This window comes from Lagopus muta, chromosome 6 (assembly GCF_023343835.1).
Source record: "Lagopus muta isolate bLagMut1 chromosome 6, bLagMut1 primary, whole genome shotgun sequence".
Taxonomy (NCBI): domain Eukaryota; kingdom Metazoa; phylum Chordata; class Aves; order Galliformes; family Phasianidae; genus Lagopus; species Lagopus muta.
In genome coordinates this window covers 31,692,395-31,759,789 of record NC_064438.1, presented here as the reverse complement: position 1 = coordinate 31,759,789, position 67,395 = coordinate 31,692,395, and the positions used below count along the sequence as shown (strand labels likewise).

The window sequence follows — 67,395 nt, the reverse complement described above, 5'->3', positions numbered from 1 at the left end:
CCTTGACTGGATATACTAAAGTGAAATTTGTCTTTTTCTTGTTTTCACTGGATTATAGAAGTTTACATTGCTTGATGTAATCACATTGTTTCTCAGGCAGTGAAAGACATAGCTTGAATCTTCAGACAGTGTGAAACAATAGCTGTAAGCAAAATGTAAATTGCTCCCATTCACTTCTGTGGTGTTATAATTCTGACATTAAATCCTAAAAGGTGATATTTTAAATGATTTAACAACATCCAGCAAAACTATGTAGCAATGCATTTCTTTGATCATCCCAAACTGATTTTCTATTTACCAAAAGAGATATCAACTTGTTGTACGGCTTACCATAACAACTGTATTTTAATTTTTAATGCAATAAAATTAAATGCCACCACTGAAGTACTTTAGACTACGAAATCAGTCAGCTTAAGAGCAACCTTATTTCTCCTGAAAACTGAAATAAAGGCTATGTCAGAATAGATACAGCCTAGGCTTGGATGTCCAGGTTGTACCAGAGAATGAATTTAGAAATCTAACTTGTACTATCCAAATTTGTGTTTTATTCCATCGTCTCATAATTCTCAAATGTGGAAAAAGAAAAACAATCATATAATTTACAACATAAAACTACCACAGGAAAAATTACATCCACATATATAATTCATAGCTAATGTACACCACATATACATGTATCAGAATAAGGTATTTAATATAGTTATATCTTTTTATGCTTATTAAAACATTTTGATTTATTGATTTATTTATTTTATTTTGCTGGGTGTTCCTCCTCATAAACACACACACACTCAAATATTTACAGGAAATAGACAAAAATCTGCAAAAAATTTTAAAAAAGTTAAACTGAACTTCGCTAATATGAGTAAAAGAAGATATTTCATCTATTCACCCAGACTCATCACCACCAAACTGTCTCTCTCCATTACTTGTTTATAGATGTACCATCTGTTATAAGTTTGGTCACCCTGGCAGTGCCTTTTGAATTATGAAGCCATATTAGATACTAGGTGTAAAATGGGATTAAGGACACGCTAATGTAAATTACTGTCTATTTGTATTCCACTGAATTATTAGAGTATTGAAACACAGAAGAGTGAAATACCTGAATTTCTCCCTAAGAAAGAAAGAGATTTTTCAGTGAAATCTAAACAGAAATATTAATATCAGAATTTAATATCAATATTGCGATATCTAGGCAGATCTCATAGCTACAAGGCAGAGAGAGGAAAGATTTTTTTCTACACACACTATAGACATATAACTATAGACTATAACTATAGCTTCTCTCTCCTTTGGTGTTTTTTTTTTTTTTCTTAAGGCTTATTTACTCATGTTGGCATTCACCAATATTTAACAAACGTATCAGTCCTCATCAAATATTCTAACTGAAAGCAGAGATGGAAAAAATATATTCCTCAGCATACTGATGACAGTAGTCTACTATTTTAATAGAAGTTCAAAACAATTTTTTTGTAAAAATAATTAAGAAGTTACTTCTGGAAATAGGAATTAAAGAAGTGCCTACATAAATTTACATGATTTTATGCAAAGTTCCTTTTCTTAAAGAAAATTTCCATGTACTGCAAGCAGCATTTGCAGGTTATGGGGTTTTTTTTTGTTTTTTCTTCATGGGTGTTAGACAATCTCTACTCAACATAGGATCAGTATTGTTGTTCTGCCTGTCTAGAAGAAAATATCCAAGAACTCTAATGAAGTACCAAATTCTGTTTTCAAAGGTATAGTCTGTAGAGAGCATCTACTTCATCTCATAATTGCGATTTCAATTCAGGAAATATCTCACAATCATTCTATTGGATCTGACATCAGCAGTATCCACACAGCCATTCTGTGCAAACTCCCTGTTTTTAAAGGTCTTCCCATCACTGTTATTGGTCTCACAGATGATGAAGTATGACACTCCATAAACAATGAGCTGGGCCTTTTGTAGGCTGCTATGCTTTTTTTGGCTTCAAACTGCCACTGAATGTCAAATCAATTTGGCTCTCATTAGAACAGCTTTATATGTGCAAATGTATTTGCGTCTAGTTGCCACTTTTTCTATTTTTGCCTTCTTTTCCCTTTGCTTTTTTTTTTTCTCCTCTGTCTTAGATGATGTCATTTTTCTCTAATCAAAGCCAACACCTGTTTCTCTAAAATAGGAGCTGCTGCGTAAGTCTCTTTATCTCAATCTCACTACTCCCTAGTTGAACTCATTATGAATCAAGTTCCCCCAGAAAAAAAGAAGGAAGTGCTCTGTTATAGTAACACTGTACATCATACAACCTGGATAAAGTCAAGAGCTGATGTAACCTTGACTTTTGACATTCCAAGACAGCTATCTAGATAGTGCAAGGTATGTAAGCCACTACCTTTGATAAGTAATAAAACAAAAAAATAAATCTGAGCCTATGGCTAATAGGAGCTTATATGTTACATAGCTACATTGAGCTTGGCAAGTTTTATTTTTTATTTTTCCATTTCTTATCCCATTAAAAATAACAAGTTGAAATAAAACAATGCTAACTATACTCAAGCTTCCTCTGAACATGAAGGTTTGGCTCTTATCAGGAAAGATGCGTTTTCTGCATACTGCAGGACAAAACTAAAGCCTTTTCTCACTAGTTCTAATAATGGACTAAACATCTTCAAAGGATCTCCTGAACCACAGAGGATCCTTGCTCAGTTGTGAAGGGATGAACTCAGTACTGTATGATGCGACTCTGAATCAGGAACTCTCCAAAGATAACGTTTATTTTCAGAACTGGAAAAGAGGTATGCTTGGCTCACATACTCAATGATTTCAAATCCAGTGCTAGTTCTAACTGAAATATACTGGTAATCTGCCATCTGTGGTTTTCTTGAGCAGAAATTTTGACTGAAGTCCAGGTTTTAGTAGTTATGAGGCCACGTTACAGAATCCATCCTCCTACTCAACATCATTCCTCGTAATGTTTTACTATGTCACTCCCTTTGGATTAAGGACTACAGTGAAGAATGGAAGATGTTCAGACTTCAGTTGCCAAGTCATTTCTTGGTCTCTCTGTTAAAAATATCTGTAGTGAAAATTCCATTGTTGACATCTATTCTAGCCATGCAATTGTCAAAGCATTTTTCATGCGTAATAAAATTGCATAAATAGTCCACCCCAAATATAATAAAACATGGAAAGAATAAAAAAGTACTAAATTATATTTAAAATTTTTTTGAAGACTTCTTGATTGATTTACACAGCAAAATTCCTTCATATAGTGGCCTCATGAATGAGATGGTAATATGTAGCTAAAGCATAATGATTGGCATATTAAATACAGAATCTTTGTCACCATCTGTTTCCTGATTGTGTCAGCAAGTTGAGGTTTTTTCATGGAAGTGTGAGAATACACCATGGCCTCGAAGTATCAAAATGTCAATTATACATCACATTTTAAAGCTGGAAGCCCAAATCACAAAAAACATTTTGAAATGTCCCTGAATACTGCTTGGAACACTGACAAATGATTACCTATGCTTCACATTTAACCTCACTGTAAGTTCGCATGGTTATTGTGCTGAAAAATAAAGCAGAACAGAAACACTATAGAGACAAGGTTTACTAATTAGTAATGATATTAAAAAAAAAAAAAAAAGAACAAACAAAACAGAAAAAGGTGCAAAAGGAGATAAGGTAGAGCTAGAAATTCAAAATAAAGTGAATAAGTGCAGAACAGTCCTATAAAATATTTGTTATTCCAAGCTCAGCTTCTTTGACAACAGTTTTTTTTTTATTCCTGCTATTTTCTGTTACAAATAATACTCACTGGTATGGAAGGGAGTTTTTTTCCTCCCTTTTACTGATGGATATAAACATGCATACTTGTTAGTGTAAGGAATGAAAAAAATCTGCAGAAGTTGAAAACCTATATCAAAGCCAGATAAAATATGGGAATCTTTCCAGAAGTACAGAAGGCCCTGGTTTAGACTCTCAGTGGTAATATGTGAGAATCAGAAGGAAATTAGGCTTTCTGTGTCACATGTAGGATGAGATCTGCTAGCATCATTAGGCATGCTTAGTTGCCCAGAAGTGAAAGCACATGAAAAGCTTCTGAATCTGATTCTGACATATAAATACAAGTCCCTTTCAAAGCTGAAAAGGCCAGTAGTGTCTCAAGGTATTATTTCTGCTACGAGAATAAGACAGAGGGAAGAGGTATCATGTAAAATGATTCCTGACTCTCTGTGGACATGATAAGATCACCAAATAACTTCAATGGCCTTTAGATTTGCTCTTAGACCAATTACTACACCAGTGAAAATGAAATAGCTGTGTCAGTGTAAAATGTAATGAGGAACAAAACATGTCCAACCAATTCAGCACAAGCTAAGTTAAAAAATACTATAAGGGGCCTAGAGAAAAAAAAGTAACCTTCCAAACTTTAACATAATCGGGAAGTAGTCTTTTAATGGAGCATAATGAACCCCTTTTGTCTATCTACTATATCCAGCTGTCTACTGTACTAATATTATATAAGATACACAGCCCACTGCTTAATGCAAGCTACTTACATGAAATTTGAAGGTCAGTTATAGATTTTTTTTTTGTAACACGGCAGCACCTTACAACATTCAAGTCTGATTCAAAATAAATTCCAAAATGAAGAGGCTTCAATTAATGATTGGAACAATCATAGCTAACATGATTGAGATAATTCCCCACATTTGTCAAATGGGGATGCTAATACTTAGAAATTACATCAAGTTGAATCAATAATAAAAATAAAAATTGTAGTATGGCTACATATATTAATTATGCATGTACATGCATTTTAATTCCAGATATTTGGAAAGGTCAATCTGGGTCTCCTTAGTTAGATCATTCTCCAACTTCAATGTAGATAGGCATCTCCCCACTCCCAGTACAGGCTTTTTTCATACTTCCAAAGTTCATGTAGATGTTCTGTAAATTTTCAGCAGTGATTTGTATATCTCAAATAGAACAAAAAGCACTGTCAGACAACATTTCCATTCATCAGGAAATGTTCATCATAAGCTGCTGGAAAGCAAAAAATAATAAAAGTCAGTAAAATCAGGTTGAAATTATGCAGCTATAGTTTGATTGATAAATTCTGTAGCCTGAACCTACATATAAATGTGTGAACTAAAATCCTGTACAGAGAAGTATGAATACATGAGGAAAAAAGCTCTTCTGAGAGCTTTCACATGTGTCAGTTGCCAGGGAAACCACTGTATGCATGCCTTCAGAACAGGTACCACTTTCAGGGCTGACTCTTCACTTGTGCATCTCACACTAGGATGTCAACTGATGTGTCAAGCAGTAGAAGTATACAATGAAAAATAGCTACTACATTACTAACAGATCTATGTATATATACACATGTAATGCTGGTGTCATTATCTTCTATGTAATTGAAGTTTAGATGTGTGTTGTAATTAACTTTTTGAAATTTGAACAATTTGTCCTCAAGTTCACGTGGCAGGGACTGAAGGAAGTTGTCATTAATGTCTCTATTCCTTTCTCCTTTTTGGAAGTCTATCATATAATTTATTGTTGTATCCTTCATAACGTCCATTCCAAAATCACTCTGTTCATTATCACATGAGAAATAATTTGATTTTTATTTCTCTTTTGGTTGTCACTTGTTTTCCTCTTGACTGCTCTACTGAGCAACCCAAATTAAGCAAAAAATCCCCTCACATCCTTTTTTATGTTACAATTTTGCTTTCTAGGACTTGATCCTGAAATAAGCAAGCTCAGTGGAAGTATTGCAGTTGAAATCACTGCATTTTTCTTTTCACTTAAATTAGGAATATATCATAGAAAATTTTAATCTTTATTCCATGATTTCACCTGGCTATTTCTAAATAATGAGCATTTCTGTCATTCCCAGGTTATTAATCTTGTAATTTCAAACCATACTATAATTTCTGTCTGTATTTTTACTTTTCTGTATGTATTCTAGATATAATTATATAAATACATTATAAAAACATTATAAAATGCATTAATGTGTTAAAATGCAGAAAAAAAAACACTTTCTTAATACTTTCTTTGAACATACATGATCTTTACTAAGTTGTATTCATACTTTGTAAAGTGGGTTCAGGAATAAAATTGTTTCAGAACAGCAAATACAACTATCTCTCTTGCAAACAAGAGAGCTTATATGAGAGTAACTTTACTCAGAAGAATAGTCCTGAGGTCAAAGTCAGCTGAATTATCTGAGTAACACTGCTTAGGTGCTTAACCAGGATTTCATAAGTAGAATTGATATTGCTAGAGACTCTAAATCTGTATCTTGATACCAGTTCTTACTGTGAAGAAGAAATCATAATATTTAAAATAGATCAGTAGTAAAAAAAAAAAAAAAAAAAAAAATCTCTGTACTTCATTCATGCTAGTTTTTATATGCTCTGACCTGAGAAACATTCAATTCTTTTGAGCCATTTCTGCAAATACTGAGACACTCAAGCTTCACTGGCATTAATTTTTGATGACTTTAAATGTAAAATTCAAAGAAGTATTCATAAAATGTGTTAACAGTATCATTCCCTCAGAATAATTATCATCAAAAAAATGTCCTGTAATTTACTAGATCAACAACAATCAGACAGCAAACTCCAATTACTTTACGGGGAATAGCAAACTTGTTCAAGAGAATTATTTGGGAACAATAAGTAGCATTACAAAAATAGTCATAAAATTAAATAATAATCTATATTTTCTCCTAATGCTGGATTTTTCATTTAACTTTTGCAGCTTTGGATCAGATTTATTATGTTATTTATTATGAAAAGTGTACTAAAAACTCTGCAACCAAGTTCAAGTTAGGACTAGGGTTACAGCAGGGAGAGGCAGAAAGCCAGGGCTCTTTGGCAGTGCAGGGCTCCTAAGAGATTGCTGAAATAAAGCATGAGCTTCTACAATAAATACTGTGCACCCAGGTCTTCCCTGTGTATTTGATATCCCCTGTGGCAAAATTTTCCTGCAAAGCTTTGGGCTGCAACAAAATAGTCAGATTGTTTGTTTTCACGCAATTTCTCCTTTTCAAAGTTAGAAATTTTATAATTGCAGTAGCATTAGGTCTAAGTGAAATCTAGGCATTAATCAAGAATGCTTGCAGGGAATTTCAACAACCCATGTTGGACATAACTGTTTATTTTAAATTTGACTTTAATTATTGTGAGATCCCAGGCTCTGCAAAAACAATAACAATGTAAATCCTAATATTAGTCAATAAAGAGGGGAAGGTTAATGACTAATCTTGGAGCAGAACTACCATTCAGTAACTGACACTCATTACTCTCATTGACACCTCAATAAAGAAAGAAAAAAAATATCAAGATACTAAATGGGGCAAAGACCACAACTATAATACTTTTTGGGATGTTTAAGATATCCCATTCATCCAGGTCACCCCTTTTTAGCCTATTAAAAGGTAGATTAACTTTGTATTGAAATAGACATACTGCATAAGAAAGGACTGCTGTTTTCCTATTATTTCCATGACTTAGAGTTGTTGCCAGATTTGCCTGAAGAATAATAAATACAGCTGCCAAAACTGAACCACAGTATTCCTGTCAGAAGACTGTTGTAGGTGTTAGGTCTGTATTGTTTTTCATAGTTATAGTACTGTTGACTAAATTAATATTTTTTTCTTTATAGTATACTAGTAAAGTGGAACTTCAGAATTGTTTTATCTTTTTGTTAAGACAAACGAAAACTTGTTCAATGTTAGTTGGCACATTATGGAAACATCAGGCTTAGAAAGTAAGACTGTACTGACGTGTTGGAAGCAAGACTAGCATTTTTCTATTAGGGATTTGATTTATTCCCTAAATATGTAAGCATACCTTTTTTTAAAAGATAACTGCACTATTGCTTCCTTAATATATTTTTTAAAAACTAACTTTGATGAAAAAAGATTTTCAGAGCATTTTCTTCGTACATTTTCAGTTTAAAAAAAAAAATAAAAATTACATCGTCCCTGTAACTGAGTGAGAGACTAAGAAGAACACCTGCTACATGTCTGGTATATAACTCTGCCGATGGGAGTCTTTTACATCAATATTCAGCCTTCTTACTAAACTCAACCCTTCTGAGTCAGAGATAGAAAGAGTGCTAGAGATTCCTACAAAGGAGGTGGATATTGAGGTTACCTCTATTTTGCTTCAGACCACCCCTCAAACGCTATTTTGTCACACAATAACAAAATGTATTGGACTACTTACATGAAGATTCTGCCATTATTTTCAGGCCACCAACATCTGCCTCTTACGTCATGGATCAACATAACAAAATGGGAGGCACTACTTTCAGAGCAGCTTTCAAACTCATATCAACTTTTTGTCTTTCAGGGCTATTTAAATCCATTTTGTAGGTGAAAAAAATTAAATCTTTTAATTTGATAAGTTTAATAAGTCATGCTTTTTTATTAGTTATTTTTAAGGTTTTGTTTTAGTGTTTTTTTTTTTTTTGTTTTTTTTTTTTACTTAGAGTTCATTCAGTTATGTTTATAGGTGGTGACACTACATTTGGAGATGTGCAGGAGTCAGCTCTTGCAACAATAATGCTGAAGACACAGAGAGTCATACAACTGTTTTCATTAACCTAAGTGTAATAGATCTAGTCTGTGATAGGATTTGAAGCCATGTCTGTGCAAGCACTCCCACCCTCCCACCTATCATTCTCCTATCATTCTCTGCCTGCATAGTTCCAGAGCTTTGAGGACTGTTTTGATTTATACTGCTTTATACAGGTAAAGTGATCTCTCACTTGAGAAGAGTTTAAGTAGCAGACGGCTGTCCTGCTTCTAGAAACCTTTTTATTTTTGCCTATATTTCACCACTGTTTTCCAGCATTCAGTTCCTAACTCATCCAGTTATCCTTCCGTGTATGTGAAATGATGATTCATTGTCAGGATCTTTACTGTAGGTTAAATAAAAAGCAAATCTCATCAAAAGGCTATTCTCTTCAACATGGTCTCTGAATGCTTCAGCTGTCTGTTCACAGAAGAGACTACCTTTGTTCATAATATACCTCTTTGAACATGCTACCCTATGCAGTTTTCCGGAAAAAACAAAAAGACAAAAAAATATCTGGAAGAATGTTTTCAAAGTTGCTTCCTTACAGCAAAAGTGCCAGTATTTACATTGTTGACAAACAGAGTTTGCATTCATTTTAACTAAACTCTTTTCTTTCTGATCCATTTGGGGGTGTTTAATCAGAAATTAACTGATGATATCCAAAAATGATACTTCTCCTGTTCTATACTATACAGGACTTTCAAAGAAACACGTGGAAGTGCTAACATTGAGTGGTTACAGAATAAGGCCAAAGAGAAAGAGGAAGTTGTATATCCTGACAGTTCTGCAGTCCACCAAGTCTGTTATTTCTGTTCTGTCTTTATAATGGCTGTAAAATATGAGCTGGGAGTATGATGTCAATGCATCCACTTCCGATAATTGATATGATGAATAATCTCAACCTTCTGACACCTTCTGTATCTCCCCTCATCTCAAGAAACTTCATTCATCAGCCACATTTGAAATGTTTAAGTAATCTCAGTGATGTATGAAGCACTGAAACTCCCTTGTTAGAAATCTATGCTACTAGCATTCTATCAAATTAAAAAGCCACTGAGCTCTTGTGCATAAAATTATCATAAATTATTTCTGAAGGTTCACTGCTGTTTGGAATGTTTAATTGCTCACTCAGCTGAACTTCAGTAGCTCTGGATTATTAATCAATTTGTGAGAAGGTTTCTCATAACATCTTCATGCTGCAGAGAAACTCTGCAAAAGAGTTTTATGCAGCAAGCCAATAGCAGACATCCATATCTTTAACAACATTTCTATATTTAAGAATATTTCAATTGTTCACTTATCAGAAGATTCCAAAATTGTAAGTAACTCAGACTAATTAATTTGAATGAGAAAACAGATTCTTCAAAACGATATTTATAAGTAAGAATGCAGGCAGATAAGACAGGCATTTGAAGAATTTAATCCAGATCTTGCTGTGGCATCAAAGGTATTTTGAAAAAAAAAAAAATCTCCCTAAATTATGCATTTCTTCAGCCAGTTTTTTTACTGGAAAATGCATCTTTTAAATTATTTTTTTTTCCATGAGGGAATTTGATTTTTATGAGATATCAAAACAAAGATTTTAAACTTCATTGAAACATGTTTCATTATAAATTTTAAAATGTATTGTTTTATTAAAAAAGAAAACACGTATGAATTCATCCTCTTTTACAGCTTCCTTTCCCTTTTTCCTTAACGCATGAAATGCATACAATAACTTATGAAAGGGCTGGCGATAGTTCTTGTATTTCTAGTTTATTTTTCCTACACCAGAATTTTTTTTTTTCAGCACCACAAATATAGAGGATTCTAGCTTCAAATATTTTGTAGTAATGTATGTAAGAGTCTTTAAGTCACTTTTCTTAAGCTGAAACTTCACAAAATAGGAATAGAAACATTTGAAAAATCTTTTCTGCTTCATGAAGAATCATCATACTCTTTCCTATGCATGTACAAAAGTAGAGGATGAGTGCTATAGCATAGATATTTGAAATTCATCAACGATCTGAAATCGGATATATTGCAAAATACAGCACAATAGTGACATGGTATTTCCATCAAAAATTTAAAGTGAGCTATAGTATCAAGTTATATATATGGTCAAGTTCCTTTCAAAGAATATATAAGGGATATGCTCAAAACTAGCACTTTTTTTTCCTGCAAGTACTCTTACTATGAGCCTTCAAAACGTTTCTTACAGCGTATTAACTCCATTAGCAGATGACAGAATTGGAAACAAAACACCAGTAATAAATACAGTGCATCTCTATTCTTTCTGACATCTGAGGATATCAAAGCACATCACAACAAATGCACAACTCCTCATTGAAATGTCACTGCTACTCACCTCTACTGTACAGAACTTCTAGCACCAAAATATTTAGATTGTCATTATCTTAGTGCTGAATCAAATCCAAAATGATGTGCTGAAGATCATGTATGAAATCTGTTGAGGAAAAAGAAAAAGCAACCAGATCTTCAGATTCCCAATAATGTCTGAATGCAATAATACTTCCTTCATCACCGCCTTCTGAACAGTGATGCCTTATATGCTTTCTAAACTGACTGATCACAGACTTCTCAGAATTTAATTCTTCTGTCCTTTTCACTATACAAATCTGTAATATCAAGTATTAACAGTAAGCACTGAGCAGTATGGATATGAAAATAAAGTGCACTTCATATGGGACAAATCAACAATTCTACAAATTTTCAGTTCTGTAAAATAAGAGTATATAAAGTGTGTACATACTTTTTACTTCCATCTTTTTATCTGTTCACTTATTACTTCAAATCAGACTGGATATGAAAACAGTATTATTTATGGTCCCAAACCTACAAATTTTTTGGCTCTAGTTATCTCACAAGCTTTGTGAAAATAAAGTCATCTGTAAGAATCAAGATTGTTGTCACTGTTTCAAAAAATGAATTTGAGTAACAGATAACAGCTCATTTAAACATGAAAGAATGACTTCTATTATCATTTAGCCATTTAGACTGACTCCCTGGTGGTTAGCTTTCTTCATCATCCATGTCAACTTTGACCCTGAAGCAGAAATTCTAGTGATGTAGGTGTCTGTCTTTCCCAAAATACACATATGCTACAAGTAAAGACTGTGGGTGCAGATTACACCTTTGCATGCGTCAGAGCATCTAAAAGTCACATAGTAATGCGTGCTTGCATATCAGAAAGTGTATTAGACTTTGATGTCACTGCCAGTATATGACTTTAATAGTTTTATGAATCTAATAGTTTATAACACTCTATGTTAGTCCATCTACAACATTTATGTTATTGCATGCATGAAAGGATCTTATGAAATGTTTACTTGAATAAACTTTCTGTATTTAAACAACATCAATTGTAAGTTGTATTCAGTGATAATTTTACATATTAAAATAATTTTTGGTCATGAATATGTACATACTTTATATCTAAGGGGAATTATTTCTTTGGTCTGTGAATTGAAGTCCTGAAAATCATATTTTAACTGAAGATAGTGAGTTACTATCATGGTTTTATGATTTTAGTTATCAGCAGTCCACATCATAACATCATGTAGTCCACTGGGAGTTAAAGAGTTAATGCCCCAAGTCTGGATACCTGTGCCAGAAAAGAAGAACTTACATCCCCCAGAAGACTGGTTGCTGTTCTGTTATCATTACTGCTCAGGGAGAACATACATAAGGCCTCAGTAGGTCGCCTGATGTCTATTCAATCATCAGACTCTCCTCACTGCTGCTTGACTCGACTGCACATCTCACCTCAATGTATGGCGAGGCCTTCAGTTCTCAGACACTTTTTCTCTCATTATGTTTGATTAATTTGCTTCAATTCTAATTATATAGAATTTTATATATTTATTGTGTTATCTCATATTCAGATACCATATTTGGTAAATTAGTTTGTTTCTCCTCAGATCGTTGCTGATGTTTTTAATTATTCGGGGTCTCCTGTTTCCCCTTTCCGGAGGCACGAATCTGTGGATCCCTCTGCCTCACTAATCACAGAACTGGCTGAACCAGCCCCTAAACTGTTGACATTCTTGGTGGAGAAACCACATTGTGGTTGAGGTGAGATACACAGTCAGGCATCAATTTTATTTTGTGTCAGTAGTTATCATAGTGCTAAATGAATAATTTAAATTAAATAGCATTTATTTCCCTTTCTCTGTAACACTCCAGAGTAATTTTTTTTAACTGACTTTTGAGTATTAATTGTGCAAAATCAATTAAAATTACTTCTTGCACATAAATATGAAGGGAAGTTTTTAACAGTCTGAAGAAAGACAAAGATGACCACATATAGGGAAAAGAACAGATATCCAGCAACAGATATCCACCTCTAACTCACCCAATAAAAGGGTGAAAGTCACAATCCACTCATAGATAAACAAAAATTTAATTACCTGTCCCATGGACGAGGGCTTAACAAATACTCCAAAAGAGGGATCTCAAGGTAAAGAACCTTCCTATGTGGCAGACAGCCCTTAAATGAGGCATAGGGTTCCACCCCTTCCATTGGCACAGGTGAATTACTTTCACCTGTGCTCCCAGGGCTGGTGGTGTCCCTTCACCATCTGCTCAATGACTGGCTCAGGCTGTGACTTAACAATTCCTATATGCTATGCGGAATGTTTTGCTTCACTTAACATTTCTGATCGGCTCCATGACCTAAACAGTACAGAGAATGTATTGAAATGTATTCTCATTGTTTGTGGATGTTGAATCTAATAATGTCATCCATGAAAATAAATAACTTTTCATGTGTGCCAGAAATAAATTTTTTATCAATGCAATTCAAAACTTATTTTTCTTTCAGGTCAAGTAAAGGTTGCTTACTGACCATTTTATAATGGTCAATATAACTAGTCAATACAGAAATACATTTGTCAATTTTCAGTAAACTAAGCAAAAATTTCTTATTATTATTGTCATTGAAATATATCTGTTTGCCAATTAGAAATTTTTTAGACTACTCTTTATAGTAATTTTGGACACTCCTGAAAATTCTGCTGTATTAAGCATTTTTGTAGCCCTGCTTCACTGCTGTTGTGAGTCATTGGGCTTACAAGACAAGCTTATTCTATACTTTTATGCAGGAGTTACTAGCACTGTTACAGAAACACTATATATAGCTACTTCAGTCAGCTACATATATCTGCAAACAGTGTACATATTATAATATTATAACAAAAAGATTATAAACATCTTTGCTTCCACTCATTTTCCTAAAAAGGGGGATATTCATTTGAGATAGGTTAATATCCTTAAAGAAATGGGATCCTATAGTCATGTACACAGTAAAAGTTATCTTTTAGCTAGTACAATTAGACTTTCCTGTCCTGATGGCTCAGTGTAAATAAAGAAATAAATAAAAAGACAGAATTTATATCATTTGATATCCTGGGTGCATGATTCATGCTTTTAATTCTTGATTTTTTATTTTTTTTAAAGGGAAAATAGAAAAGTTCCACCAATAACAAGCTTGATCACTGACATGAATAATATAGAAAATGTTCTAGAAAAGCAAAACAGTCATTACAGCTAGACAATTAGTAATTTATTAAGAGATATGAGTGTTTTTCTACATTTATAAACCTTAACATTCTTGTAGCTGGCTGGTTGTGTTTACATACAAAGAAAGGCACCCAAGTGAATATGACTGTCAAACAAGGAAGAGGAAATATTTGAATTGTTCTGTTTAAGGTTCTTCTGTTATTAAATAAGGAAATAATTTATTTCACAATTTATTTCCAACTGTTGCTCAGTCTGGTTATATCATACAGAAGATTTAACAGTACATTTAGGAAAACTAAAGTTCTTAGGAAGGCACTGCATAAGTACAGTAATAGTTTTGTAGATGTGCAGTAGAAAAAGAGGAGAAATATTGGATCTTGAAAGTCCTTGAAAACAAGAAAACTTTTAGTCTAGTAAAATACAATATGAATGCCATTTAATGTATAAAAATTAGTGAAGTAGAGTAACTGAAACACTTAACATCAATATTTTGTACTGATATGAGACAAGTATGCACCTGAAAGCTGGAAAAAATATTAAGATGAAACAGATTCTGATTTAAGGATTACATTGCAATTAAGGAATTACATTTGCAAAATGTACAGTCAATATGTAAGGAAAGGCAGAATTAAGATGACAACTATGGCTTTATCAAACAGAAAAGGTTCTAACTTAAGGAATATGCCAGTGGGAAGTATATTAAAAGCAATTACAATAATAGTATCAGAAAGACGAGGTGGAATTTTGACTAGTCAATCTTCAGAACTAGTAAAACCTTGAGACAAAAAATGGCAAGGGGAATTTTAATTTGTTTTATTTCAAAGCAATACTTCCTTTTTGTAATATTTTCACTTATATTCATCGAATAAAGCAATGTTCTATGTTTTTGTTTTCAAAGCTCGTAATATAATTGTCTATAATTACAACGTAATATGGTCTACGGGAAATAATTATTCTCTCATTTACTTTCTTCCATTAAATGAAGGTTATGTAACATTAAGATGTAGTGATTTAGTAGATGCAGGGTTTGTTGTTGTTGTTGTTGTTATATATATATATTTTTTTGTCTGAATTAAGCACACGGGGTTATTCTTTGATTTTCTTAATTTTTCCTTGAATACAAATGAAACCTGCTGTAAACAGTATCCAGTTTTCTTCTGAGCAACACAAAATCCCAAAGTATGTTGCCTTTTGACAACTGTAAGCATATTCTGAAGCTTGACAGAAAAGATAATTACATCTCTGTTCTATGCAATGCAAAATACATGTTAATTCTGTTCTTTTACTGTCACAAAGTGCATAGAGGTATCAGGAAAACAACAGATTTCTGAATGTTATTTGTGTTGCACTTTGTTTGATTAACAGCTATGTACTTACTATCTATATTATTTTACTGTTGCCATCATCTGACTGATTCCTCTAGGCACAACCCCAACATAAATATTAACTGTTACTACTGTACATAAGTGATAAAGCGATAGTGATGAACGCTAATAGAAGTATATGTGCCCTGCACTCTACTTGAAAGTTTCCAGAGTTCATTGTTGAAAAGTAATCACTGTTGTTTAATGTTAAAAAGAAACAAAAGTCAGCAGCTGTTTTAATGAGTAAACAATTTAAACAGGAATTTAAGATTATTTTATGCAATTGAAAGAGTAGATGGTCAATCAACAGTATTGCTCTTATTCTCTGAAAAAAAAAAACCAAAAAACCACGATTATCATTTTATTGCTATTGTACTTTTTTCTTTGTAGACATAAAAAGAAAAATTTCCTTGGCAATAATTAAGTATCTTTATATATTTTGGATCAATGGACAGGACAATATATTAAAATAGTTATGTGTCTCTATTCATAAATCAAACTTTATATATACCAAGTCACACAAAAAAAGAAAAAAAATCATTACTTAATAATTTGACCTTTATACATGTTCTGTTATGAAGGTGATTTTTTTATTTGTTGCTATAACAACAGACCTGTATAATTGTCAATCTGAATTCTCTCAAATTTTTATTTTCTCCATTTTGTGGCTTTTAGAAGCAGGATAAAAATATGAAGTTTTTTATTTAAATATTCATGGAAAAATAATATTTTTATTTTCCTTTTTTTAAAATAGTTAATTTTGGTAATTTTAATTCCAGCAAGACTGATTAGTACTTTGGCAGTGGTATAAAGCCACCAGCTTCATTGGAAGGCATCTCATGTTTTAGAAACTAAGGGAAAGATCAGAACATGGAAAATGCATATTTAAAAAATAATGTAGGAGCAGTGTTAGTTTTTTGAACCTATTTTCAAAGATTTCAAAGAAATATTTTGCAGGATGAGTAAACGATTTAAAAGAATTGATCAGTTTTTAAGTCAGACTCCACAGACTTCGCAGGCTTTTGTTCATGGATTTTAAAAAACAGTATTAAAAAAAAAATAAAAAAGCCTATCTTTCAATGAGATTCACATAAGCAGTAATGCATAAGCAACTTAGAAGAAATCTATTCCTAACGATGAAAACTTTTCTGCTGGGTTCAAGAGGGTCAGGATTTCATCCCTAATACTTGCAATATCATGATTAATAGATCTCTGAATTGTGCCTGGATAGATGTGCCCTTAATTTTTTGACAGCCATAATTCTCTTCTAGACTATTACTCAGAATAATACAGCAACACAAAAGCTTGTGAGATACTTGGAGCACAAAGGAAGAACTGTAATATGTCCTCTGTGTGGTCAATATAGCTTGTGAGCTTGAATTGATCTCAGCATACTGAAGAAAATGATCCTTACACATGGTGCTCAGACTGAAATTCTTTGAAAATATATAAGCATATTAGAAATAAGGACTTCAGAAACAGTTTCTTTTCATTCTTATTTTATAGCTTTCAAACTCCAGGGTGACTGTGCTGCTTTAAGAAGCCTGGATGAGATAACCGGATGCTAAAAAATATTATTGGCCTCCATTCTGTATCAGAATATAATATTTGAACTTTTCCCAGGAACTTCTACCTGTTCCTTCCGCTTCTAGAGAAGTGAAACAAGGGCAAATAGGTTTATTTTATATTTATTTTGTATTCAGAAAGGTTTGAACTCAGAAAGCATCTCCAGCCAAAATCTAATGTGCAAATTCAAAGGTCCAAATGCATCTATTTAGGAGTATTAGTATTACTTTATCTGCAATACTAGTATACGTGGAGTAAAATGTGACACTATAGCTGTTGCAATAAGGAGCACAGGTTAACCTGATGAAAGGTTAGTGCTGTAACCTGGGAGTTTATTCTGAGTTATTCAGCCATAACTACAATTTGCCTTCATTATGTTCTTATTAGAAAGGCATATATAGAAATACACTGCACACAGTAATTGTTAAAACAGCACAGAATTGGAGCTTGTTCATTCCAGGAAGCAATTTTCAGTGTTTTATTTTCCACATAAAAGAAGAACTTTATGCAGTGGAAGAATTTGAGATGTCACACTGAAATTGTGTTAAAATAATTGCATTTAACGCTGCCTTTTCTTTCTCTTTATTTTTTTCGTTTTGAGAATAGTGACCGTACAGGTACATAACCTTACTGACCGTACAAATGTCCTCTTCCTTTTCACAGTTTTTTCTGATAGTGATTTCTGCAGCCTAACGGTAAAGATGTACATAAGAAGTACTGTTGTTCAGTTTAGTCATGTGCTAATACTGCTGAACAAACTCATTCATGGAATTACATAGCTTTCTGTCTCTCTGCCTTTCACATTCACATTCAGATTGCTAGGGAGCATTGAGAGACACAGAGTTGGGAGATAAAAGTGACACCTCATGGGCACCTCCTAACACATAGAACAGACCTAAGGTTGATAGCAGGGACAAGCAGATCTTGGTACAATGAGGGGATAAACCAGGTCCAGTGTCCATCCACAGACTCTATGCAGGAACAGAAGATAAGACTGAGTGTTGTAGGAGTCTGTGAAGCCCATCCTGCAGGCAGGTTGCTGGCAGGTCTGAAGGCTGGTGCAGCTAGGGCAGGGGTAGGTGCAGAGGCCAGAGCTGCATCAGATTCCTGCCTCAGCAGGGCCCTGAGGGGGACGCCCCCCAAAGGTCCAGTGGTGCACTGGTTCTTTTTTAAGGAACCCTGTAAAAATCAGGCAGTGTTAAGGACAGTGAAACATTCAAATATCTGTGACACTGTAAAAATAAATAGCTTTTATGTTTCAATGACCTACAGACCATCTAATCTTTGGTATAAAAATATAGAAACAAGAGCTTCAATGCTTCATTTGAAGCATTGCATTATCACGTACGTTTTATATTGAATGTTTTTAAAGGTGGAAATATAAGCAAATAAGGGTTACTCTTTCTTGTGTATTTCACCTCTGTAATTTCTGAGACTTCTGAGAATTTGTAATAATCACTGATACAAATAATTACAGAGCAGTATTTTTGCAATTTCACTTAAAAGCCTGTTGGTAATCTTGTGGATAAATTACTTATGCATTACAGTACTTTCTGTAATTCTTATCTCATTTTCAGTTCATAATTCAATACCAGGTAAAGCCTCCAAAATTTAGTTTAATCTGCAGGACACACACTTATAGCATTTGCTGATAAACTTTAAAATACATTGCATACTTAATATGAAGATTCCATTTGTGAATACTTCTAGAATAGGAAAAATAATTAATCTAAATGATGATAAAAAAGATAGTAATTATTTGCAAAATCCAAATAGTAAATAAATGTAACTAAAATGTTTCCAACAACTATTTATAATCACATAAAATACATTTATTAACATTATTTTAATTATTTATGTTTTGTAACATTCATTTGCAGTATAATAATGATATTAATGAGTGGCCTTTACTTTTGAGTATGACATTAATCTCTCTCTTTCATTCATTTTCTCTTTCATTCATTCTCTCCTGTCTCCCCCCTGTTCCCCACGATGTTTATCAGCAATAATTTGGTTTTCTGTCAGACTTGTAGCCTTATGGTTCTATCAAATTCAGGCATATTTCCAAAGACTTTATTTAGGGCACACTGAAGAAATTTCTTGATGTACAGGTTGCTCACAGCTGTACTGCTGCATAGTGTACTCTGTACTCTGCAGAGTGCTGCTTTCTTACTCTTAAGTTTTAAATAGAAATGCAGAATAAGCTGGGCTTCTAATGTGGAGAATACACAAGTCTATAAATTTCAGTGAAAGGTTCTTCCAGGGATTTAGCAATACAGTATGTTGTGGTGTAATGAACAATTCCTAAGTGTAAATAAACAATCTTTAGATTGAAATGACTGATGACAATCACACAAGACTCTGCAGGGCTAATCACATGATCGAGGGAGAATTTCTTGAGGTTTTCATTAGTGAGCTTCTTCTGACTGCACAGGAAGATTTTTTGTGTAATTCCACTGGACATTTCTCAGGTAATGGGATGATGGGAACAAAATAGAACACTGTCTGAACTTTTCTGTTATGTCCTGAGATCATGATTTCATGCAAAGGATAAATAATATGCATGATCTTGGGGGAAAAAAAATAAGTATAGCCCTGTGCTATACTTTTGTTGATAGTTCTCTGCTATCAACTGTCAGCTGTTGGTTGGTTCTTTGCTTGTCGTTTGTAACATCACTCAGAAGAAAGTTTATGTCTTAGTGACTGCTTTAATGAAGTCAAGCAGGGTATAAATTCTCCGTTCTTCAAGGCTAGAACAAAGATTTCTCACAACTGTTGATGCAGAAAAATGCAGTTGGACACAAAAAGAATAATCTTACCTAAATTTAACCTTCACTGCAATGTTACAAATGCAAATATGTCTTTGTCATACTGAGGCCAAAAATCTCAGTAAACTCTTTACATTGCTCACTGGCACAGAGCACTTAGTGGCTCAGTTGCAGCAACACTATAGTTAAAAGAATCAAATAATTTTCTACTGTAAACTTGGGCCTTGATGCCCTAAGTATCCAGCTGTTACATGAAGTTTACATTAATAAAATGTTTGCCTGTACCCAAGGGCTTTCTGAGTAGTCTGTATAAAAAGCTCCGGAAAAAATGAAGAGTAGATTTGTTCCTAGTAGGCAGGAAGGAAGTTGTCAGGCGGAAAGAGGATATGGACCTGTTTGCATGCAAGGGTCAGTATTTGGTTGCTGGATATTTCCTCTGTGTCCACACGACAAGAAAACCCTTAGTTTCCTGCACTGGACAAATAGCAGGAAAGGGTGTGAGAGTTACTGAATGACATTGTCATCTTATAGCCTCATCAGTGAGGAAGGCTGCTTATCGAACCTAATAGCAAAGAACTGAATTAGCAGATAAAAGCAGCTGAAATTGTTAAAGGTTTCTTATTTCACTTCTTCACACATGCTGTACCATGTTTTCCTATAACTTCCTTAGTTACTGCCAGCTTTTTACTCACTAAAGTGCCTAAGATGGGTATGGAAAATATTTACAGAACAAAATGTTAATAACTGTTTCAAACAGGGATATGAAACAAACAAACAATCTTTTTAAATGAAATCGGTCTTCTTTTTGTTGTTATTTCTGATTTGTGTTTCTGCTGGGTGTTTTTTGTTTTTTTGGTGGTTGGTTTTTTTTGTTTGTTTTTGAACTAAAATTCTTAAAATGTTAAAGATTGATAGGACTCTAATTCATTTACTTTGATAAGTGTTAAAGCTTAACAGACAAAAAACAAAAGAGCTTCAAAATATGAAACTGATTCTGGACATACTCAATTACACATTAAGTACTTAGAATTTGACTCACTGGACTCAAATCACAGAAGTTAGTTCTTACAGATAGATTTTTTTCTGTGCTTGAAAGAAGGATTATTAATTAAACTTTCCTTCAATAGTCATTTAACTGAGAAAATAATTTTTAATAGAATTTAGTACACAGCCCTTTCCAGAAAGTTTTAGCATTTATTTTCTCATAAGAATTGAGAAAACAGAAAACACATTTAAATGTAAAATACAATGACTCACAACTGAACATAATTGGCTGTTAGTGCAAGTCATCCAAAATAGGCCCAAAGAAATCCAAGTATACAACATTAGACTTTCCAATCTCATCATGTATGAATTGGTGGTAACATGTTTGTAACATGGAGCTATAAATCTGATTTTAATTATTAAATCCAAAAGACTGTAAGCTAGTATCTATTGTTTAGAATTTTTGTTAAAAAATGTATTCAACTCAATGGAACACAGGTACAACATTTCAGTGTGAGACTGGAGAGTCATTTGTGCTTACTGATTTGTACTAAATTAGGGATTCTGCATTTAATTGACTGTGGAACATCACATTGTACTCTATAAATGCATTTTTTTTCACATGTACAGATGTATTTGTTGCATTACTCGGCATAATGGCACACAAACTTCAGAAATTTGTGGGAGAGGTCATTCAATTACAGCAGATGAGATAAAGCAGGAACATTATGAATTGGTTTCTGGGCCTTGAATTGCAGGAATACAAATAAAGTATCCTCTGGCCTACATTGGGAATCTAGTTCAAAAGAAAAAAAAAGAGCAAGAAGGATGATGATATATATATATATATATATATATATGTATATGATGCTATAGGCAGGGATACATCCCACTAACCAGGTTGCTCAAAGCTGCATCCAGCCTGGCCTTGAATGCTTTCTGGAAGGGGACATTCACAACCTTTCTGTGCAACCTGTTCCAGTGTCTCACCACCCTCATAGTAAATAATTTCTTCCTGATATCTATTCTAAATCTGCCCTCTTCCAGTTTAAAACCATTTTCCCTTGTTCTGTTGCTACCTGCTCTTATAAACAGTTCCTCCCCAGCTTTTCTGTAAGCCCCTTTCAGGTACTTTCAGGTACTGGAAGGCCGCTAAAAGGTCTGTTTGGAGCCTTTTCTTCTCCAGGCTGAAGAGCCCCAGCTCTCTCAGTCTGTCCTCACAGGGGAGGTGCTCCAGCCCTCTGATCATCTTTATATTTCTCCTCTGGACCTGCTCCAACAACTGCATGTCCTTCTTACATTGGGGGCTCCAGAACATGACGCAGTTGTCCGCATGAGGTCTAATGAAAGCAGAGTAGAGGTGCAGAACAACCTCCCTTGACTTGCTGGACCCGTTTCTCTTGATACAAGCCAGGATACAGTTGGCCTTCTGGGCTGCAAGCACACATTGCCAGCTCAAAATATTTGTTGCTGTGTTTTCTCTGACATATGCCATTTAACTGAGGAATGATTCTTCACAATCATAACTTCTATTGTGTTCACTATGATAAGTGTTTCATTTGCACCACTTCACTTCTTCCACAACAATTGTAAGAATAAACAGATTTTCTTTGGTTATTTCAAGTGATCTAGCATCACATGTAGTTTACAAAATTCATTATTGAGTCATGGCCAACAACATTCATGTTCTTAGCCAGTGTTAATATTCTTAGCATGACGCGTGATAGAATTGTTTCTTGATGATTACTAAGAGGTTATCTATGTTTTCCTGTGCTTTATTACATATATATGTTAAGATAACATGCCCCTTTGTGCTACCAAAATACTAGGCAATTTAGTTAATGAGGATTTCATTTATAGCACAAGTCTTTTACAGCACAGAAATTTCATAAACCCCGTCACACTTAACTGCTATATTCAGGGGAAATTATTTCCTCAGATTATTAAACAGAAAAGGCTATGCTATGAATAATAAATACACAGTACTATCCATAGTATTGCTGTAGTAGTGATGTTATTTCATTTAGGTGTAAATCCTCACACAGGCAGTAGGGAATCTGTCCCAAAGTCTCAGGGAAAAGATAGAATTTGTGAATATAGGGGGAAATCTCTAGCTCTTTGATATTTACCATCTTGAATCATATCACAACCTTGCTTCCTCCCCACCCTCACAAATACAGTGGATAAACAGAAGATTTGGTGTATCAAAGAGGCAGCAGTCGAACACAATCATTGCAACTTTAAACTTGCACATGCTTCCTTTCAAAGCTGATAGCCTCCAAAGAGTCAGAGAGAGGCACAATGTTATCTTCACTGCTACTCTGAAAATTTAATGGTTTTTTTTTTTTTTTTTTTTTTTTTTTTTTTTTTCATGAAGGCCTGATAGGGAAAAATGTAGCGGCTATGAGAGAGATTCTTCCTACTCTGCTTGGAAAATACTCTGCTTGGAAAAAAACTGTAACAGACTAAAATCAAGGTAACCCCTGCAGCTAGGCTGATCCTTTGAACACCGACACAAATCACATCAATTTTGTTGTGTTCTGACTTATCTTAAGTAGAAAGCAAACTGTTTCTTTCCAGACTAAGTTGTGATCGTAGGGATTATAGAAATTCTTGCCAAGGGATCAAGACAGTGACTGAGTCTGAAGAAGGAAAAAAAGAAAAGAAAAAAAAAAAAAAAAAAAAAAAGGAAAGAAGAAGATATAAAACCATCTTAAATACAAAAAAGATGAAAAGATGGACACAGTTGCATAAGATGCAAGAGAGTAGAACTATCATGGAAACATAATAAAAAAAAAAGTAATTTTTGCAAAACAGAAATGTGCAAAGAAGAAAAGCTTGGCCTTCTAGAAAAAAAAAACCTCTTCCTAGGGGAACTCTTCCCAGGAAATGAGTAAAAGCTCATGTACTCCTCTTGTTCCAGGGCTGTAACTCAGAATATCTGAATTGAATTTCATGTGATAAAATGTTGTGGATAAAATCTTGTTTTTATTAATGGTATCAAAGCATAATTGTTCAGATCACTGAATTCTAGAGCAGTGAAAGAGCTCAGTGCTTTCTTCATTTAAGCACTGTGATTTCTCACTAATGAAAAAGAATATTTTATGTTTTAGTGGTCTTTACTCTCCCACAAGAAAGTGATGTTCCCATTATTTCTCACTGTCATTTCTTAAAGCAAAATGTCTAATTGCTCTTATTCTATAGATGAAGACACTCAGGCACAGATAATTTTCTTACAGAAACATAGGCATTTTTGAAATAGGAAACCAGGCTTAGAACTTGAGTTCCCTCATTTCTAGAAAAACAATCTATTCAGTGGGCCACTTTTCTTCCTATAGTTGACAATCCACACAGCTGCTATAGAATGTCAGTTGGTGTTTTATTTTTCATTAGCTTGCATGCCATCTGTCCTGTGAGTGAAAAACAAGAAGCAATTTAAACATTCCTCTCCAGTGATCTCTTTCCTTCCTTCCGTCCACCAATGGGCTGGGGAGCAGAAAGGTTTTTAAAACTGCAGTTTACATGGATGCATAGATATACACATAACTTAAAACAGTGTTTCCAGTGAATCCTATGACCACTTTGGAGAAATCCCTTTTTCCCCCTTTTCACATAAAATTCTGTCATGCTATCTTGGTAGTCATGGCACTCCTGGGAAGTTACTCAAATGGTTACATTCTCCTACATTACTGTATGCACCTGGGTAATGTGCATCTTTCTTAACTTCCTCTCTTCTCTTCCTCCCTCCTCTTCTCCTTTTGCTCTTCCCTCCTTCTCTATTTCTCTCTCTCCATTTCTTCCACTCCTTTTCCTTCTCTGTCAATGAATGTAGCAACAGACATACAAAGGAACTTGGCCCTATTCACTGCGGAATCTTTAGACATAGCAAGCTTACTCTTGGTCCTTTGTCAGACAGACTCTGTTCATTCTTACTATGACAACTTCTGAATCAGCCTTGGTTGCCTTATCCCTACATCTGCTAGAGGATAGGGACTGAAAACATTAAAAGAAGGAATATATGCCTTAGCACGGACATGAGAAAAGGCAGTTGAGATGAACACAGACTGAGCTGTGGTTACGTTGCTGCTTGCTTACTCTACTATAGAGGCCACTGTAAACTCTAGCAAAGAGGAGTGGGTAAAGTCTTACACCACCCCGGAAAGACTTGCCAGAGTCCATCTAACATTGATCCTAGATGCTTTGGGTCTTTTTCTTCTGCACTACACTGGCAAGTCCATGTGGATTCAGAAAAGATGCATCACTTTTCTGGGCTAGCCAAATATCTGTAGAGACCAAAGACAAATATCAGGTAGGTAGAAGGCTGGTTATTGTGTGTTATCATCCATTCACATAATAAGCAGCACAAATAAAAGAGATTTCTTTTTATAAACCTCAGTTGAATACTGAATGTAGATTGAGTGCAGTCAAGAGGAAGTGCTGCTCTGGCTGCATATTCTTAATGAGGATGCAAAGGTGCTCCAACCCTATTTATCCTTGATATCTCTTGGGAGCTGATGATGTAAAAAGTTTCCCTTTCTTTAATCAAGATGATATGTTTTCAGTAATGCCTTGTCAAAGACCTGCCTTATGTTTTGGAAAAATGATCTGTTTTTATTGGAAATATCCAGCCTTTACTGGATATCTGGCAAGATCTGGCTCTTTCTTAAAGCATTTTGTTTAGAAATGCACATCAAAAAGTTTAGGTTTAAGGGAGAAAGAAGTGGTCCAGAATTTTCTGGATTTAAATGTGTCATCTTTTGAAATAGAGTTTATGGTAAATGTCTGATATTGTTCTGTAACTAACAGAAACTTGTACTGTCAATGACTGATTTTCAGGGATCTGGATGCCTCATCTCCTAAGGACTTGAACTGTTTCTCTGCTCCCACTACATTTTAGGCTAGTGTATTTTTTAACAGGAGTCTTGTGACAAGCATGGAAATCATGAGTCAAATGGCTGCCTTGTACATATCAAATCCTCATGAATTTTGATTTCAATTTAGAACAGCATAATTAATGTTAACATATCCCATATCCTTGGTAGCAATGGGGATATTGTGTTTGACTTCCAATTTCTACATTTGCTTTATTAGAGAGAAAGAGAACCTCTGGTCTCCTTCAGATATCATAAGACATACATCAAAGATGTCTTTCAGCCATTTGTGTAAAATAACAGTACCAAGAAACAATGTAACTAGTAGTGTTGGGAATCATCAGAAGACATTAATTATTCCTGGTCTTCACATTCTTTTTAGCTGACCATGTAACCTGCTAGATTTTGGAGAAATACCTGTTATCTGAGAAGTAAATATTTTAATCTCCAAGCCTATATTTTACTGCAATATCTAAAAGTTTAGATTACTTTTTGCAAGCAATTATCATTTTGTATATATTCTTGGATTCAAATATAAACTCTATCTATAATGAGATCTGTTCGGTAACTTCTGCATTTCAAATCAGAACTTGTAAAAAATTTTGTGATTCTCTTCTGACTTTTTGCAGTACTCTCACCTGTAAGATGCAATTACTATCACCATTTAAATAAAGAGCAAAACTGAAATACTTTAAGGTTGTTTTTTTTTTTCCCCTAGGATATTTTTATCAATTTCCCTCTGACAGTTTCCTCTTCACAAGGTTATGCATATACTTTCAGCCAAAATATAAAGCTTTTGTCTGACTTTGGTGCTGATGTCCAAAGAGAAAATTTTGGCTGGCAAGGAAGAGGATTTAGATTCCACAGTATTTGCTTGTCTGGAAGATTGCACTAAGGGGAAATAGTCTAGACGTACAAACTCTTCTTGCCAGGTCTAATCTTCCTTCCCAGGCTCTATGTGTGGCCTCTTTACTACTTTCCATTTTTGAGTCTTTAATCTTTCTCTCAAGTCAAGTGACTATGCATTATGCGATGTCCTTCTCAGACCTTGTCTGAGTGTGTCACTTAAAAGACTATGGCTTGAGCAACACACACTGTTAAGAGTTTCTTCCCTTTCTAGATGAAATAGGCAAATTTATATAACTTCTTCATCTCCTTCAAGAGTAAATATATTGCAGAAGAAACCTCCCAGCATAAATCATAATTGAATCGTTCCAGTTTAGCTGCTGGAGCCCTGGGTGGTCCTGTGGTTTTCAGGTCAAGATATTAGCACATCCTCAGTGTGATAAGAGATGTATAAACAGCTACACCCACTCTGTCCAGGGGTGATTCACTGTATAGAGGGGAGGGTACTTTTTCGCAGTTGTCCTCTTGCGGGGATGTACAACAGAAACACAAACTTAATCACCACTGGGAGTTCCATGGAAGAGAGACATCTGAATAAGTGTGTCCCTAGCTGCCCCTGCCTATATTCCTTTAAACATTGAGCCCTACTCTTTACTGGGCCACTCTCTGTCTCTTGGGGATATTGGTTGTAGGGGATTTTTGCTTCTGAAGACCTTCTCTAGGAAAGCTCCTTTTGTCTCCAATTATCAGATGTTTGGCATAAAACCAAAATGAGTATGATTCTTCTGCTAATTAGAAGGTGCTCAGATGTTACTAGTGCTGTTTGTTCCAGTTCTTGATGATCAATGAATGAAAATGATAACAAAAACATAGTAGAGATGTGACAGGGATAATTCCCTTGATGAAGACTTGACAGATATGTAAAGAACATAAAAACATGAAATTTAAAATAATTAAGCTCTTTAACTAAACAAACAATCAATCAAATTGCTCTTTTATTCTTTCACCCATAGTAATTTTAAAACAACAGCTGATTTGGACTGTTGAATGACTAATAATATACATAGAGGAGTGTTTCAGCTAAACTAATGCTCATAATAGTACAACTGGTAGGCAACAAATTTTAAAGATAAAGAAATCCTCAATAAAAAGCACAATTTTACTGGGACTACCAACAGTTTTCAATCTGATAATGCTAAATCTTTAACACCTTCTATCTCTTGCTTTTTTTGTCTGTTCTACAGCACAGAGTAATTATACTATACAGTGTAGAATAGCTAAGGCCAGAGCTCATTGCGAAGTACATAACCTGCAATTTATGGTTTGTCTGTTATCTGTCATATGAACCCTAATATATACTTTTAAGCATAGACAAATAGAGGAGAGGAAAATCTGAGGAACACTCTTTCATGACAGCATTCTTTGTGTTTCAAGGGTAAAAATACTGATAGAAGGCAAGTAATTGGATTAATAACCTTTATTAACTCTGAACTTTTTGGCAAGTATTGGGAAAAAAGCAGTAGCTAGTTTTGGCAAAAAAATCTTATAGTCTGTTTTGACTATGAGCTATTGCTTCTGTTCTCTGCAGTTCCTTTCCTCCTAAAGAAAAGATATGACTGTAAAGAATCTGCCTAGAAGCCAAAGTCTTTAGAATTAAGTCTTCTGTTCTGTACTTTAATAAGGAAAGCGTAGATTTTGATCTCTTATCAAAAGCCTCATCCTATTGTGAAGAAAATGCTCATGCACACAAGTTGCATAGGAATCTGGCTCTGTTTCAGTGAACTCTTTCCTGCTTAAACTTATGCAAAATTAAGGATCTGGTTACTGATTCTAAAACAAATATTCCTTTTTTTCTGTTTGAAAATTTTTCTTTATTACATTTTACACTTGACATGTTTGTACGAATGAGTACTAAAAGAAAACACAATATCACAACTTCTGTGATCACAGAGAGTATAAAAGGTTAAGAATAAAAATACTATTGAAAGCAGGAAGAGTACACTGGCTTGGAGAGACACCTCACCAACCACATAGTGCTCAGAACCTTATCAGTGGAAAACTAGAAAAACGTTATGTGTACTTCCATATTTAGCATGAAAATGAGAGCGTCACTTTTCATATTGTGTGAATGGTATGGAAAAAAGTATGATTTGTTTAAGTGTGAAGGACAACTACTATCACTTAATGTTCACAGCAGAAAATATTTGTGACTGCATGATCAGAAAAGGAAGTAGCAATAATAATCCTGTTAAGTGGTAAGATATTAAGTTTACCTGAATACTGTGCGATCAGAATTTGGATTTCAACTATGCCACAGAGAGAATGCCTACAAGACAAAATATATATATGCTCTTCTTAGCTATTTCTGGTTACTAGATTCTGATGATTCCTGTGACATCAGGTTTTAAAAAGGATACATTGATATCCATCTAGAACTGATGAGTAGAACATATACTTCTCAAGAGGAGGAGCCAGTCTTGTGGCTATGACAGAGTGCTACAGCCCTGGGGGAGTTCTCCAAATCCAGAGGCTGAAGGAAGTTAGATGATCAGCCAGGGATGTGCAAGTTCAGAAACAGGAATAAAGTATGTCTTGCTTTGGAGTCAAATCTGCTGAAAATATTAAAAATGATATTTAAAAAGCTGTAACTCCTCTCTCATGTGTACCATCCATTCTTGAGGTATTTGTAAATTGTAAGTATTCAGTTGCTCTGAATTCTCTTTTTTTTTTAGTGGTGGAAAATTTTGTGGCTTTTGTCTGGAAAATATCTTTCTTTTTTCTTATGCCAGTTTCAGATTTTGTTGCCACTTGGTAGAACAATTGCAGATAAGCCCTAAAACAGTGACTAAACATAAGAAGAAATCCTACTTCCTTTAAAGGAACAGAGGAGAAAAAAGATTAATCTCTCCCACCCTTACACCAGGGAACTTTTCAGACACCTTTGATTTTGGGAAACAAAAATACTTCTTTGTGCAGTTTGATTAGCAAAACGCAGCTCACAACCAAACAGAAATCAAATCCAAAACCAAACAAAAAAGCCCAGATAGTGGTAAAAACATGACTGTGCTGCAGCAGTAAACCTTTTTAAATGAACTCTCACTGGCAATTCTAATGCAGTGAATTCATCTCTTAATGCTGGCTATGCTTTCAGGACTAAGTAGAGTAAGCAAGGACTGTAGCCTGCAGGGGCTGCTGTCATGCAAGAATAATTATACCAGGATGGAACAAACAATCAAATTCTAAGGACAGATGTTTGGTTTTGTTTTATGTTGAGGGCTAAGTTTATGTTACGCATTAACAGAAACAGTATCTTTTTGTGGAAGTCATGGGATAGTTTCCAGAACTGAATAAGAACTGAGGCTTATACTTATCAACATGTTGGGATCTCCTATCTGAGAGGATGTCCTGTTTACATTTTGTGCTCTAGCTAAGTAATTATGCTGCAGGAGTGCTCCAGAAATGAGGTGAAATATAAGAGGAGAAGATGGCTTGAAATGGATTTTCACACAAGATTGAAAAATGACACTTGCATGACCCCTGTCATCAAACCATTTGGGATTAGTCCTACAAAGGTATATATTTAACAAGAATAGGCACACAGAAGGGAGAGGCCTTGGTATTCATAGTTGGTTTGTTTTTTTTTTTCATGATTTAAAATCTTTTTCATCTTTAAAAAAAAAAAAAAGAAAAAAAAAGTAGGGTGTGGCTGATAATGTGGCTAGCAGCCAGTCTTATTTTATGAAATGACCAGTGTAGGTAACCGAACACTGGTGAATGTAATACTAGCATAAAGCCACATCAAGGCATAATGTAGCTAATAAAACAAGGGGGCAGATTTCATTTACATCAGCTGTTTGTGACATAAAGACTTTTTAAAACAGAATGGTAACATATTACACAGGGTTTACATTACACAATATGAAAGGGAGTAGAAAATCTTACTGTTTTAAGGTTGGAATTAATTTTTGTATGGAGGTGGCAATTATTTTTTTGGTGGATGGCAGAAACAGCTTATAATCAAAAGAGGGAACCAAAGTGGTAAATTTAGAGATTTGTTTGAAGTGATTCTAGTGTTAGTATAAATCTAAAGTGTGGCTTTTACAAAGCAAATGCTGTAGTATCTTATGTTTTCTGTTGCTGAGGTATTAATCAAGAGTTTTATAACAAGGTATGGTTGAGGCTCTATGACGTCTCTTGAAGTTCACAAACCTTCATTCTCTTGTTAAATTGCTTTCTAACCAGTAGGAAAACTGGCACACAAATCCAAGGAAGGCTAGAAAGAAACCATGTTGATTTAACACACATTGTTCATTTAAATATTTGTCTGTATTACCAGAATATGTAGGAATTGTTCCTGTGTTCACATCATAAGTCCAGTCAAATTGCTAGCATTTTAGATAATACTTAACATAGAGAAAAGGTTTCCTTTTTCCCCCACTTCCCAAACTAAAATTTCAATTTTGAGCATAAGCAAAACATAGCAGGCTAATGGGAAAATTACCTAAAAAATTATAATAGTAAATATGGTATGTAATGCTTCTGCACACCCACAGCTTAACTGCTGTCAAGATTTGGTAGACTTCCAGGAAAAGGAAAAAATTAAGGCATGGTTTGATAAAGTGTTAATTTTTCAAATGTTTGTGGGGATCTTTTCAACCCTGTTCAAGGGATACTGATGGGCACACTTCTGTTCTCACTGTGACCTTCTGAAGCTAACTAAAAGTAACAAATTTTCATCCCACCATCCGGGACTAGCCCCCTCTCTTTCTACATAGATAGAAACAAATCTCATAAGAATTTTTATGTTACGCATGTTATCCAGGGCCAAATCCTGCCATTTTTATTCATCTGGGTTTCCACTTACCCTGATGTTTCTCACATTCACTGTGATAGTATGCTATAAGCCCTTGTGTATAATTGCATGTAAAATAAAGACCACTGATGTGCAACTGTTTGAGCCCTGAATAGTCAAAAAAATTTTTCCTTGGAACTAGGCCTAAGGAAAAGGTAAGGGATCTGCTTAAAATAATAGGATCATTGTATCTATTATATACTGAGCCTTATTAATTTGACATTCAAATTATATCTAATGAAAAAATTCAGAAATTTAGAACTGAGTTTTTTGTGGTGCCCATCATCCCTGCTTCTGAGAAAATAATAGTTCAGTGTATTTAATTTGAGGTCTTTCAGAGACATCTCTGAAATATTGGAACTGGTGATACAATATAGTGCACTACAGAGCTCTCAAAGCACTTGATTCTGTATTTACATCTCTGAACAAGCTCACTTTGACTCATAGCTCCTTAATTAGAGGCATAGTTGCATTCTTTTCTGTAGGGCATTTATTTACCCTCACAATACAAGCACACATTTGGTAACTAATACTAGCAATTAGCCTCATCTGCTATGTAAATGAGTGTGATCGCAATTAAATACTTTAGAAAGCCCAAAGGGATAGCATGCAATCATTACAAAGTAAGTAGGAGCACTTGGTAAAGGGACTTCAGAAGCATTACCAGAAGTGCCTTTTTCCCAGTGGTGACTAAGGTCCTTTCATTGTTAGTTACTTCTTGGCTGTTTAGGACCTGGTTCAAAAAGTATTTTTTTTTTTTCATTGAGAAACGTGAAAACCACGGAGCAAAGAATGACATGTCTGATAAAGAAAAGAAAAATTATCTCCAGGGTGTTCACAGGATTTTGTGTTGAACATCTGAGCGCCGCAAAACAGGATATCAGAAACAACACTGGGAAGTTCCTGGATTGGGTTCATTGTCAACGATCTGTTGAAATGAATGGCTATGACAGTTTTACATCAACTAAATATTTGTGTCACTGAATATGTCTACATTATTTTCTGTCTTCCACAAGAGCTGTCACTAGCATACTTTCAGGCAGCCTGTCTGGGTGGTTTTTGGTGGTATGCTAAACACAGCATAGACATACCAGTACAGCTCAACTCACATAACTTGGGCTTGACGCCTGAACAAACTGCAGAAGTGATCTTGAGGGCATCTTTTTGAAAGCATATAGATGCAGATTAATCTCAGTGGTGTAAATATAACTCAAATTTCTCATTTTAATGTTCTATCTACATAATTTTGCACCTGAGTTAATACATTTCCAGTACCAAATCTTTTTTATGAAAAGCAACTATTTATAATATCTTCCATTATTAATTGAACAAACCACTGAATCTAAGTTGCCTGAAATTTCTTAAAGAAATGAAAGAACTGGTTTCCATTTATTATTTGGAAAAGCCAGAAGAGATCTTAGCAAGCCTGGCTACAGCAGAAAATCATACAAATATCTCATTTCCCTGGCACAAATACAGCTTCCTTTAGTAAAGGGCATTATTGTGTCACTTATTCTTGCCTTAAGAAGCTTTTAAGGGTGCTTCGAAATATTTACTCTTACTCAGATGGACACTACAGCAAGGGACTTCCACAACGTCTAACTTTACCTCTGCACAACGTAATGCAACTCACGGTAATTTCATTTAGAGTCTACCAGAAGAAAATACAAAAGGAAAGCCTTAAGCATAAACAACTCCTCCAAAGTCCCACAAACTGTGCAGGCTACCAAAGTAATGCCTCCCATTTATTTCCATGGAAACTACAAGGAATTGTTCCTTATTACCCTCAAAACATCCTACATTCTACATAAGAAATTTTTGCTGATTTATAGCTTTTAAGGTGAACACATGGATTAAAGATAGACTTTCAAGAATTAATGAGACACTATTTTATGAACCTCTGCATTTGTGGGGATGGAGTGTAGAATGTAGTTATGCAGCAACATCTTTTTTAAGAATTGACTTTTTGTAGGACTCAGAATTCAAAACTAATTAAACAAAGGTTTGGGTTCATCTTGTTGCTCAGATGAGTAGCATTAGCAACTGTTTTGTACTGCAGAGATTTTTGAATTTAAGATCTTCCTCTATTTAATCTTATGCTAATTGTTGACACAACACATGCTTGGAATTAAACCTTTTTCCCCCCCCCCAAAAAAAGTTTGAACAATAGTGATGAAACAAAATTCAGTGTTATTGGGTTGGGACTGTGGAATATTATTTGAAGGAATTGGAATCTAAGCCACAACATAGACCACCAGTTTTAGAAAAGGATTGGAGCAGAAACATCAACCATAAGCCTTGTGATGTCTGTTCTGTGTGAACTTGTATTCACCTTAGCCCTGCAGAGCACAAACTTTTTCCAGCCAGCTGCAATACTCAGCCTGTTTGTAACCTCCTTCTAAGTGGAATTGTTTCAGTCTTTCCCCTGCTGAAAGCAAAACATAAACATGAGATACATTAAAATGGAAACAGGATCCTGATCCTTTCTGTTTCTCAGTTTTATTTAGCAGAGACCTTTAACCCTCATTAAGATACTTTGGAAAGTTTGGGACTTTTTTTTTTTTTTTTTTTGCATAGCTCACTGTGGGAATATTTAGGTTTGTTATTTTGTTGTTCTCTTTTAAAATATCTAAATGCCTTTGGGTAGTTGCATGAAAAGTTAAAAAATAATTTACAAAATTTTATTTAAAAAAATAAGAGGGTATAGAGTAAATTTCATGAAATATGCACAGACTTTCATAGTGATTGCATAGAAATAGAGTAAACATAGCCTCCCAGATTTTGCTCAAGAGAGCTGGCAAAGAACTCCAAATCTTTGTCCAGGGCAAAACATAGAATACCATATGCAGAAAAAGTTTTCACTTACATTAAAAATAAGTCATGCTTCCTCTGATTTAAATGTGCATATGAGGAGTTATACTGAAATATATGTGACTTGCGCTCCTGGAAAAAAATGAAAAATGCCACTTATGTTCAAAGACCAAGGGTTTCCATAGCGTTGCTTGTATTGGTGCTCTTCTGTTTTTGTACATAAGAATCAGCAAAAGAATACATGTTAGTGACTGATTTGCAGAAAGTGCATTTCTGATTCCATTTATTATATGAACTCATCATTTCTCTTTGACTTGAATGGAATACCTTCTCAAGGGGTTAAAATCTCTCCATGATATTTCTTCTTCTTATAAAATATCTTGAAAATTTGTTTCTGTGTTTGCCAGTCACTGGAATTTTGAATTATCACTCTATAATCCTGCTAAAAATCTCATTTTGAAGAAAGCCTTTTTAGTCCATGTTTTCTGAACAGTAATTGTATTCAAATTATCTCTCTAAAGTTTTCATTTTTTTTTCCAGTTATTTTCCTTTGTCCTTTATCCTGTCCCTTTATAATGAAGAAGTGAACAAAAGTAGTAATATAAAAAACATTGGTTAAAAAATATGAATTAAAAAAGAATTAAAAACATCTTTGAGCTTTCATTCACATAACAGATAGAGGAATTGTTCTGCATTTCATTCCAGTACAAGTTTTTAGGTGGAGTCATTTATTTTAATCGGAAATGCTTTATTTTTTCTAATTTCTGAAACTGTAAGATAGTTCCCATGGACACGATTTTGTCACATGGAGTTTTGTAATATATATTTGAGGTGATGAAAATCCACTGTCTTTGCTGATTTATTTGAATAGCTATTTTATTATTAGAAATGTGCTTCCCATTTTTCCTACTCATACTTTCAGTATGCATTTATTATCTCTTATATTTCTCCTATATTTGCCTTAAATTAAGGCAAAACATGCTATGTCATATTTTGAGAATCAAACTGTTGATTGGAGCTTTTGGTCTGATTTATTTCTCCATTTCTTTTGTGAAGATAAACTATTAACATGCATTCAGCTATTCTGATGACAGTGAAATTGGCAGTCAGTTTGACACCGTGGGTCTAAATTTTCAGAATTAAACACTTGATGTTAAGTAGCTTCTGAAACTGATGTTCATTGGTCACAGTTTCATTTTTTTCACTAATGAGCTACAGTCTTCCAGATTAAGTACAGATCATCATAGTCCATAAATTTTATATCCATTAATGGTAGCATTTTCACTTTTAATCTCTTATGATATTTGATGGCAAAGATATAATTCTTTGCCAATGATTTTATAGGTTAAATCTATTTCAGAATGGAAAAATCAAAACTCTGCAATATTACACTTTAAAAAAAGTGACCTTGTCAAATTGAAACATTCTTGCTTCAATTAAATCCAAAGTCAGCTGGTCCCAAAGGAAATGCTGAGGTGTATAATGTTAGCAAGTACAAGAATACTTTCCAAAAGTAGTTAAAAAAAGAACTCTTTCATGCTATGCTGTTTTTTAGAAGAAAAAAAAAAAGGAAAAAGAATACTTTATATTCGTAGCCATTTATAAGGTCATTTTAGAGTGTACTCTTACATAAAACATGAGGTCAGTAAGTAAGGCTAATTAAATTTTAGCAGGAGCAAAAGTCACCAAAAGGTTCTTACTTTCATCCTACCCAGTCTAAAAAAAGTGATGCAGTACACCATTAATAGTCTTGGAATTTCTAATTATTTCAACATGAATAGCAGTACTAGTACTGTCAATTCAATTTAGTATTCTCCTGAGGATCCTTGGAAAAAAAAATGCATGATCACTTTTATTATTTTGTAATTTTAAGAATAAACCAAAAACATGCAAACAATTCAAACATAGAGTAGTTTGAAAGACAGTACCTCTATTAGTCTTTGCTGTTTTCTATGGAAGTTTTACATTAGAAAATTTAGTTCAACTCACTGAAAGTAATTTCAGAGGAATATATCTTCTTCAATTAAGTTTTATTGGAAAGAAGCCAGCATTTTTCATTTTTTATTATTATATCTGAAGCACTATTTTTCAACATTTTAATCCATTTTATTGGACTTATTATTGGACTACTTTTGTATTATTGAGGAAAAAAATACTGTAATAAAATGTTTTAATGTTCCTGAACTAGATCTTACTTTCCATATGAATTTTAAAGTTCGGGAATTTTGACTTAAAAAAAATCCTGGTATTCCCTTTGAATTTGACAGGTTTTTTTCCCCACCAGCATAATTCAGTATTGCACTACACTTTATAGGAACATCTAAAATTTAAAAAAAAAAAAAAAAAAAAAAGTACCTTCTAGGCTTACTGATGGTACAGCACATATAAAACTTGTGAAATACTCTCTCATTCTATTAAATTAAAGGGTGCATCGGTACTTCTAAAGTCTAACTAGGCTAAAAAAATTGAGCCTTTAGTCAATAAGCCAACTGTGCTTCTGAACAAATAGCATTCTGCTCATTATATGAACATATCATTTCCTTACTTAGAATAGTGTGTAATTTAGAATTTTGTCAATTCCGTTTTTGATATTTGTAGTTACCTGTGGCTTTAAGAGTACAGCAAAGCATTATTTTGACACTCAAGATCTAAAAAACTGATGACTTAGAGGTTATATTGTCACAGAGATACAATGGAATTTTATTAAGTATATTTGAAAAAAAGAAATTATCATTTCTCACAAATGCGGTGTCCAATTAATGCTTATTTGTCTTAGTTTATTAGATTTTGCTTCATGAATTGATACTGAGCTTCAGCATTTTTTCTTGGTAGGTTATAAAAAGAGACCTTATTTCCCTTTTTTGCAAAAGAAAAAAAAAAACAATTGATTTCAATATAGGTTCTTTTCCCCTGCACTACAAATAAGATCATGGAATTGCATATTGGTTTGAATTGGAGAGTTCCCTCTATTCCAATCCCTCTATCATGGGCAGTGACATTTTTCAGTGGATAAAGTTACTTAAAAACCCATCCATCCTGACTTAGAACACACTTCCAGTGATGGAACATCCACAATTTCTCTCAGCAACTTGTTCAGGCCGTCATTCCCAAATCGTGGAACTTTTTTTTCTATATGTCCAATCAAAATCTATTCTCTTTCATTCTAGGATAAGCATAATGATGAATCTCACTAAAGAATTTATTTGTCAGCGTTTGATGCTTATACAAGAATAAGTTTAAAGCACCTTTACTTTATCCACCCTACAAGATCCTATTTAGTTTAGAGAAGGTACATCATTTTGATGCGTTGATATGTAAATAGTTATGGAAGATAGTTTTTTGTGAATTCAGTAAAATTTAAAAAATTGGCAATCAAAATCACATACTGAAAATATTAACACAAATTCTACATCCAAGAAAGATACAATTCAATTTAATTCAGTATGGGAAAAAAGGTGCAATGAAGAATCAGCTATATATACACCCTGGGAAGATCTTTCCTAAAGATGAATTCAATCATTCTTTTTCCAACAGAACATTCACAACCAATCCACCCATGCAAACTTCATAAGGAATAGCAAGATACCTGAAATATCCATATAAAGATAACTGCTTAATTCATTACCCTGAATTGATCTCAAATATCATGTTAAGATTTTTCAGATGGTGGATTTCCACCATAGACACGAAGCATAATTAATCATAATGAAGCATAATTAATTGATATTTTGAATTCCCAGAGAATCTGAGTACAAAGAAAAGAAAGTACATTCATTCTAATGCAACACCTGATCTGATCATTTTCCCTAATATTCTTCAGCTCACCTCTCATCATCCACCCACACTGTGAGATGCCTAGAAATGTTGCCTGATACAGCAGTCCAGCACAGCAAAGAAAAAGGCTGTCACAGAACCATCTGGCCATTTCTTAAAGTGCAACAGAAAACTATCACAATGAGAAAACTGCCTTCTTTCAGTAATCCAATGGACATCATAAACTAGTAATCATTACTGCTTAAAAACAGAGTACAGTTTCTGTTGCTGGAAGTTACCCTTTTAATTTCACAGTAAAGCAACATTAGTTTTTACTATTACTTCCTTATAGTTATTCATCTACTTATGAAAATTTATATGTTGCAAATCTAGGATATTTTCAGTATTCCATACCAAAACAAAGATATGTTACTTATATTTTACTGATATTATTAATTTTCATCTTGAAATAAATTGCTACAGGCTTAAGTGAAATAGATATATTTATCTATAAATCTATATATTTTAAGAACTGCATATTTAATCATATTATATTGTGGAATTACTCTGAAGGTTAATCCAAACATTTATCACTTAACATTTTCTTTTTAACTACAGAATGAGCACTACCAACCTACTATATAAAATATTATCCAGAAAAAGATAATGATAAACAGCCATTTGTTATTTAAGTCAGTCTTTTTTTTTTTCTTTAGTAATCTCATGATCAGGCTATCAGTAGAGCAGAAACATGGGTTCTGCCATATTAATGCAATGGTTATTTGTCCTTCATGGCATCTATTTTTCAAGCATTTCTAGTTGACTGAAATCCTATTGTGTCTCAATTACATATATTTATATGTTATTCCTCTCTGTCCTTTGAGCGGAGACTGGAGTTTAGCATGCAGATGTGAATAATGAGAAAAACTGTTTATTATTTGTTGGTCTTCTAGTGTGTTTGTTATTCAGATTTTCCTTCTGATAAAAATAGTAATTTACCATCAGGAACCAAAAAGGTCATTATTCTATAAAACTACTAATGCCATCAAAAGAGAAAACAGAACTATTTGATCTTCATCTTTTTTAATACGAAAATTGCAACTGCAGTTATTAAAATTGTATTTGAAGTATGCACTTAAGACTGTGACACATGAGTCTTAATGAGCTTTGTGTGTTGTTTGACCAATTTCAGCTAATTTCTCATATGAGAACACCTCAGTCATAAAGAGCATGAAAATATCCTTCTCCGTAGCTGTGGAGAAACCAGGTTACTACACAGGCATATCAAGGATCTGATCTGGTAGAACATTTTCATGATTGCATGTTTTAATGATGACTGGGCAAGTGCTTTGTGACTTGACGCAGCTTCTGGCAAAGAAAATGAATGCCAAAATTGCCAGGGTATCAAAAGGAAACATTTTTAATTTAAATATGCATGCTGAGATGCAGCTGTGCCAATACATGCTTATTTATCAAATCTAGCCAGGAGGTAAATGTGTAGCTAATTAAATCATAGTAGTCTTGGCAAAGTTATGATTCTAAAGGCCTGGGTTGTCATAAGCTTAACTGAGATTATTTTGGTGGATCTAGAAGCAATTTAAAAATAAAATAACCCTAGGCAATATTGACAAACTTGGACACTTTGATAACCTGGTAGTCTGCTTTCAAAGAGATCAGGAAAAGTTCTCTAACAGTTGGCATAGCATAGCTCAAGAAAACTGTACCCACACTGGTATTTCCATACACTTCCATGCTTTAGTTTAGGCATGATACTGGAGGTTGCATTGGGATTTGCTACAACAAGAAGAGCTTAAGAAATTATATGAACAGTTGTTTAGTAACCTACAATAGTTAAATTTTAAAGAGGACCCAGACATCTTTCAGCATACTAGAAACTGTTAACAACATTTTTTTCCTCATTAACCAGTACATTTTACAAATACTCCAGTTTCAGGACGTCCACCTTCATGAAAGTAAAGGTACAGTATGTTTTTTTTTTGTTTGTTTGTTTGTTTTGACTCAGTGGGACTTCTGCAAGTTGATGGATGTTGTATTTTTTTTTTGGTTTCTGAAATGAAAGTCCGTGCTCTAGAAATTGAGCTGAGACTGCACTTACCCCTGGGTAGACCTGTGGTTGACTGTCAACTGCTATTCAATTTCAGGGCCAAGTGTTAAACAAGTGAAAATTAGCATTAGAGTACTTTATTATTCTTGTAATTTACTCAAGAATACAAGAATCTTTATTATGCTAAGTATGCAGTAAAAGCACAGTATTGAAAATTAGAACTTGTAATATGCTTATTCCACTTATATGTCTTAAAACCAGGCACGTGGCTCCATCTAGTTTTGGAGGGTGTATAAATATTCCTAGGTAAGCAGCATCACCAACCTTAAGCTTTAAAATATTTATCACATTCTGCCTTGTCAAAGCACTGACTCTAAATTAGTGAAATTTAAAAAGAATTGCATAAAAATGAGGTTATATAATTATAATTATGTTATAATTATTTTAGTATTTCAGTCTTAGAGCATATATTTTCTAAAAAAAATTTAGTTTACAATCATGGGGGTAAGAAATACCATTAAAAATAAATAAAAGGAAATTTAATTTAGATTTTATTTGGACACTAACACAATCATTTTAGAAACAGAAGGTGTAAGAAACGTGTAAAATCTTTCAAGACTCACAGTAAACTCAAGAGAGTTGGAAAGGCAGTGGGGAAAACATCCAACTTGAGTGAGATTTTTTTTTATCCCTTCATTTGGGATCTTATCTTTCCCCTTCTTCCATGGAGAATTATTAGTGGTATTATTAGTAGATTGATGACTGAAGCTTTTATCCCCCATGAGTAGGTTTTAGAGAATTATCCACACCAGACTGTACTTAGATAAATACTTAGATAAACTCAGTGCACAGGAATTTAACAGAGTGAAAGAAAGGAAGAAGGAAGAAAAGATATTTGAATATAAATAATACAAATAAATAAATTTTTCTGTAGCCTACTATAACCCAAACAAGACTGAACATTTTTTCTTTCAATTTGCCTATGAGGTTTTTTTTAACCTTGTTAAAAAAAAACAAAAACAAAAACACCCTTACAGCATAGTATGTGTACTCAGAAAATGCAGATATACAGTAAATTATTCTGAATAAAACAGTTGATTAACCAGAAGAAAAAAAAAAAAAAAAAAAAAAAAAAAACTCTGTGCACCAATATCATTCCTTCCTGGTCCCAGACTCCCAGCTTGTTTATTTAGTGTCACCCATAGTCTGTCATGACTGACCTAAAACTATCAGAAACAGCCGCAATTGCAGCCAAGCATAAACAAAAATCTGAACTGAAGGTGCAAGGGGACTGCCAGTCTAGAGATAAGATCTATTTCTATAATAGCCCTTGATTATGATGACCAAAGGAAAAAGGAAACAACAGCAAATATACAGACATACTTCTGTTTGTTTATAGATGAAGAGAGAGAAGCGTATCATTCACAAAGAGGAAAACATATAGGGAATAGAGTTTCATTACATGTCAGCGTTTCTCAACAGTTTATAAAACATGATTTTGTGAAAGTAGAGGTTTGCTTGTGGTCTTCTCTGTTTGCTTAATGACATTTTGTAAAGTGCTAAAAATCACATGGAGATAACAGAGAAAGAGAATCTGCCAGATGGTTATCTGTTTGTAGAGTGTTTTTCACTCTTCCTTCCACCTACAACACAGAAGCTTTAGTTTTACACTGAAAACAGATTTGCATTAAGGAATACCACATATGAATACAAGTCCAATATATTATGCTTCAGGTGTGTGAAAGATATATAAGTTGCTGTTGACACAGGAAAGAAGGGCACTTATACATGACAAAATTTGACCTGTTATTCGAGTTGAGAGTTACATCAGACTTTTTGGTCTTTATGATGTAATTTAGTGACAATTTTTAGTTTTCCTTTCCATCAGATTGCTTGAACTTATTGGGAGGAATCGCTTGCACTCCTCTGCCTAGCCATGCCAATGGGTTGGTCAGCCTGTCGTTTTAAAGGTAAGTTTTCTATCTTTAGTTGTAGGAGTTACAAAATTTTTCTCATTGTTTACATCAATGTAGTCTTCAAAGTTTGAAATGTGGTTATTAGCACGTGTTCGCACTTATTAAAAAAGTTGTACATCTAGTTAAAGGAGGAAAGAAAGGTACTAAATGACTATACTAGTTTTTTATTTTTGAAATGTTTAATTTATAAGTAAACAACTGCTCTGTGAAATTTTCTGAATATATTTCTTTCACAAACACGTTTGATTTGACTAACACCTTAAACACTCCTGAAGATGTACCTCCTTGGCTTTTTTTTTTAAATGGTAAACTTAACCTTAAAAATGTGGTTCAAGCAGCACAGGTGATTGAGTAGCATCACATGGCAATTCTCACAGACTCAGAAAGAGCCTCTCAGAAGAGACTCTACTCATTATAGACAACCTCTCATATATTAGTAAGCAATTTAAATGCTGATTTTGAGCTAATAACCACAAATAAAAATTGTTAAATATCAGTTTGCTCTGTCACCACATCCTAGAATTATAGAACCACCAATGTTAGACAAGATCTCCAAGACTACACAGTCTGACTGTCCACCTACCACCAACATTTACCCGCTAAACCATATCTCTTAGTACAATACCTAAACATTTCTTGAATATGGATGGTGTCCCAACCACCTCCCTTGGGTAACTTGTTCCAGTGCCTAACTACCCTTCTGGAGAAAAAAAATGTTTGCTATTATCCAACTTGAATCTCCTCTGGTGTAAATTGAGGCTATTCCCTCTATTGCTTGTCCTGTTGCTAGTTATGTGGAAAAAGAGGCCAACACCCACTTAACCACAACATCCTTTTACGTAGTTATAGATAGCAATACAGTGGGCCTCCTTCAGTCTAAACAATCCCAGTTTTGTTAGCAGCTCCTCATAAGTATTGTGCTCTAGGCCTCTTCACCAGCTTCACTGCCCTTCTCTGAACACAGTCCAGGGCCTTGATGTTTTTCTTCTAGTGAGAGGCCCCAGACTGAACATAGCTCTTCAGGTGCAGCCTCACCCTCTGAATGCAGAGGGACAATCACTTCTTTGCTACCACTGGCAGCATCCATTCTAAGATGAGCCAGGATGCCACTGGCCTTCTTGGCCACCCATGCACACTGCTGGCTCATGTTCAGCAGAGACAGGTCCGTTCACCCCCACATCCATTTCTTCCACACAGTCTTTCAGCCACTCTGCCCAAGCCTATAGTTTGGCTGGGGTTGTTGTAGCTAAAGTGCATGACCTAGCACTCGGTCTTGTTGAACTTCATCTCACTGGCCTCATTTCAACTATCCAGCCTGTTCTGAACCCTCTGTAGAACCTTCCTACCCCCTTGCAGATTGACATTTCCTACTAACTTGGTGTCATCTGCAAAGTTACAGAGTGTATACTCAAACTCCTTGTCCAGGTCATCAATAAGGATACTGAACAGGACAGGCCCAAATATTGACCCCTGAGGAACACCACTCATGACCAGTTGCCAGCTGGATTTAACTTAATTCACCACCATTCTCTGGGTCTGGCCATCCAGCCAGTACTTTAACCAGCAAAGAGTGTAGTTGCCCAAGTCATAGGCTGCCAGCTTCTCTTGGAGAGTACGGTGGGAGAGAGTGTCAAAGGTTTCTCTGAAGTCCAGGTAAACTGCACCAACAGCTTTCCCTTCATCCACTAGGCAGGTCACTCGATCATAGATAATCAGGCTGGTTGAGCAGGACCAGCCTTTCATAAACCCATGCTTGCTTGCTTGATCCTCCAGTTGTCCTTCACATGCTGTGTGATGTCACTTAAAGTGATCTGCTTCATAATCTCTCCTGGCCCAAAGGTCAGCCTAATGTTCCTGTAGTTCCCTGGGTTGTCCTTATGACCCTTCTTGTAGATGGGAGTCATACCAGCAAACCTCCAATTCTCTGGGACCTCTCTGGTTGGCCAGGAACACTGATAGACTGTGGAAAGTTGCTTTGCAATTAATTCCACCAGGTCCATCAGCACCCTTGGATGGATCCCATCCAGCCTTATGGACATGTTACTGTCCAGGTAGAGTAGTAGGTCTCTGTTTCCACCTGAAATATGAGGGTTTTATTCTGCTCCTCATTTCAGACTTGCACGTCAAGGGGTAGAGTACTCCAAGGACAATTGATCTGACTTTTAAAGATAGATGTAAAGAAGGTATTGAGAGCCTTTTTCTCATCCTCAGTGGTCATTTTCTCCACTGGATGCAGTAAAGGATGGAGATTCTCATTAGCCTTTCTCTTACTGCTCATGTATTTGTAAGAAGTTTTTTGTTCTGTTTTATCCCAGTGGCCAAATTGAGTTCAACCTGGACTTGTGCCTTCCTAATTTTCTCCCTGCATATCCTAGCAACTTCTTTGTACACTGAGTTGCCTGACCCTTCTTCAAGAGCAGGAGAAATAGAATCTTCCTCGAGCCTCAGGAAAAGTTCACTGTTCATTGATGCTGGTCTCCTCCCCAGCTTATCTTATGGCACAAGAAGACAGCCTGCTTCTGTGCATTTAAGACTTCCTTGTTGAGGACTGACCAGACTCTTTACTCTTCAAGACTAACTCTCAAGGGAACGTCAGAACAGAAAATCATTCCTACCTGATCCTTCTGCTTGACTACAAAGAACTGCAGTGCTGTTGTGTGCTTTGATTATGAGAAAAGTAGAAAGATTAAGCATATTCTTAAAATAGATGTTCTTCTGGTTTAAAAACAAACAAACAATAAAACCTTTACATGGAAATAAAGAAAGTAGTATACCCCATTTGCTTGGGAATTTTTCATTTGTTTGCCAATTACATGTATGTATGAAAGAACATTTTGTCCCTGGCCTTTAAAACAAAATGCATGCAGGTGTGCTGCCCTTTATGGAGAAAAAAAAAAAAAAAAAAAAGATACTGAAAAGACAGTACAAACCACTTAAGGGAACTTCAAAATTCACAATTTATAATTTTTTGCCAGTAAGAACTTCAAGGAAATTTCTCCTAAAATAACAGTGGTGAATGCATGCTCAGAGATAAATTTACATGGAATGAATTTGCAAGGATTTTAAGATCCGTAAGCAGAATATGTAAGGAAAGTGGGCTTTTTGTTGTCGATTTTTTAATATATTTTATTCTATGAGAATATTTGCTTGCTTGGTAAAAAACATACAGCAATTATTTGTTAAATTTCATACACATATAATGAAACATTCTCTATAATAGACACTGTAGACACTGTTCTAGGGGCCTAATTCTTACTACACTATATTTGCTGCCAGGAAAAATGTTTTCTTGAAATTTGTTTTAACAGCCCAGAGATAGATTATTCTTCTTTTGTGAATTAAATGAGTAAGAAAGCTTATTAAATGAGTAAGAATTTATACTGGTGGGGGAAGGTCCCTCTTACAAACTTATCCAGGACTGATATCAATCTCACTAGCTACCTGCAAGCTGACTGCAGAAACATAGTGCTTCTCTCTGAATGAGCTTACCCTGTAACTGGTTGCAATTTAGCCCATACTAGTACATTTCTTGCAGCAAGTTATAAATCTACCTAAATACTTAACAGTGCAGGGGGTAGCTGTAGTCTTGAGTGTCCTGTTGAATGCAAAAAGCTCAACAGGAATTTGGTTGTCAGAGTATTTAAAATGATTACTTTCAGTTTAATATTGTGAGACTGCCTGGAAGAGCACATATAACCTAAGCCTTATTATCTTTCTATTACTAAAAATACAAACTTCATTGTAGACAGGCAAATGCTTTCTGAGCATAAAATCCACTGCTAGGATATTCTATAGGAGGAGATGTGAATATTTGTTATTCCAGCTTCTAACTTTGGCATTTTAGTGTGCTGTCTTCTGAGTACAGACATTTGTGAATCTAAAAAATACTTGAAGTAGAAATTAGACATACAAAGCTCACTGTGCAGATACAAAGTGAAAGCTTTCAACAATGCAAAGCCACTTTTCTATATTGCAATTGAAAGCTGATCATTCTTAAAAGCTTTCCAGAAATGAGGCTGAAGTACCTTAGTCAGTAGCTTGTGAGAAAGTACCAGTAACATTAAAATTGCATTCACATTTCACAATTCTTTTGTCTTTCTGAACAGCCACAAGAGTTTTTACCAAAAATTATCTAGCTGTGGTACAAAATAAGTTATTGTGGGAGTATAATAAAATAATACATTGGAAATTAACTAAACTAACTCTATGCTGTAATTTGAAAAAGAGCCTTACAGTCAATGGTAAGTAACTTGGGATAATAAGCAATTGTTGAACAATTATGTCCTAGTATTTTAACAACTGTATAATAGTGTAATTGCTCAACTTATAAAGTATGATTAGGTGATTAGGTCTGCCAGTCCAGTGCAGTGCAGTACATGTTCTGATGTTGTGTTTTGTTTTTTATTTTTGTTTTTAAATCACTAGCATTTATGTGTTTCAAATTGTGATTTTTCAAATATCACTAAAAAGGCAGAGGCTGATTGATCTGCGTTGATACGTCTCCTTGTTTCTGCTGCTTTCTTAAAATAAAAATCTAGAATACATTATTCATTATTGTACTGGTGAATTTTTTCAAGTAAGCAGCTGTTGGAATTGCCACAAATAATTGCAAATGGTAAGGAAGGAGCTCATACTAGAATTCCCTGTTATCAGTGGTTTATAACTCAGCCTAGAACATTCTTTACATCAAATTTTCAGATTATGAGAAAGCATTTAATTCTAAATTTCAAGATTCTTAGATTGCTTTAGTATATTCAAATACTGTTATAAATCATAAGGAAACCTAATTAGAATGGGATACCTCTTCATACAAATTGTCTCAGAAGCCTAGCACAGTTTGACAGGCAGATTTTTTTAGTTCAGGAAGTTGCCACTACCAGGTCAAAAAGAAACTTCTATGAAGATAAAAATCTAATGCATTTTCTATTGAAGTAATCATTAGAATCCTCATTGACTTCAGCTTCCATGTATAGATTTGCATTCTTACTTGCTACAAGGATTTTTTCCAGATGTAAGCTACTGGGCACTTCCTTAACATCTACTGAACATAAAGTAAATATTACATTAAAACGTTCTTTCTTGGAAAAATAGATACATTTTTTGTAACCCTAGTCTGTCAATAATAGCAAAAATTGGTTATTATGCCACATTGATTGTGATGAAGAAAGATAGACACGAAGTGTTAATTTGTACAGAGAAATTGGAGCTGGACTTTTATGTCTAGTTTGCAGTCAGTATACAGCTAAGAGTTGGAAATATGTTGTCTCTATACATTTTCTCTGTCTCAGATTTTCTTCACTTCCATCTTGAAAGCATATTCATGCTATACATTTTTATCAATGCAAGAGCTATGTGCAGATTCCACGTTTGCACAGCTTCATAAACATGGATGAACTTTCAGTCAATTGAACTTCTGTTAAACAGTGGAAGTGTAGTCCTTGCTGTGGTTAATTGCAAAACTTTGAGTACAACTTTGAGTTTTGAAGACAGGAGCCTGAACATCCTGAAAGTATTCATCCTAATATTCTCCTTGTATTTTAATAGCAGCTGGTAACCAAGCAGATTGTGTCAAATATTATTCTGCTTTCTTTGAGTCTATTACATACGAATAGTAGTGTCCGTAATTTTTATCCTGATTCATGTTTTTTCAAAATCATTTCCTTTTTAATTAATTTCTGGTGTGAGTTACTGCTTGTACTCTGTTTGTTTCACATCTCATTACAAAGAAGTTTTAGTCCTTTACAATTTTAAATTCTTTCACATTCTATATCTACCTTACTTTTTGTTTTTTGACTTTTATTTACTGTGCCTGGGCTGAGTAATTGTTGGTAGCTTTTCAAAATTTGCTTATACTTAATTATGAACACAAGAGATTTTTTTTCCACGCAAAGAAATCACATTTCTTTTAGTCTTGTTATTCACCATGCAATACAAGTACAATTTCTAACAACATGGTTGTATGATTCTTGGTTGTCTGTATTCCACATCATAACATGATGTAGTGCACTAGGAGTTTAACTGTTAATGATCCAGTTCTGGGCAGCTGTCCCAAAGAGGAGAAAAATTACATTCCCCAGGGGGCTTTGCAGTCAGAGAGGAGATAGAACCTCTGGCAAGGTCACCTGATGTGCTCTTCTTTGTCAGGCTCTCCTCCCTTCTGCTCAACCGGATTGCACATCTCACCTCAGCATTATGGTGAGGCCTATCCACCTTTTGGACACTCTCTCTCATTATATTTGATTTATTGGCTTCAATTCTAATTATATTGTATTATGGTGTGTTATCTTGCATATCCAATACTATATTTAGTAAATTTGTTTCTCCTCAGATCGTTGCAGCTGTTTTTAATTATTCTGGGGTTCCCTGTTTCCCTTTTCCAGAGGCATGGAATTTGTGAAATCCTTCCACCCCGCTAGTCACAGAACCGGGCTGAACCAGCCCATAAGCTGTTGACTTCTAACATCATAACTTATGCAGGTTATGCATGATGTTGGACTAAAGAACTGGATAACTTCTCTCTTCTCACACTAAGTGCTCTGCCTTCTGTTCTTGACATTCACATCTTCGGCTTCTTTAATTAGTGACACTAAATTATCTCAGTCACTATTGACTGTCAAGTCTGTATTAATTTAAGTGCAATTAACTCTAAATAAACTGGATCTAAAGTCTCAGATTTAAAGTAACTTTGTAATCTCTTGAGAAGTGATGACATGCCAAGTTCCACCATCATCCAGAATATGCTTCAGTAAAGCTTTTAATCATGTTTGTCTCAAACATGTGACTTAGTGCCTGGCCATGAGCTGATTTCAAACTAGCTTTTTGAGTTGCAGCTTTAAGCTCTGTAGCTTAAAGAGGAAATCCATTTTATTTCTTCAAATTCTACTAAATTTTGATGGCTTAAATGTATGGTAGAACCCTGAAAAAATACTTTCTACAAGTAAATGATACAACACATGGATTTTTACAGATGGCACTACTTAATACATGGAGTTTTCCCAGTCTCCTATTCTATTGTATAAATTTGGTACATGTATTCATCCACATGGACATATGGATACCCATAATTCTTGGGAAAGAAATTTTAACCGAATATTGCTCTTCTAAATATTAGGCAAACAAATAGAGAAAATGGTTTAACGTTAATAAATCAAACCAGATTTAGGTCTTAATGATCACTTAACAACATATTCATCTTCAACACATAAGGACTTTCATTCTGTTTGCTCTATTAGCAATGCTTAACTATTAGCCAATCTTTTGGAAAAATATTCACATTAAAATTCTTCTACTCTCCATAAAAAGAAATAATATTAAAAAGGATATTACTTCATTTATTTCAAGGATGTTTCTTAAGTGAATAATATTTTAAACCTTCATGAATCATAACAAAATGATGAATGACAAAATTTCTGGTTCCAGCCTTTTCTTTTGCATTTGAACCCAATGTTGAGAACAACAGATAAGTTTTGGATGCTTCTCAGTGTAGCAATTAGATCAGTACAATGGGAAGAGGTGTTTCACCAGAGGTACAACAACAGAAGAATTGGCATGATAGAAAGGTGCTATAAAAGAATAAGATTGCTCACCTGTATCAGAAGATTCCAGGTTCACAGATGAAGAGATCCTTCCCTACTGGCAGTCAGCCCTTAAATGGGGTCTAAGAGAGGTGCAGCCAGGCTCCACTCTTTCTGATCACACATGTGAATTGCCTTCACCTGTGCTCCCAGGGCTGACCTGGTCCTTTCCCAGGTGCTCAATCAGTGATTCAGGCTGTGACTCAACAGTTCCCATACACTCAGACAAGCTATTTCCTTGAAAACATTTACCATCAATCTGACACATTTTGGAAAAAAAAACCAAACAAACAACACTGGTTTCCTAGGTCTGCTTCCCTTGCAAGTCACTTTCTAAACAAAACCCATGAAAAAAAAGTAAGAACATATATTAAAAATATAATTCATCATCATATGAAGCTCTTTCCTAACATATCAAAGTTTCATTCAGGTTGCAATCACTGTAAATATTTCTCTCCCCTTCTGCTCCCTCCTTTCTCTGAACTTTGGGTGTTTTCTATGATTCTGTGTCATGTGAGGTAAAATGTCAATATGTGTAATGACACAGCACAGTGAAAACAGATATTTTAATATTCATGTAAACTCATGTAATTGTAAATTAAGCTGCGCCACCCGCTATCATAACATACTTCATGTGAAAAGATGCTAAATTTACTTGACCTACTTTCATCCTCATGTTTAGGAAACAGGGTATAAGAAGTAAACAAAGTAGTTGTGCCTCATGCAGGAGATGATTATTGTTTGAATTTATGATTCATGCCTTGAGCAAGATTTTGTTTGTGGCCTCATTTGCAACCATAATTTACAACTTTACTAGGGATATACTGTGTATTTGGGAGGCTATATATTAGTCATGCTTTGTTCTGGAACTATTTTCTAGCTTTAGGTATAGTATTTTCTATGTTATTTTTGTTGGTTTTTTTTTTTTTTTTTTTTTTGTTAGCTATAAAATTTCTTGGCATAACATTTATTGTAGTAAATATGGGTATATATATCTTTTAAAATTGCAATTCCCCTTAGGGATGTCCTCTTGTATTTACATCAATGCTCTTGTTACAGCCAAATCTAAAATGCATTTAAGGGAGTTTTTAATTTTACAAACAAGTCAAAATGCAAGAAGAATTTATTCTTCCAGTATTTCTGAATCAGTATTCAGCATTTAATAACTACTGTATAATTTTAGTTAAGCTCAATTTTTAGCTTAGTATAACTGATATAACTTCTATCTGATAGATTTATGGAGCCTAACAAAGTCATCTTTTCTGGTAAGGATGATAATTACAGAATTATTATATGGTAAATTATGTTGATTTACTTCAGGTCTAAGATCCATTAGTGATGATGTTTTTGCGAGGGACTTAAAATAACGTTGGGCAAGATAATAGGTTGTCTACTATGTGCAGAGTATAATCATGCATTGCAAAGAAATGGTCATTACAAACTGGACATTCCTGTGTTTAATGTTTATGAATCTATTATTCTCCTTGGATCACTGATTTACTGTGACATTCCTGTGAGTCATCAGATAAATTCATAACTAGTAGAATCATAGATTATATGCCTGATCTTTATTCCTTTTTGTAAAGCATGTGTCTTTCCAAATCGACTGTTTACAGATAATATGTATTTCTGAGTCACAGAAATACTGTACTAACCCTTAGGTGGTAGGAGTGCAGTAATTTCACCTTTGTGTATTGTCTTTCTAAAGGTTGAAATTCCTAACCATACCATGGGAAACAGTTTTTGTTGTTGTTGTTTTAATTACATATGGGACATCCATAGGAATCTGTGTTCCTGGAACACTGCACACAGATCTTGCCCTCTCCAGTGCAAAGACCCTGCCTTGGTCTTCCCGGGCTCACTGTCTTCTCCAGCACATACTTCCTAAACAAATGCTATGCTGGAGCTGGCTCTGGGCTCCTTTTCTTTGCCTGGGTAAAGGTATTAAAATCTAATAGGAGTAAATTGTGTTTATATTCAGAAATCTGATCGCTCAATTATCATTCATGCATTTATTTCATTCTTCTGCTATGTTTATGGACTTTCAACTTCATAAAATATTTAAAGAGATGCTGCTCACTTGGAATCTGAGAAGAATGTAACAAATATCTCCATACTCCATTTTATTGTCAATTCTCTTTAATCCCAGGGGGAAAAAAAAAGAAAAACAAACAAAAAAAAAACAAACCAAGAACCAACAAAAAACAGAGCATCTAGTATCTACTGGGAAGGGAGGATTCCTTGTACTAATTCCAATTGTACACTCCATTGTCATGGCATCACATCTGATGATGATAATGGTGGAGATGATGGCCCTACTTATTCTCAGAGGTAAATTTAGGATTAACTAATTTCTCCACTTTCACTGTTTTCCTGAAAAGAAATAAAAAATACCAATAAAAAGTTTTTCAGTTTTTTTTTTGTCTAAACAAACTCGTGGAACATAAGGAAAATAATACATGGAAGATTACACTCTTATGGACTAGATTTAGGGTCTTGTGGAATACGTCAAATCATTTTTCAAAGACAGAATCATTTCACCTATTTGTGAGAGGTAAAATTCAAGAACATTAAATGGGAGAAAATTACTGAATGATAGGAAACTGCCATCATAATATGTGCTGCTTAGTGCTTGAACGTTCTAACTATAAAGCTAATTCTATTAAGAAAAAGGGAGTAATTTAACATCATTTAATATTCACAATATGCACATATTGAATGGAAGTATATGTAGAATGTAAGGCCCTATTTCACATAAATGAAATTTTAATCACAGTATTCCTATTGATTTTAATAGGATAATTCTTCTTTTCACATTTATGCATGTGCATAATAAATAATATACTAATGAATATATTTTAAAATAACCTTTCTATTACTTCCACAAAAAAAAAAAAAAAAATAATGAATATCTTTTAGATTTCCTAAGTGCTACATATTCTAGCTTTCTTAAGTGCTTTCTGCTCACCTTGTGGGACTGTTCCTCCAGACCACATTGCCTACAAAAATCTATTTTATTCTGTTAGATGTATCAGATCCTTTGCTTTGGTATTAGGGCTTTGTGAAAATAAGTGAGAGCAAAAATTTTTTTTTATTAGCATTTTCCCAAGCACTGTAAACTTTATGCTGAGGCAGAAATTAGTACTTAGGAAGGAAGGAAATTTTAGGAAACTCTAGAACTGGCTACATCACAGATTCATGTTTGAGATTTACAAATAGAAAGAAAACATTGACTTGAGGGCAGGATAGAGAGAGGAAAATATGAAGAAAACCACAGGATCTTAATACGCCTGCTATGGTCTACCTAAGATTTCATCTCAGACTTCTCTCAGTTCTCATCTTTACACTGCAGCCACAAAGTTGATTGGTAGATTAGGTGAGGAATCTTTTAGTTTTGGTTTGTTGTTGTTTTTCATCCATGTGTTTGCTTTGTTTTGTTTTTAATAAGAGAAGAAATGCAAAACAATAAACTGCTTTCTTCCAGCTGAGTGAATTAACTTCTTAGTCAGGATTGTGGAAATGAGGAGGGAGAAAGCTCACCAGGAATGAAAATAGAATAGTTACACTAATCAATTATATAAAAATATATAATGCTTAAAAGTAAATGCCAAGGCCAATTGTAGGTGTAAATACATATGCTTATTTCCAAATAGATTTTAGAAATTAATTTTCTAGACTATTAATGATATTTTAGTACTAAGTAGTAATGTAAGGAGTGTGTCATAAAGATATTTGAAAATATTAGGCCTAATCACCCATGTTTCTCCCATAGCATAAGAAGATGGTGCCAATACCTTAAAAATGATAGGCTTAAATATCTGCAGCAGCAGTGTAATTTTTTTTATTTCAGTAAGCATTTTCAATGTTACTGCCTTTACATAATTGTACCTTAATGTGAGGAGAAAAAAAAAGGCCTATCGTGATCCATTGCTCTTCGTGTGCATTTTAATAGAAAAAAAAATCTTTCTATAAAAACTGCTTAGCATTAATTGAGCAAAAGGGTACATATGGGGTCTGGACTTTCAGCTTGTAATTTCTGTAGACAGGTTAGGTTGCTGTGTGATGATCCTAATTAAATTATATAAAGCATTGGGCTAGATAAACCAAAGTAACTGCTCCATCGGTTCACCGGGTGAATCAACCATATGAAGGAGTCTGAAATTGTTCATACATTCCTGCTCCCTTTATTTATTTATTATTTTTTCCTGTTATGTGTGCCACATGGTACGATTCTTGGGAGCTGATGTTGTCACTTTTGATCTATAGGTGGCAGCATTGTAAGGTTTTGTAGCTTCTTAAGCTTCACTGAAGATTTTTGATCTCTTCAAACCTCCCCCATTCACCCACGCTATGTGATCAGGCCTGAGTTAACATCATTATGTACTCACGTCAGGTAAAATAAAATGGAATGAAATGTTCAGCTTGAAAATTATGCTTCCACTGAGCTTTCTCTTTTCTTTTTCCTTTTCTTTTTCTTTCCTTTTCCCTCCCTCCCCCTCCCCCTTGAAACGTACATGCTAAGGAATTCAGAATCTTTCAGGCTTAAAATCACTTCCTTATTTTTCATATATGTGCTTATTTCACTCAAGATGGTTTTTTGTTTGCTTTTGAGGCTGCAGCAATCCTAGCCATTGAATGATTCTGATTTCCAGTGGGTTTCTGGACAAACTATCAAGAAGTGGGAAAACTATGTTTCATAATGATTTAGTTTATAGAAACACCTTGGCACTGAGAACTCATTTCCCTAGCTCTTACATAAGCTAGTTCTATTTATTTCAATTCTTAAAGTTAGTGGAAATACTTATATGAGCAGTGGACATTGAATGGAAGATAAGACAAAGATTACTTTTTGGTTATGTATATTTTTTAATCTATTTTTTTCATTGTGTTGTATGTTGTATATCATCCTTTCTACTGTTACAAATAAAGATATCATGAGGTCATACATTTTTTAGTCTTCATTCTTTTATCCCTTTTTCCTTCATTTACCCTAGGGAAAGATATTCTGAAGTAGAGATTGAAAGAATTGTTAAAAGTATTATTGAAAATATAAACACAAAAAATTGTTTCCTTAATAAATGTAATTAGCTGTATATATTGCATTTTTCAGAGCCAGCACTGATGTTAGGACCAGCTCTTTAAATAAAATAGGACCTCTGTAGTCTCTGGAGAGAACATGCATAAAGCAAAGTAAATGATTTTCTGTCAACACTAAGTAGACAGGTGCTTACATTGAACAGCATTCTAATATGTCTCTGAATATTTATGCCTTCTTTTTCAAATGCGTTGCCCATGAATGTCACAGCTGTCAAACGTCTGTATACAAGAAGATAAAAAATGAAATTAATAAAAGGCATATCTACATTTCATTTGTTTAGGCCAGTTTTTTCCTATTGCGTTCTGCAGAGTTTAGCAATGTTAAGATGCTTGAACATACTGGTATATTCTAAGGGGCTGAGTGAAAGACAAAGCAATTGGTTGCATTTTGTGTAGGCATAGGTAAACTTCCCATTATTTAAACTAGACATAATCAATGAAAACAATGATTGAAAGTGCTACAGGGTGCTCCTTTATTTTATCTTTTTGCTTCACAGATGGGAAACCTTGAAAGAGAGCTTTAGCAGTTCAGTGCTGCCCCAAATAACAATCAATTCAGAATTGGATGGTGGGGCACTGGAAGAGGTTGCTCTGAAAAGCTGTGGATGACCCATCTCCGGAGGTGTTCAAGACAAGGCTGCAGGAGGCCCGGAGCAATATAATCTACTAGGCAACAAACCTGCTCACAGCAAGGGGGATTGGAAATAGATGATCTTTAAGATCCCTTCCAACCCAAGCTACTCTATGATTCTGTGACTCTGAGGTGTAAATTAAAAGGTTTTATTTGGTGAAGTAAGCTTGTGTCTGCAAATTCTGAACCAAACTATACTATGTGCAAGCACAAGTGAGACGTCACCCTCATGTGAAAACAGGTAATGGAGAACAGGTTTTCTTCAAAAGTAGTTCTAGAAGTCTGAAGGTTACACATATTAATGTAATACACAATGTGAAGAAGATGCAACAATGCAACTTGGTGTGAAAGATACTAACAATAACATGACTTCCATTTTATACATAATAGAATTGTGAGACCTCTCCTATGAGGAAAAGTTGAGGGAAATGGGTTTGTTTACCTTGGAGAAGGGTCTGGGGAGACCGCATTATGGCCTTCTAGTACTCGAAGGGAGGATAAACAGGAGGGGGCATGGCTGTTTACATGGGTGGATAGTGACAAGACAAGGGGAAATGATTTTAAACTAAGACAGGAGAGATATAGGTTAGATATTAGGAGGAAGTTTTTCCCATAGAGGGTGGTAATGCACTGAAACAAGTTGCCCAGAGAGGCTGTGGATGCCCCTTCCCTGGAGGCATTCAAGACAAGGCTGGATGTGGCTCTGGGCAGCCTGGTCTAGTGGTTGCACATAGCAGGGGTTTGAAACTAGATGATCATTATGGTTCTTTTCAACCCAAGCCATTCTATGATTCTATAAGCTTTCCCAAATTGACTCAACTCAGCATTATTCACTTAGTATGCAATTAAAGTTTCTTAATATGGGTTTTTTCATTGAATCTGTTCTCTAGCCACTACACACTTGAACTGCTCCTCAACATTGGTGAGGCTTTCCATGCTACTTGGTTACACAGTACACACACGCAAATGTAGATGTCAAAGTTACGGTGCAGCATTCTGTCCTTAGTAAACACATTAAGTCTCAGATTAACACTGAGGAGCTCAGGACTTACTTACCCCATGAGCTCAGGAGATAGATCTGTTCCCATTAAAAGAAATCAACATACCGTTCAAACAGAATGATTCAAGCTATTGCAAAACAAATTGGCAATGATCCCAAAAATTTAAATGACACACAATTACAGTGAAATCAGTAATATTTATATGTTTCTCACGATAGCTGATAAGAAGTGATACATTTCCCCAAATACCAGAGTTTCCAAGATGTATAGCTAACATACGGTATAAGACTCCATACAACAGAAAGTCCAGATAGCGGCTCTGTAGTCAGGGATGTGCACGTTCTTAAAAGGAGAATATACCCATAGCAAAAATTGTATTGTGCTTTTATGATCAATTTTCTGTCAGGCAGTAAATCACCTCGTGGCACTTCCTCTCTCAGAAAATTTGTCCTAACTAATCAACAACAGAGAAGACAGCAGGTAGTACCTTTTGAACCAGGACAGAGTTCCAGAACTAAGGACACCAGGGATTATAATATAATGGGATCAACAATGATGTTGGCTGGGATTTTTCAGACAAACTGATGTGTGGGGGAAAATACTGATACATCAAAAACAATGTTTCTTAAAAGCACATCTCTTGACAGACTCCTGTGAGCCTGTTTTTCCTGTAAGGTGTAGAAAACACTGTATCTGGAAATATCTGGAAATCTTTAGTTCTCAAATGTGTTACCCATAGAGATAAGATGCTCATTTCCCATTCTAGCTCAAAACCCTTGGAGAAGATAACATTTGGAGAAGAGCACATCGTGAAAGTGCAAGCTTCCAAATTAGATTGCAATTCCTATCAGTTTATTTGCAGAAAAGTGGTAGAAGGGTCCCTGTTTTCTCCTTAAAAAAATGCATAGATCACAAAAAAGCAGATGTGACATATAATTAGCATTGATGCCAACTTCGAAAGATTCAGAAATTAGTAAAAATAGTGCCTCCTATAGAATTATGTTGGCCCACAACATCAGAGGTGGATGTTGCTGGTATGGCAGTAGAAATTTAACCTTCCTGCCAGTATTTTGCTACATTTTGTTGCCGAGTAACGGACTGCAGGAGAGAAGCAATCTGTCAGGAAGGTTATCTGACATGGAAGTGAGTTTGAAGCAAGGATGTAATGCTGAATTCCTCCATGTGAAAAAAATGGCACCCAGTGATGTTCACTGACATTTGCTGAGCTTTTATGGTTACCAAGTAGTGGGTGCGAGCATGGTGATGTGTGGGTGATGCATATCAGCAGTGACACAAAAAACAAACCATGTTTGCAAATTTTTATGAGCATGGCATGAAGGCTCTTGTTCATTGCTGGTGAAAATTCATACTTAACAGTGGCAACAATGTTGAAGAATATTATTTTGTGGCTGAGAATTTGCTCTATTAAATAATATTATTGTGCAGTTTGTATAGCTTCCATGGAAATAAATAGGAGGCATTACTTTAGGTGTAACTTATTTATATCCCCACATTTAATTAGTTACTAAAGTACAATTTAGAAGAAACTACAATCTAGTAGAAGCAAGCATGAAACTACTGTACTCTGATTCTTTCTGGAATAGCAACTCTTAGAATGTGACGCTTTCGCTGCTGGCAAACAAGGTCAAAACAGAAATGCTTAAATCTGAGAGAAGAAAAGGAGAACATAAAAGAAACTGGGTTTCTTCTCATGTTTTAACGTGAACAAATAATATTTTTTAATTGTTGTTTCTTCAAAACTTAACAATTACACATAGTTTCACTTTAGACTTTTTCATTCATTATTATTTTTTAGGGATATATGTTTGATGTATTATCTATTGTGGCTACATTTTAATTTATTTTTGATCTGGTTACATGGCATATCTAGTAGTGAAGAAATGGCTTTAGATGGCAGACATCACACATAGAATGTGCTTGCTGCTAAAACTTAAAGGTCCTGATACGTACTCTCATTGCGTTACAAAGATGGTGAATGCTCTTGAGGGGAAGATGTCTTAGGAGTGGCTAAATACCTTGGTTTGTCCAGTTCGGAGAAGAGTCGAAGGGGGGCCCAATCATGGCCTACTGCTGCTCACAAGGGTCAGGTTGGATATCAGCAAAAGGTTCCTGATCACGTGGTTGTGCACTGGAACAGGCTCTCCAGGGCAATGGTTATGGCACCAAGCTGCTGGAGTTCAAGAAGGATCAGGACAGCGCTCTCAGACATATGGTCTGATTTTTGGGTGGTCTTTTACAGAGCAATAAGAGGAAAATCATTGTTACTTTGAGGATGACAGAGCACTGGAACAAGCTGCACAGAGATGTTGTGGAATTTCCTTCTCTGGAGATACTCAAAACCCACCTGGATGCTTTCCTATGCAAACTACTGCAGGGAACCTGCTTTAGTATGTGGTTTGGACTGGAAGATCTATGGAGGTCCCTTCCAATCCCTAAGATTCTGAGATTCTATGAATTGTAAGGTTGGGTGGTTTTTTTTTCCCCCATTTTAAAAAACTTTACTTTCTTACTAGAATTTGAAAGAGAGAGAACCATTTGCTGATTTGCTTTCTGAATATATTTTTGATGAAATCTGTGCTATAAGACTGATATAATATAGAATAGCTTTAAAATAACAAACTCTGTTGTTAGTCTGGGCCTGAATTTTTCTGGACCAGCAGTTTGTTTATATTTTCACATCTGACTGCCTTTAGCTATAAACTTCAGGTCCCTAGAAAAGGAAGGCTGGTGTCAGCTGATTGCATACCCTAACCATTGCTACGCTTTAACTGCCATTAGGCCCATCGTGGTGTCCTGTGTCTCAGTACAACAGAGGAAAACTCTGACTTCACCAAATCTGAGTATTTCTTTGCTATTTACATTCATGGAGTTTTGCGTGGTTAGAACTGGAGCTGTGTGGGAACATTTCACCGTTTAGGCCTTACTTAAATGAAAGCTTGAGAAGAATCCAAGGGGTTTCGGCTTTCCAACAGAACCACAACTTCAGGGGAAACTGCCTCTCATTTTGGCTGGACGGCAACCAAGTGTCCATTTCATCTTTCAGATTAGGCTTCAGTCCTTTGCCAGGTATTTTCCCTGTTGCCACAAAATTGCAAATAATCCACTGAGAGCATTTCATTGCCTACTGAAACCATTTGTACATCAGTCAGTGCAAAGTAATACCTCCTATTTATTTCCATGGAAACTACAACAGATATAAAAGCACAATAACACTACTTATAAAGAGAATTTTCAGCTACAAAACACTATTTTTCAGCATAGACACCATGATTAGACATGCATTTTCACCAGAAATGAACAAGAGCCTGCATGTATGTCACGCTCATAAAAATATGCACCAGCAGAGGTGACCTACTGTCACTGCTGCTGAAAAACACCATCCACTGCCTCACTGTGCTCACATCCATAAATATCCACATAGTTTCCATAAATGTTCAGCAAGCTATGATAAATGTCAATGGGTACAATTCTTTCCACATGGGGGAATTCAGCTGCACACCTTTGCTTGGAAAATATTCCATGTCAGACGCCATTTTGTCAGAGTTCCCCTCAGATGCCGTATGTTGCATGGCAACAAAATATAACAGAATATAGGCAGAAAGGTTGAGCCTTTATTGCCATACCACCAACATCCACTTCTGATGTCATGGGCCAACATGATAAGATACGGGGCAACTTGAAGCAGCCCTTGTAGATTTATATAATATTTATTTAAATAATAGATTCATCATTCATTGTAAATATGTTAATCACAAAAGTTCCAGTGGACCATAAAATTGAAAAAGAATCAAAATGCAATGTTTAACAAGAAAATATTTTAAAGGCATTTCTGAAATTAAATTCCTTTTGCAGGTAATTTGGCAAAAAATTAATTTTAGTTTGCACGAATCTAGACGTTAGACAATGATTTTGGTAAAAAAAAAAAAAGTCACTTAACCCTATTTAGAACATAGGTGCTGTTAATACAGAAACTTTCAATAGTTCTGGACAGGATACTAAATAAGAATGAAAGTATTTGAAAGCATAGAAAGAGAGAGTAGATAAAAATATAATTACATGAATTGGAATTTGACAGGCTCTTTAGAACCAGAAAATGTCCACATGCTCTTTAGCAAGATAGTTCTATTTAATAAATAAACAGATAGATAAATAAATAAATAATAATTCTATACTTCTCTAGCAGCAAATCTTCATTCTTTACCAGTATGATCTCATATTTCCTAATGGGATATGCAACCTCCTTCTCTTTCAAAGGATTTTTTTAAAACTTGTCTATTTCTGAAACAGAACAATGATGCTGGTAATCTTCACTCTTTTTCCCCACTTCTGTAACTTTCCTGTTTAGATACAACTCTGCTGTGAGAACAAATTCCCCTGCATTAAAAATCCATATAATTTTGTTTTCAGTTTTCAAGAAAAATTCAAATATGTAATATATTTATATTTACAGTGTATTTATATTCAAGTTTTATTTTACCATCCAAACATATATTGAACTAATTACAATAAACTATTATGCTGCAATTTTACATTAACATTACAACGTGGCATATTATATAAATTACACAAACATCTCCAGTGATAGAATCTCTTCCTTAATGGATTTTCTCACAGTAGTTTCTACTAGTTCCTAAAAGTTCCATAACTACTAAAACTTCTGGGATAATTGATATCCAGAATTATGCTTACAGCACAGTGTCTACTGGTAGTTCTGTACATAAATATAAGATTTACATGTATAAGATGACATGTATAATATAAGATAACATGTAACATATCATTCTTTTGACTTACTCAGAGCACAGTATCATGGAAAGGAATTCTGCATGCTGGTGGCACTGTGTAACTTTCTTTATGAGAAATGGTAGGATACCACACTTTCTGAAGATTTAAAAATCATTAGTATCATCTTAAATACTGCTGTTAAAATATGAAATGTTTTTATGTTATACAAATATGTAGTTTAGACAGGTTCATTTGTATCACAAGTATCTAGAGGTGCAGGAGAATATTTGTATGTAAAGGACATTTCACTTATTCCTCTTGGGTGGTTGACAATTAGTATCAAAATCCATTTACTTATCTAGATTGAAGTATTTGAGTTGTTCAATGAAAAAAATAACAAGGCTAATTATTCATTTTTCCCATTTCCCAGGACTATCTTTGGTTTAATTTTCAATTTAAAATCTTAGTATTTCATACAACTTTCTTAAGTTTAGTATGGAATTGGACCTGTTTAATTCCTATCAGTAGAGATTATGATGAATTTGAGTTGGTTTATTTTAGTAAACATTCTACCTAAACAAATATACCTATGCAAAACGACAAGGTGTTTCTTAAATCTACTGTCCAATTTATATCATCAACCTGGATTACAGGTTTACAGCACTGTTTCTCAGAAGTTTGTCAAATAAAAGGACACAAAAATCAAGGAAAAATCAATGTGAATCTGCCGTCAGAGCTTGTTAATGATGAAAGCATTTCAAGGTTGATGAAAGTCTGCTATGGTATGCTTCAAATTTTGTTTGTTCTAAGCCTTGATAAACTACAATTGTTAGTAGAGAATGTAAAAGCTAAGCACTGATGGTTTCAGCAAAAGTTAACATTTTTATATGTACATATAAATATATTTTATATAATATTTTATATAATATTTTATATAGCATATTTAACATATATAACATATTTAACATTATAACATATGTATTATATATTATATATATTATATTATATAACATATTTAACATTTAACATATATCACATATATTTTATACATTGCATATAAAAGGTATAGAAGTCTATGATTTCTTTATGAAATATCATTGAATTGTCATCAACTCATAGGCAAATCTAATAAAATACACTTTTATGATCAAAAAAAAGAAGAGTATTCCAACCATCTGTCAATTTTAGTAGTAAGTTAAACCAAGAACAATAAAAAGACATGACTAGCAGAAAAAGAGTTAAAAGTTTTTATCTATGCTGATGGCCCTTTCTTGATCTTTCTGCCATGTTTTCAGTTTGCAAATATGCCACCTAATAACATAACCCTACAAAGGCTACTAATCCCTGGCACTTTGAGAAAAAGGAATACTCAGAAATGATATGTTTACAATAAGGGAAAAATGATATTACTGTTCTGCAATACATGATATACAAGAAAATGGAGTAGATTTTTTTTTAAATAATAGCTTTCTGCTTTTGTGTAACAATTTGAGGTGTGAGGGGAACAGCTAGGTGGTACTGCTGTGTGGTTTGTGGTGTCTTTAAACAAGGGACTGATAGAATTCTTTGACTCTCAGAAGACTAGCCATAGACAAGAGCATGAGCACATCTGTTAAACAGCAGAAACAAGATTCAGTAGGTTTGTGCATGCGTAACTGGGACAATAATAGGTTCTGCATTTAAACACTGGTATGAAAGTAATAGACCATGAATATATATCATTATAATTATCTTTGATTCATTTAGGAGAAAATTAGTATTTGATATAATAGTTAAAGAAAAAACGTCTAAATTCCCCAAACCACTAAGTACATAAAAAACTGGTAGAATTTAACTCCATTAAAGCTTTTATCAAATATGCAGATAAGCAAATTTTAATCGATCTACACATACTTAAAAAAACCTTCGTAACTAATAAAAAGAGACTATAACTTTGTGATTGCTTTTCTCCTAAGTGATGATTTTCTTTTCATGTTTATGTTGCCTGTTACACCAAAATATTTGGCTAATTGTACAAAAACTCCATCACATTTAGCGCAATTCAAATCAAATCATTCATGCTATGCCCAGGCAAGACCTTATATTTTTTCATGGTGAGGAAAACAGCAGAAGATGACAGCACTGAAATGCTCTCTGGACATGCATAGATGAGATCAAGTAGAACTAGATGATATTTGAAGTCCCTTCTAATGTAAGCCATTCTATGATTCTGTTTTTTTCCTGAGTTTCAGGGCAGAAACTTTTTCTCATATAAAATGATGTAGACCTTTATTAGCCACATCGAAAAAAAAATGGAAATGCTTTTAAAATGTTTTAGTTCATTTCTACACACTGAATTTGCCATGGTACTTGAACACTGATGACTTGAACCAGCTTGGGCAAGACAAACTTCTGCTTCCAGAACATGTAAATATTTTTATTTACAAATCTGGAACAGGAAAGTCAGCATCTCTGAAACACTGCATTCAGTTGATTATAGAACTCCTAGATTATTTTTATTTTTTTTTTGGGGGGGGGGGGGGGGGGAGGGAGGGAAGGGGAGTAAAAAGGGGAGTAGGGCCATGAGTACAGGGTGTGGTAGTGAGAGAAGAAAGAAAATAACCGAAAGGCTGTGAAAATACAAAGGGAAAGTTAATATTCTTCTCTCACTAAAAAGCAGCTAGATGGAAGTTTATTTTCTTCAGAAAATGTAATTTGCATGTTTCTCAAGTTCCAGCTAGGGCACTGCCATAATTCATCTCTGCTTTTTGGAATGCTACGCTTTCTCCTCCTAAATCACCTTTTATTTTTTTAACAAGGACACATACATTTCCTGTGTTCCAGTTCGGCAATAGGTCAGATAAGCTGTTTTGATTTTAATTGATTTATTCCAAGTGATTTGGGTTTTTGTGGTGTTGGTGCTTTAACATAGAACAGTTTCTTCTTGAAGATGTTTTATATGTTCATGGGAATGATTTCTTATATGAGTTTTTAAATTTTTACAGAACCTAACTTACATGTGTCCTCAGAAGCGACACATATACGAGTTTCTTGGTCTGGTTCCTGGTAACTGATTGAGGGGGCTCTGAAAAGCTGGAATAATTCTCATCAGCTTCTATGGATAATGGAGTCTACAAGAATTGCTCCACATACAGAGCAACTTTGGCAAATCTCATTGTTTTAAAGTTTTATTGTAACATAAATTTAGCTGGAAAGTACTGTTCAATTTAAGATGGAAGTACTGCAGTGCAGATTGAGGAAGAAAAGCAATAAAGCTTCATACTGTTCTTCTCGTAATTGATGATTTTCTAATGAAGAAAACAAACATATAGAATGATCTTTAAAATGATTCAAAGAATGATCTTAAAATAATTCAAAGAACGAAACATTTGTACTCCATATACTTCAGATTATGACACTTTCTAATATTTTGCAGAGATGTGGATATCTTGAAAGATGTCTCAATTTTCTGACAAAATGAGTAAATTTGACTTAAAAATAGATTTAGTTCTTGGAAGCTAGGGAAACTTTCATTCAAACTTAAAAATATGATTATTTGTTTATTTACCAATTTTATTGTTTGTTATATGGTAAAAAAAAATATAGATTTTCTTTGGGCTAATTTTCTTTCAGATGTTGTATGCATTAGTTTGCTGATCTGGTTCCATTGCTATTTGTAAGTGACCAAAATAAATTCTGGTTTTCAGTCAGTCTTTGATACTAGAAATGCCTCTGTGTGCTAAAGATGTGTATTTGGATACTTTAAAATGATACTTCATGATTCTCTGAGATATATTAGTTTCTTGTTGTACTATAAAAGATGATTCTAATTTGGAATATTTTTCAAATTCTTAGTTCAGATGGGAAACGATGAATTAACAAATCTAGTAATTGCCTTTAAAACATTTTCCTGAAACTACCCTGATAATTCATCTATCAACATTTCATCACTATTTATTTTTACAGCCCAACTGATTTCAATGGCATTTATATATCTTTTGAAAATCTGGCCTTATATATAGGACTTCTAAGAAAAAGTATTACAGTCATAGTAAAAACTGCTCAGAATGGGAGGACAAATTAAAAGACAGTAAAGGAGCGTGTCCAAGAAATATGAAGACAAATGAAAAAAATAACACGAATCTTTAAAAAAACCATCTGGTCTGAGAGAGAAATCCCTGTTAACCACGTAGTGCATCTAGCACAAAGGCTAAATTATGCAAGAGTGATCTAATTTAAAGAACCTTATGGAAGAGAATAGAGCATTACATTTTATAAAAAACAAGCTGTATCCTACAATAGAGATACTGATGTTGGCATCTATAGATGGCACTGAACCACTGGAGGATGTTTCATCCTGGAGAACACAGAATGAAAAACCATTCAAGTAGAGTAACTAGCTGACTAAACTCTGTACTTTACAGTCTATAAAAAGTGTTAAATGTCATACAGACAAGGACTTCCAATAAATAAGTTAATGTAATCATTCTTTCTCTGCTTTATTTAACTCAAAAGACTATAAAGTTTCAGCTGAGCAGTGCAATACTGCTCAGTGAAGAAGAGGTGCCTTTAACGTGTCAGCCTCAGCAGGGCTCAGGTCAGAATAGAGCATTGTTTCTTTAAGATTGTCTTGTTCTAATACCACTGCTCTCCCTTTGGAAAATATTGGTGAGAAGTGGAGAAAGAGCCTAATAAAGACAATGGTAGATTTAAGCGTCACCACCAGCAGCCACGTACGTTTTTGCATATTTGATACAGGTATGCTGCACCCTTCTAGACGTTTCTGCTAGAGAAGGTAGAAAATCTTGGCTGTGCACTTCCTGTTCTTTGTGATGAAACTGCTAACTTACCAGTGTAATTTTATGGGGAAGAAGCTGGATTCTTCATCTCTGTTGCTCTTAGCAGTGGACCTAGAGATAGAGAGATGTTAGGATAGTTTTTATTTTACAGTTAATATTACTTCTACTCTTCTGTACTGAAGAGTACATTACAATATCTTGACTGTTAATTTTTAATGAGGCCATCACAGCAATTTGTAAGGTATCAAGAATTAAATGTAATGTGCCCCCCCACCAAAGAATATTTATTAATGTTTATCAGGAAGCATTCAGACAGATATAAATTAAATCTCTCTCATCGAGTACCAGTATAAAGAAAAAGGCTTTTTTGAAAAAAAGTTTGACAGATGCATAGGTCATGTATTGAAGAGTTTAGATTGATGTCATGAAGTAGTGTTTACTTTTCAGTGCACACAAATGTCTCCCTAACTTACTCTCAACATCAAATCCCACTAAAATACTATGGAGTTTTAAGTGTTCTCTCTCCTCTCTTTTGTGAGGGTACTTCAGGCCCCTCATGGGCACAAAAGTTATAGGTATAGTCATTTGAACTAGCTCACAGGATTTTTAGTAAGCCCTCTGAAAGCTACATTCAAACCTTTCAAAAACAAGTCTGTTGTGCACTGCCAGGCTACCGAAGGCATGGTGAGGTAGGCCAATATAAAAATAAATAGCGACAAGAGTCAGCGTGGCTTACAGGCTTCATCATCGCTTAACTTACAGAGACAACTAGACAAGTTATCTGATGGTATTCCCCACTGCTCTGGATAGCTCAACATGACCTGTACCTGAGGCTAGCAATAATCTTCATTCACTAAAATGAATTCACTCAGATCTTATCTACTTCTACATAAATATAAATGTAAGAAATAATGTAGCTATAAAAAAGGTAGATTTCCCACCTTTTGAATTCTTGTATTAAATAGTACTTCTGTAGAAAAATATTTTCTTGTATTCCACAAATTTTATGTAGAAAAGTATATGCCAAAAACCTTAAAACTTATCTTTTATTTGAGATTTCTGTACGGATACTAATGGAGAAAAAAAATCCTCATCACTTACATACTTTTCATTATGTAGCTAGATAACCAAGCAAATAATATATATTTTTTTCTGGATTTATATTGATTCACCCTGCTATGAATACAAATTATAGGATATGACATTAAGATAATAAGACAAAAAAAAAAAAAAAAAAGAAAAACAGGGAGAAAACTTCTTTGTTTGCAAATAAGAAGCATTAATTGCGTTCCTGCGAGGCAATCTGGACGAAGCTTCTGCTAAGCAAATTAGATATAAACTGAAGGTGAGGGCAAAGGGGTTGCCACAGCGAGGGAGCATCGAGTGACAGGCACTGGGACCTCCGATGCATGGCTTGTAGAGCAGATGTTCACAAGGATGCAGTGATTATTGAACTGGTAATAAAAAAGCATCAGCTTACAGGCAGCCACGATGGATGCTGGTAATTATAAAGCATCCCCTGGGAGGAAAATGACACAAGTCAGCCGCATCTCTGCAATCACAGGGGCATAATTAAAGCTCTAGTAACAGTTGTTAATAGGGTGCAAAT

The 67,395-nt window shown here is 34.5% G+C and overlaps 1 long non-coding RNA gene across 4 annotated transcripts; it reads right to left on the bottom strand.

Moving 5' to 3' along the window:
- Positions 1–27,520: 27,520 nt before the first annotated feature.
- On the bottom strand, positions 27,521–49,636 carry LOC125694844 (uncharacterized). 4 transcript variants are annotated; one of them, XR_007377729.1, is made up of 5 exons: positions 49,546–49,636; positions 34,221–34,297; positions 33,687–33,782; positions 28,920–29,111; positions 27,521–28,440 (listed from the first exon to the last, which is right to left on the bottom strand). It is a non-coding gene; the product is annotated as an uncharacterized LOC125694844 (long non-coding RNA). The 4 variants fall into 4 exon arrangements; XR_007377730.1 differs by having other exon boundaries at positions 27,521–28,169; XR_007377731.1 differs by lacking the exon at positions 27,521–28,440 and adding an exon at positions 28,464–28,828 and having other exon boundaries at positions 28,958–29,111.
- Positions 49,637–67,395: the final 17,759 nt, after the last annotated feature.